This window comes from Chiloscyllium punctatum, chromosome 3 (genome assembly GCF_047496795.1).
Source record: "Chiloscyllium punctatum isolate Juve2018m chromosome 3, sChiPun1.3, whole genome shotgun sequence".
In the NCBI taxonomy this organism is placed as follows: Eukaryota; Metazoa; Chordata; class Chondrichthyes; order Orectolobiformes; family Hemiscylliidae; genus Chiloscyllium; species Chiloscyllium punctatum.
Window position 1 is genome coordinate 26,522,624 of NC_092741.1, and position 72,089 is coordinate 26,594,712.

The window sequence follows — 72,089 nt, forward strand, 5'->3', positions numbered from 1 at the left end:
TCCCATTATTTCCCTCAGCCTCACTCTCCAAGGTGCCTGTGTTGATTTTGGCATCTCCCTTTTTAAATATTTTAAGAAGCGCTTGCTGTCCATCTTGATATTACTTGCAAGATTATCCTCAAAGGTTATCTTTTTCTTTAATATTTTTACTTGTATTTTGTTGGATTTTAATCTTATCTAATCCTCTGGCTCAACAGTCATCATTGCCAAATTGTATGTTTTTCTCTTGATTTGATACTGTCCCAACTTACCTGGTTAACCATGGTCAGTTTATCCCATTCCTAGGATCTTTCTTCCTCACATAACAATGCCCATCATAACTGCAGAATAACCTGCATACTTCTGTCTGTAATTCTTGACACAATAAACTGTGTCACATTCCATTAACTTTCATAGTATTCTTGCTGTATCTGCATTCTAAATCTTTGGCATCCATGCACCAGGACACCTAGTTCTCCCTGCACCTCAGAGCTCTGTAATCTCTCATCATTTAGGCAATATGTTCTTTTTTATCTTTCCTACCAAAATAGACAATGTCACATTTTCTCACATCCCAGGCCTTTGTCAGATTTTGCCGACTCACATAATCAATGGCGGTGGAGTAGGACGCTTCAGCCAGAGCTCGTCCATTCCATCCGTCCCAATTATTTTTCTTTCCTTTTTTTTTTATATTTTTTCTTCCTCTTCTCTCTTCCCCACCTCCCAACTCCCAGCCTCAGAACTTCCAGTCTCCAATATCCCTACCTCAGAATGCATAGCCTCCGACCTCCTGACCTCTGACCTGGCTGCCTCAGAACTCTCGGCCTTGGAACTCCTGGCCTCAGTACAGACCCGATGAGGCGGTCTCTTGGCCCATGGTGGTGATGACCCAGCGGTCCAGCATGGTGGTCTTCCGATGATACGTGGCAGTTTCTCAGCCTGGCACAGTCTCAGTATGAACTTCCAATCTCGTGGAGATACCAGAGCGATCTCCCGACCTTGTGAGCTCTGAGGTGATGCCAGACACAGTCTGGATCAAGGCCCAGTGCAGACTGGAAGTTAGGTGTCAACACGGACTGGGTTGGAGGACTTTCTCTGTACTTTTTTTTCTCCATTTTGTAATTTATTCCAAAATCCGCAATTTTGATGTTCTTACTTCTCTCGATTAGAGTGGTGCTGGAAAAGCAGGATTTCCCTGCTTCTCGGAAGTTGCCTGACCTGCTCTGCTTTTCCAGCGCCACTCTAATCTAGACTCTGGTTTCCAGCATCTGCAGTCATTGTTTTTACCTTGTTCTTACTACTCTGTTTTTCCATGAGCTCTATCTGAAATAGCTGAACCTAGGGACCTTTGTACCTAAGATTGTGCCATAAGTGACACCTTGTTCACTTTTCACTGTATTCATTTGAGTACATGGGACATGCTCATTCATTCATTCATGTCCTCTTCACAACTTCCTTTTCCACTTGCCTTTGTGTCATCAGCAAATCTAATAACCAAACCTTTGGTTCCTCATTTATGCCATTTGTAAAAGTTGTAAAATGCTAAGGCCCTGCATTGATGCCTTTGGCACACAAACGTTTACTTTTCACCAACGTGAGAAAGGACCATTTATGCCTAGTCCATTTCCTGTCACTTAGTCAACCTTTCATACATGCTAGTACGTGTCCATGCAAGAATATGGATCCACTCTCCCTTCAGCCACATCTGTTATAATCTTTGAATGAAGATGAACTGGTCCTGGGAAGTCACTGGCTTTTATTTAATAAGTTAAAAATCACACAACACCGGGTTATAGTCCAACAGGTTTATTTGGAAGCACTAGCTTTCGGAGCACCACTCCTTCATCAGGTGGTTGTGGAGTACGCAATTGTAAGACACAGAATTTATCGCACACGTTTACAGTGTGATGTAACTGAAATTATTGAAAAATACCTTGATTGTTAAGTCTCTGTCTGTTAGAATGACCATGCTAGTTTCACTGCTTTCATATGTAAATTTAATGAGGTTCTCTTGTAATGTTTATTACTAATGTCAATTATTTGAAGTTCCACACTTTTATGGTCACCCTGTTTGTCCTGTGCCCCATCCCAATGACTTGTCTCAACTGGGCAGTCCTGTGGCATCCCCGAAGTCTCCATACTCTCTGTGCCTTTAAATATGTTGGAAAAACAAAACAGTGAATGTGGTTCCCTATTATTTTCAATCTGCTTTTTGTGCCTTTACTGTGAGGTCTCTCGCGTTCCCCCTTTATAATTCTCCAGTCTTTGCTGCCAAAGGATCAGCAGGTTACTTTTACAAGTAAATAACATGCGTTAGCCTTGATGTACGTATGTTGTGACTTTGTGTCTACTTTACATTAAGAAGCATCTGAGTCATCACTTGGCCTCTCTTCTGAGTAAGATTTACATGATGCTTTTCATCTTTGCTGAATGTTGTCACAAGATCTAAAGTGACTTCATCGGCACCTGGATAAACCAAATATCCACGGGAGATTTTGTGATATCATACTCAAAACGTACCTACAATTCACTGATATTATTGTCTGCACCAGTTACAAGGGACTGCATTTTACCAGAAATCATTCAAGTCTCAAGTTGCATAGGTTTCTGTCTGTAAGCCCCAAAAGAGTTCTCTCACAATATTTTCCACAACTTGCCTTATTAGTTATGCCTTGCAATACCTTCCCTTTTGTCAGAGGTCGAATTTTATGCCAGGACCTCCGAGAATTTCCAGCACTGGGGTCATGTTGCAGGAAAGAGTTATGATTTGGAAGTGCTGGTGTTGTACTGGGGTGTACAAAGTTAAAAATCACACAATACCAGGTTGTAGTCCAATAGGTTTAATTGGAAGCACTAGCTTTCAGAGCGCTGCTCCTTCATCAGTTGATTGTGGAGAATAAGATCATGAGACACAGAATTTATAGCAAAAGTTTATAGTATGATGTAACTGAAATTATATATTGAAAAAGACCTGGATTGTTTGTTAAGTTTCCCATCTTTTCGAATGATCATGTTGGTTTCAGTTCTTTCATATGTAAATTGCAAAACTTTTTTTAAAAGTTACATTCTCAAGTGAACTTTAACAATTGGTGTCATGTCGGCCCAGACAATGCATTGAAGGTGTGAGCTGCCCTGTGTGAGGCTATCTGTGCCACAATGGTCAGAGTGATTCTCATCTAAAAGACTGTATACAGAATCTTACATGGATTCATGCAGCTTTTGAGCAAAGTAAAATGTAATTCTGCAAGTACAAATTCACCCCACAAACTTATATGTGTGTGTGTGCATGTGGATGGATGTGTTTGTGTGTGTGTGGGGGGGAGGGTAGGTCATGAGTGTCTGTGAGAGTGAGTGTAAAGGGGTATAAGTCTGTAAAAGAGTATATGTGAGAGTGTACGTGTGAGCTCACGTATGAGAGAGGGTCTGCATGAGTGTGTGTGTCTGTAGGTGTGTGTGTGTGTGTGTGTGTGTGTGTGTGTACATACGTGCACGTGCGTGCGTGAATATAGTGCAATGGGGTCACCAGTAGTGTGACCTGAACCCAAGGTCCCAGTTAAGACCACCCTCATCGGAACCGAACTTTGCTATCAGCCTCTGCTCGGTTACGCTGCGTGGTTGCCTGTCCCGAAGTCCGCCTTGGAGGACAGTCACCGGAAGGTCCGAGGTTGAGTGTCCCAGACCACTGAAGTGTTCTCCGACTAAGAGGGAACACTACTGTCTGTTGATTGTTGTGCGGTGTCCATTCATTCGTTGCCGTAGGCTCTGCTTGGTCTCACCAATGTACCATGCCTAAGGGCATCCTTACCTGCAGCGTATGAGATAGACAATGTTGGCTGAGTCACATGAGTACCTGCCACATACATGATGGGAGGTGTCCCCACGTGTAATGGTGGTATCCGTGTCGACATTCTGACATGTCTTGCAGCGCCTACCGTGACAAGGTTATATGGTGTTGTCCTGAAAGCCGGGCACTTTGCTACGAGCGATAATGTGTTTCAGTTTGGTGGTTGTTTAAAGGTGAGAAGTGGAGGTGTGGGGAAGGTCTTGGCGAGGTGCCCATCCTCATTGATAATGCGTTGCAGGCTGCGAAGAACATGGTGTAGTTTTTCGGTTGCTGGGAAGTACTGGACAACGAAGGGTACCCTGTTAGTTGCAGTTCATGTCTGTCTCCTGAGGAGGACATTGCGGTTCATCACTGTAGCATGTCGTAACTGGCGGTTGATGAGTTGAGTATCATACCCTGCTCTTATGAGGGCATCCCCGAGTACTTCCAAGTGCCCGTCACGTTCCTTCTCATTTGAACAGATCCTGTGTATGCGTAGGGCTTGTCAATAGGGGATGGCTGATTTAATGTGTTTCAGGTCGAAGCTGGAGAAGTGTAGCATTGTGAGGTTATCCGTGGGTTTGCAGTCGAGTGAGGTGCTGAGGTGTCCATTTTGATGGAGATGCATGTGTCCAAGAATGAAACAGATACTAAACAGTAGTCCATGGTGAGTTTGACGGTGGGATGATATCACTGTGTAGTTTTTTCAGTGACTCTTCGCCATGAGTCCAGAGGAAGTGAATGTCGTCAATGTACCTGATGTACAGTATTGGTTCAAGATCCTGCGTAGAGAAGATGTCTTGCTTGAACCTGTGCATGAAAATGTTGACATAAATTGAGGTGCAAATTTGGTCCCCATGGCTGTTCCATGTCTGGATGTAGACTGGTTGTCAAAGGTGAAGACGTTGTGATTGAGGATAAAGTGGATAAATTGTAGGATGGTGCTCGGAGATTGGCAGTTGTTGGTGTTGAGTACTGAGGCTGTTGCCACAATGCCGTCCATGTGGGGGATGCTGGTATGGAGTGTGGAAACGTCCATTGTACGAGGAGTGTTCCCAGTTTGACTGGTCCGTGGGCGTTGAGTTTCTGTCAGGAATCTGTGGTGTTGTGACAGAAGCTGGGGGTCCCCTGTAGAATAGGTCTTTTTCAATATATAATTTCAGTAACATCACACTGTAAACCTTTGCTATAAATTCAGTGTCTTCTGATCTTATACTCCACAACAACCTGATGAAGGAGCAGTGCTCCGAAAGCTAGTGCTTCCAAATAAACCTGTTGGACTATAACCTGGTGTTGTGTGATTTTTAACGAGGAAGGAATTAAACAGTGTTAATACAAGACATTCCTACTTAAACGGTCCGACATTTCTTGATGATATTTAAGGACACTTGAGCAAATTATTATGAATGCAAACCCTGTGCATGTCCCCAGATGGACAACTGGAGCTTGGCTTCAGATCTGCCTTTGGAGTCTCGCTTTACTTCAATGAGCTCTTGGTATTCCAGAATATATGGACATTTACAATGACAACAGTTTTGTCTGAGATACTGACGTAAATTGACCACAGCGCAATAAGAAACACGTGCAGTACTAATTTTCTCTCTTCTCAGTAATGATTACATGACACTTTATATCTTTTCATGTTGTACTCATGAGAGATGAAGAAAAACATTACCACAAGACCTAAAGTGACTTCATTATTCCTTTACATAATCCAAATGCATGCATTTTATTAATTGAAATTTTAATACATACCCAAATTGTATCCAAAATTCTCACTGACTCCTTATTCCCTGGAGTATTAACATGATGAATATCTTGAAAAACAATTTCTACCAAATCCTATTAATTCAAAGTTCAGTTAAATAACAGCAGAGAAAATGTACTGGGGAAATGTAAGTGACTGGAAAGGAACAAATGTTCTAGATCTAGTGGTCTTCATCTTCAAGGTTTAACTAAAACAGCTACTGAGGAAGTGGAAGGACACGTTATGATTTTCCAAAATTCCTTAAATTCTACATTGGCCCTCGTGAAGTTGAAGTTTGCAGATTTTACACCACTATTTAAGAAAGGAGGGAGGAAGGAAGCAGATCAATTGGCTTGACATCAGCAATCAAGAAAATAATGGTATCATTTCTAAAAGACATATGAATGCAAAAAGAGAAATCCTGGAGTGATAGAGTCATACAGCATGGAAACAGACCCTTCGGTCCAACCCATCCATGCCGACCCGATATCCCAACCCAATCTAGTCCCACCTGCCAGCACCCGGCCCATATCCCTCCAAACCTTCCTATTCATATACCCATCCAAATGCCTCATAAATGTTGTAATTGTACCAGCTTCCACCACTTCCTCTGGCAGCTCATTCCATACACGTACCACTCTCAGTGTGAAAAAGTTGCCCCATCGGTTTCTTTTATATCTTTCCCCTCTCACCCCAAACCTATGCCCTCTAGTTCTGGAATCCCCGACCCCAGGGAAAAGACTTTGTCTATTTATCCTATCCATGTTCCTCATAATTTTGTAAACCTCTATGAGGTCACCCCTCAGCCTCCGACGCTCCAGGAAAAACAGCCCCAGCCTGTTCAGCCTCTCCCTGTAGCTCAAATCCTCCAACCCTGGCAACATCCTTGTAAATCTTTTCTGAACCCTTTCAAGTTTCACAACATCTTTCCGATAGGAAGGAGACCAGAATTGCATGCAATATTTCAACAGTGGCCTAACCAATGTCCTGTACATTCGCAACATGACCTCCCAACTCCTGTACTCAATACTCTGGCCAATAAAAGAAAGTATACCAAACACCTTCTTCTCTATCCTATCTACCTGCAACTCCACTTTTAAGGAGCTATGAAACTGCATGCCAAGGTCTCTTTGTTCAGCAACACTCCCTGAGACCTTACCATTAAGTGTATAAGTCCTGCTAAGATTTGCTTTTCCAAAATGCAACACCTTGCATTTATCTGAATTAAACTCCATCTGCCACTTCTCAGCCCATTGGCCCATCTGGTCAAGATCTGTAATCTGAGGTAACCCTCTTTGCTGTCCACTACACCTCCTTACTAACTATACCTCTTATACTCACATCCAAATCATTTATGTAAATGAAAAAAAGTAGAGACCCAGCACCGATCCTTATGGCACTCCACTGGTCACAGGCCTCCAGTCTGAAATACAACCCTCCACCACCACCTCTGTCTTCTACCTTTGAGCCAGTTCTGTATCCAAATGGCTAGTTCTCCTTGTATTCCATGAGATCTAACCTTGTTAATCAGTCTTCCATGGGGATCCTTGTTGAACACCTTACTGAAGTCCATATAGATCACATTTACCTCTCTGCCCTCATCAATCCTCTTTGTTACTTCTTCAAAAAACTTAATCATGTTTGTGAGACATGACTTCCCCACACAAAGCCACGTTGACTATCCCGAATCAGTCCTTGCCTTTCTAATACACGCACATCCTGTCCCTCAGGATTCCCTCCAACAACTTGCCCACCACCAATGTCAGGCTCACCGATCTATAGTTCCCTGGCTTGTCCTTACCGCCCTTCTTAAACAGTGGCTCCACGTTAGCCAACCTCCAGTCTTCCGGTACCTCACCTGTGACTATTGATGATACAAACATCTCAGCAAGAGGCACACCAATCACTTCTCTAGCTTCCCACAGAGTTCTCGGGTACACCTGATCAGGTCCTGGGGATTTATCTACCTTTATCCGTTTCAAGACATCCAGCATTGCCTCCTCTGTAATATGGACAGTTTGCAATGTGTCACCATCTATTTCCCTACAGTCTATATCTTCCATATCCTTTTCCACAGTAAATACTGATGCAAAATACTCACTTAATATATCCCCCATTTTCTGCGACTCCACACAAAGGCCACATTGCTGATCTTTGAGGGGCCCTATTCTCTCCCGAGTTACCCTTTTGTCCTTAATATATTTGTAAAAGCTCTTTGGAGCAAATTCAAAGAATTACATAACTGAAACCTCAGGTCTCTGTTCTATAACACCACCAAAGGCCCGACTTTTAATTGTAGAAGTCCTGCTAGTGTTTGTTTTACCAAAATGTAATAACTTGCATTTATCTAAATTAAACTCCATCTGCACTCCTCAGCCCATTGACCCAATCGATCAAGATCTCTTTGTAATCTTACATAACCTTTTTCACTGTCCACTATACCACCAATTTTGGTGTCATCCACAAACTTACGAACCATACCTGCTATATCTTCATCGAAATCATTCATATAAATGACAAACAAAAGTGGACCCAGCCCCAAACCCTGTGGAGCACCACTGGTTACAAGTTTCCAATCTGAAGAACAACCCTCCATCACCACTTTCTGTCTCCTGCCATTGAGCCAATTTTGTAACCAATTGGCAAGCTCACCCTGACTCCCATGTGGTCTCACTTTACTGATTAGTTTACCATGCAAAGCCTTGTCAACTGCTTTACTAAAGTCCAAGTAATCAACAAATTCCGTTCTGCCCTCATCAACCATAGACAGTCATAGAGTCATAGAACCTTAAAGCATGGAGACAGGCCCTTCGGCCCAAACTGGACCATGCTGACCAGAATGTCCATCCATGCTTACCCCATTTCCCTGCACTTGGCCCATATCCTTCTCAACATTTTCTATCCATGTGTTTGTCCAAAAGACTTTTGAATGTTGCCTCAACCACTTCCGCTGGCAGCTCATTCCATATGCGTCCCACCCTCTGTGTAAAAACGTTTCTTGGGTTCCATTTATTCTTTCCCCCCTAACCTTAAACTGATGTCCTCTCATCCTCGATTCCACAACCTTGGAAAACAAGACTGAATGCATTCCCCCTATCCATGCCTCTCATGATCTTATACACTTCTGTAAGGTCCCTCCTCAGTCTCCTAAGCTCCAAAGGAAGAAGTCCTCGCTTGTCCAGCCTCTTCCTACAACTCAGTCCCTTAAGTCTTGGCAACATCCTTGTAAATTTCTTCTACACTCTTTCCAGTTTAATAATATCCTTCCGATAGCAAGGTGACCAAAACTGAACACGATACTCCAAGTGTGGCCTCACCAACATCCTGTACAACTGCAATATAACTTCCCAACATCTATACTCATTGCCCAGACTGATTAAGGCCAATGTGACTGATGGACCAATATTCTTGGTTACTCCTTCAAAAAAAAACTCAATCATGTCCGTGAGACACTATTTCCCTTGTACAAAACCATGCTGATTATCCCTCATCGTTCTTTGTCTCTCCATGCACATATAAATCCTATCTTTCACAATCACTGCCAACAATTAACTCCCAACAATTTACCCCTCACCAAAGTCAGAATCATAGGTCAATAGTTTCTCCTTACATCTCTTTATAAACAGAAGCATAACATTAGGCACTCTCTAGTCATCCAACACCTCACATGTAGTTATAAATGATACAAATAGTTCTGAAATTTCCACCCTACCTTCCCAGAATATCCTGGGATATACTAGATTGGATTCCAGAGATTTATTCACCTTTATATTTTCTCGGACTTCCAGCACTTCCTCTCATGTAATGTGAACTGATTACAAAACAGCAACATTTATTTCCCTGAATTCTCTAGCCTCATTTCTTTCTCCACTGTAAAACCTGATGTGACACATTCATTTAATATCTCGCCCATCTCATGGGGTTCAACACAATTTTTATAATAAATGAGGCCACTTAAGACACAGCTGAAATGAAATCATTTTCCACAGAGGATCATGAGGCTTTGTAACCATCTTCTTCAAAAGCTGATGAAAACAGGGTCTGAGAATATTACTAAGGCTGAGGTAGATCGATTCTTGGTGAGCAAGGGAGGATAAAATGTTATCAGGGATAGGCAGAAATGTGCAGTTGAGGTTACAATAAAATCTACCGGGATCTTACAAAATGACGGAGCATGCTCGAGGAAGTGTCTGCTTCCCATGTTTTTGTTGAATTCATACTTAATTTTATAAAAACATTCAATATGCCAAAGTTTAGTGGTAAGCCAAGGGTTTGGGAGAGTTTGAAAAATCAACAAGAGAAAACCAAAAAAAAAGGAGGAAATATACCTTCGGGATAAACTTGCATGTAATATCAAGACGTACAGCAAGAGCTTCTTAACATATGTAAAAAGGAAGAGAAAATCCAAAATGAATATAAATGTCTCAGAGAATGGAGCTGAGGAAATAATGCTGGGGATCCAAGGATTGGCAGAGGAGCTGAAGAAATCGTTTGCATTCAACTTTACCACAGAAGCAAATCCTGGAATCCCAGAAATATTAAACAATCAGGGGAAATGGTTGAAGGAGAATTGGAAATAAATAGAACTACTATGATAAGAGAAAAAGAGCTAATATATTTCAATGACTTGGATGGGAAATGTTCAAGTACGACAGCCAAGTAAATGGATGACATTAAAGCAGCTGGGAAGTCAAGTGGTGAAGCTAATCCAAAGGGTCCGCACAGGGACACAGAAAGTCGAATCGAATGGGTAAAAGTCTTGGTCGAAACAATCTTATGTGGAAATGTCTGATTTTGTTTGTCTTTGCCAACAAGCGTAAAGGAGTTGAATATTATTTGATTGGAGAAAAACTGCAGAAAACTACAAAATAGAGGATTGAAGAGTCCTGAACCATGAATCACAAAAACTAAGCATCCGAGCTCAGTAGTTAACAGGGAAGAGAAACAGAATGTTGGTCTTTCTGTCAAAGGGAATGGGGTTTAAAAATGGCGATCATTAGACTGTCACGATTGTAATGATGTCAACCAGGTGGACCTCATAGAATATGATTGCCCTCATTAGACCAGATTAACAGCCCCAATCAGGGAATCCTGGCTGACAGATATAAACACCAGTGTCAGGCATCCTGTTCACTCTAAGAGCTGGCTCTGAGGAAGCTGAATTAGTGTATGGACTCTCCACATAAATAAAGGGTGACTTAGAGACAGGATACTGGCATCTATGAAGTTATTTTAGTGGTGACAATAGAAAAGCACTCCTGAAGACATTCATTATCAATAGTTATCTAGTTTTGAGAAGATTTGTAGCTCAGGTTGAGGTTCTGGGTGTAAGTTTGCTCGCTGAGTTGGAAGGTTCGCTTTCTCGCATTGTGTCACCATAGTAGGTAACATCTTCAGTGAGTGTCCGAATGAAGCATTTGTATTATGGCCCACTTTCTATTTGTGTGTTTAGGTTTCCTTGGGTTGGTGATGCCATTTCCTGTGGTGATGTCATTTCCTGTTTTTTTCTCAGGGGATGTTAAATGGGATTCAAGTCAATGTGTTTGTTGATAGAGTTCCAGTTGGAATGCTATGTTTCTCGGAGTTCTCCTGTGTGTCTCTGTTTGGCTTGTCCTCGGATGGATGTGTTGTCCCAGTCGAAGTGGTATCCTTCCTCATCTGTATGTAAGAATACCAGTGAGAGTGGGTCATGTCTTTTTGTGGCTAGTTGATGTTCATGCACCTGGTGGCTAGTTTTCTGCCTGTTTGTCCAATGTAGTGTTTGTTACAGTTCTTGCAAGGTATTTTGTAAATGACATTAGCTTTGCTTATTATCTGTACAGAGTCTTTCAAATTCATGAGCTATTGTTTTACTGTGTTGATGGATATGTGGGGTCCCATGGTGCCAAGAGGACTGAGTAGTCTGGTAGTCATTCCCGAGATGTCTTTGATCTCGGGAGAGTGGCTCGGGATTCTGGACATGTTTTGTCTGCTTGTTTGAGTTTGTTGCTGAGAAACAGCCAATGAGCAAAGTCCGCCAATTTGATGTTGCAAAATCTCCCGATTTTGATTTATCCAGGTGCAGATGAAGTCACTTTAGATCTTGTGACAACATTCAGCAAAGATGAAAAGCATCATGTAAATCTTACTCAGAAGAGAGGCCAAGTGATGACTCAGATGCTTCTTAATGTAGAGTAGACACAAAGTCACAACATACGTACATCAAGGCTAACGCATGTTATTTAACCTGTAAAAGTAACCTGCTGATCCTTTGGCAGCAAAGACTGGAGAATTATAAAGGGGGAACGCGAGAGACCTCACAGTAAAGGCACAAAAAGCAGATCGAAAATAATGGGAACCACATTCACTGTTTTGTTTTTCCAACATATTTAAAGGCACGTAGGGGCGGGCTGAGATCCGGAAGGCTTGTGGGCTACCCTGCACACTGTCATCCCAAGGAAGGGGACGGGCTGTCCTAGAGGTGGCCGGAAGGTGTGCCAGGATAGTCCACTGGCCGGACGGCGCATCGGGGTGGGTGAGAGCCCAATGGTACGTAGGAGCAGACCGAGAGCCAGAAGGCGGGTAGCTGTCCTCAGTGCTGTCACCCCGGGCAGGTACCGGGGTGGGCTGCCCCAAAGGTGGTCGAAAGGTGCTGAAGGTGGGTAGGCCGTCCTGACCGCTGTCACCCCGGGCGGGTACCAGGGCGGGTTGTCCTAGAGGTGGTTGAAAGGTGTCAGGGCTGACTGAGAACTGGAAGGGGCATCGAGTGGACCGAGAGCTGGAAGGTACATAGGGCGGGCTGCCTTAGAGTGGTCGGAAGGTGGGAGGGACGGGGACTTGCTGGGTCTGTATTGTATGCACTGTTTAATGTAACTGGATTGTCCATTTATGTACAAATGTCATTGTCACTGTCTTGTCACATGTGAACCTGGGGTTTGAGGTTTGCCCTCGTCTCCCTGTAAACTGGTTGAATGGTAGGGTTTGGGGCTGAGCTTTGCTGCTCCTCTCCCTTGTAGAATTGCTGTTGTATACAGCTGTAAATGTTGACTGTTTTTTGTAAACTGTTTTGTAATTTGTTTAATAAAATTTTTAAAAAAACAGGTGTGCCAGAGGTTCTGCTCACTCTGAGAGAGCTGGATGAGTCTCAAGAACACTCTATTTGTGTCAGGGGACTGACTCTGTGCTAGCTAGCTGGCTGGTGTTATAGTCTGTATGTTACTGTTAGTTTCTGTTTTTTTGGGGGGGGAGAAACCTGATTCCTGAACTGGCTGAATTATTTCTCCAGTTTGTTCACTGGCATTCCTTTTAGTGAGGACTGATTGTTAAACTCCTGATGCACGTAATGTGTTTCAGGTGTAACTCTGTTCTCATTAGGGGATTGTTGTTTCAGTGGCTGGTTCCAGCCTGTGTGTGTTACTCTTTTCTCTCCTTTTTACTTTTGAGAAAAGGACAATGTGGATTTTATGGTAGGACTTAGCCCTTGGACTCTAGTTTTCTTTGTTTTTTTTGTATGTATACTCACTGTTTTTGGTGTTTGGACTGAGCCCTTGTGGAAGACATACATTTTACCAGAGGAGCTGTTCCTGTGGGGAGGCCTAGCCCTGGGACTGGGTGTCTGAAGATTGAATGTGTGTGTGTGCTGGGAGGTGAGCACTTGCTATATCCTGGGGTTTGGGAGAAGACCTTTCCTTCAGGAGTGGACCAAACCCCTGTGAGTTAACTACACCTTTACAATGTACTGTTCCTGTGAGTGGGCCTGGTTTTCCAAGGCTGGGCCAGGACTCCACAGAGACTGAATACCTGTGTGCTGTGAGGTGTGCATTTGCTGCCTTCAGGAGTGGACTCTGCAGTTTGGAGTGGACTCCATTTTGGACAATGCACCTCAAAAACAGGAGTGGACTCTGTTCCTGCGAACGGACTCTATATTTTGAAGACTCTATTTGGACTGTGTACCAGAAAGGACTCTGTTTTTGGTAATTGACTGACTGTATTGTGTTGTTTGTTGGTGTTATCACCTGCACTGTCTTGCATGTCCCTGGGTCTGGCAGGTCCTACTGTGAGCTGGGAGGGTCATGGGTCGTCCTGAAAACTGCCACCCCGTGAGCCGGAGGGTGAGTAGGCCATCCTGTGAACCTGCAGGATGGTAGGCAGTCCCAAAAGCTGGATGTTGGGTAGGCCACCCTGATGCCAGTCGCCCTGAGAGCCAGATGGTAGGTAGGCCATTCTGAGTACTGTCGTCCCGAGAAGGGGTAATCGGGACGGACTGTCCTAGAAGTGGTCAAAAGGTGTGTCAGAGCAGCTGAGAGCCAGAAGGTGCGCAGGGGCAGGCTGAGATCCGGAAGGCTTGTGGGCTACCCTGCACGTTGTCATCCCAGGGAGGGGATGGGCTGTCCTAGAGGTGGCCGGAAGGTGTGCCAGGATAGCCCACTGGCCGGACGGCGCATAGTGGTGAGTGAGAGCCCAATGGTACGTAGGGACAGACTGAGAGCCAGAAAGTGGGTAGCCATCCTCAGTGCTGTCACCCCAGGCAGGTGGTCAAAAGGTGTGTCAGGGTGGACCGAGAATGGAAGGGGCATGGGGTGGACCGAGAGCCGGCAGGTACGTAGGGGCGGGCTGCCTTTAGAGTGGTCGGAAGGTGGGAGGGATAGGGGCTTGCTGGGTCTGTATTGTATGCACTGTTTATGTAACTGGATTAGCTTTTTATGTACAAATGTCATTGTTGGAGGTCCTGGGCCTCCTTCACCGCCGCTCCCTCACCACCAGACGCCTGGAGGAAGAACGCCTCATCATCCGCCTCGGAACACTTCAACCCCAGGGCATCAATGTGGACTTCAACAGCTTCCTCATTTCCCCTTCCCCCACCTCATCCCAGTTTCAAACTTCCAGTTCAGCACAGATCCTTTGACTTGTCCAGACTTGTCCTACCTGCCTAGCTCCTTTTCCACCTAACCACTCCACCCTCCCCTCCCCGACCTATCACCTTCATCTCCTCCCCCACTCACCCATTGTAACTCTATGCTACTCTCTCCCCACCCCCACCCTCCTCTAGCTTATCTCTCCACGCTTCAGGCTCACTGCCTTTATTCCTGATGAAGGGCTTTTGCCCGAAACGTCGATTTCGCTGCTCGTTGGATGCTGCCTGAACTGCTGTGCTCTTCCAGCACCACTAATCCAGAATCTGGTTACCAGCATCTGCAGTTATTGTCACTGTCTTGTCATATGTGAAACTGGGATTTGAGGTTTGTCGTCATCTCTCTGTAAACTGGTTGAATGGTAGGGTTTGGGGCCTGGCTTTGCTGCTCCTCTCCCTTGTAAAATTGCTGTTTCTCCACATACAGCTGTGAATGTTCGCTGTTTTGTAAACTGTGAATTGTTTAATAAAATATATATAAACAGGAGTGTGTTATCCTGTTCATGCTGAGAGCTGGCTGTGAGGAACCTGGATCAGTGTCAAGGACACTCCACATATAAATGAAGATTGACTAAACGACAGGATATCGGCCTCTGTGGAGTTATTTCAGTGACAATGAGAGAAAAGCTTCTCTTTAAGAAATCTGTTTGCCGCAGTTATCTTTCTGTCTCCAATGAGAGAGCTGTGCTGTGGTCTGGTAAGACCTTGACTATTACCATTACATCACCAACACACTGTTCCATCAAAAAGACAAGTTCAAGACTTCCTGGAAGCACCGATGAGCAAAGCTCTGGGACATGATCGACTGCGTCAACTGCGAGACCAAAAGGAAGGTACTCATCGCCAAAGGGATGACCAATGCAGAGGACTGCTGGACACAGCACTGGCTCATCTGCTCCACAGAGTCCATCAAACAGCACAAGCAGCCAAAGGTGAAGAAACAATTGAGAAAACGCTCAATGTTGAGCAGCTTCAAGAACCAAGCAGACTCATGAACAATGTCTTCAACCAAAATCTCCGAGTTCATTTGAAAACCCCAAGACTGGTTCAGCAAGAATGATCACATCATCCAAGACCTCATCGACAGCCAGAGGAAAGCTCTCCATACCTGGCAATACTACCATGAGAACATTTATCAACAGGGACTTATTTGAGGAAATGTCCCCACTCCCCATCAAAGATAATCATTTGGCAGAAATTGAAGTCACCATTTGACAGATAACAAATGGGAAAACCACAGGAAGAGAGGAGGTTCGAGCAGAGATTTTCAAATTGGAGAAGCAGAGCTGACTATCAGCTGTTTCTGAAAATCTGGGCCAAAGCAATCCCTGTCAATCCTAGGGATGGCACCATCACCTCCATCTCCAAGAAAGGAGCAAGAGGATGGTGGGAACGACCGAGGAATCTCCCCACTCTCCATCACCAAGAAGATCATTGCCAGTGAGGGAGGAAATCTTTCCTGAAAACCCGTGTGCCTTTCACTGCTCACCAACTCCAAGAGGAAAGCCAGGAATAACACGAACAACTCTACATGACCAAGCACTCTACATGACCTTCACCAATGTGAATGAGGCTTTCAATTCATGCTGGTTGTTCAATCAAATTCATTAAAATCCTCCATCTCCTCAGCGACAAGATATCGGTGTCAGTCCTCGCCAACAATATGACAGAATCCTTTGGGGTTAAGCAGGGATGGGTCTTCAGCCCACCCTTTTCTCCACCTTCATTGCCTCCATTCCCCATCTTGTCAGGAACAGACTTCTCATTGCTGTGGACATTTTTCTGGAGACAGGAAAAATCTTTTCAACTGGTTGAAATCAACAAAGAAAAGAACACCCACAGGATGCTGATGACAATTGGCATTTCTGTTCTCTTGGAACAGAATCTTCATGCACTCTCAAGAAAGCTCTAATCCTTTTCCAGCCCTTCCCAGATCAAGCTCCAGCCCATCCCTCTGTTAAGATCACCAGAGAAATCCTCCCAAACTTGGAACATTTCCCTTACCTGGGAAGCTATCTCTCATCTAAGGCTGATATTGATGCAGAGGTTCAACATCACATCCAATCTGAGAGAATCATCTTTGACACTTAGGGATGAAAGCTGTTAATGACCATGATATTCGTGTTGATCCCAAGACCCTTGGGTATATGGCAGGCTTACCTCTGACTCCTTTTACTGGGCTGCAAACCTTGGACTACATGTAGACGGCACCCCAAGACACTTGAGAAATATGATTAACACTGTTTGAGACAGATTGTCCACATTAGCTGGGAGGACAGGCATATTAATATTAGCATCCTTGAAGTAGCTAATAGCAGCAACAGCGAGGTCATGACCATCCATAACTACCTTCCTTGGGCCGGCCATGTGCTTAGGATGTCCATGTTCCGACTGTCAAAGCAAATCTTTTCCAAGAACCTTCCTTCTGGGTGAAGAAGAGAAGGACAAAGGCAACATTTCAAAGACTCCCTGACACTTCCCTCAAGAAATATAACATAAACATCAATACATGGGAGACCTTTGTTCAGAAGAAATTGACTTGGAGGAGACTCCTGTATGAACAATTCTTTGAGAACGCTTGTCAGCAAGAGGAAGTAGAGAGAAGGTACCAGAGAAAGGAATGCCAATGATCTCAAGGCCAAGGACCACTTCCACCTCCTCCCAGAAACATCTGCCCAAAGTGGTTGGAGATATGTCTCTAGGATCAGCCTCATCAGCCTCACAAGGACTCACACAAACCTGACCAGTGACACGGAATGTCCGAAGTGGACAATCATATGTATTAACAGGTGATTGCCACTGACTCTAAATCTCTGCCTTCTTATTTCTGTTCCTTTTATCATCAGGAACAACTTCACCCGACCTATTCATTCCTGGAACCATTTTTGTAAATCACTTCTGCAGCCTGTCCAACACTTCTCTGATAATGTGCTGCCCACCAACTAGAACATAGAACATGGAAAATGCTCCCGAACTGTAAATGTGATCACCTTGTTGGGCTCGTTTCCCAATACCAAGTCCAGGAATCATCATTTTCCCTCTTGAGTGCCTCAACTGAATCAGACGTTGCATTCCAGATCCTAACTACTTCCCATGTGGAAACATTTTTTCTCATATTCCATTTACTTTCTCTGTGAACACTTTCAAATCTGTGCCTCTCATTCGGAATCCTTTCATGAGTGGGAACTCCAACCCTACTGTGTCCAGACCCCTCAGGATTCTTGTGGAAGCCATTTTCTTGATCGTGGCTTCCCTGCCGGTTAAGGAACCATTTTGCTGAAGTGTCCCTCATCCCGAAGAGCATTCGTCCTTGGCATGTAGCTGTGAGAGGCTTTCTCGCCATCGCTTCATTCCTCTCTCACCAGGAGGTGATACTAAAGTGTAGCTTCACTGTTCAAAGTATCACAGTTTGCCTGCTCAGTGTTTCCCTACTCTGATGTATTGCTAGAGCATGTAGCTTAGTTGCTCAAGCGTGCTGAGCCCCATCAATTGGTTTACGATATATTGCCAATGTGTGTTGTTCCTCTGAATAAGGACACCTGTCCTACATTTGTTATGCATTTCTGTAAACAGCACATTGGGTAATGACTTTCAATCCTGACCACTTGCGGAATGGGTAGCATCAATTGGGGTTGACCCCGAGAGCTGACCCCTGCTTCGGTATCTCTTCAAACCATCCTGACACCTTGTCATTAACGGTCAGCCTGTGTCTCAGCCCTGTATAACCTTGTACCTTTCTGCCATACTTCGGTGTTCTACCGAGACATTGTCAGGACCATCTTCTCCTCATGATGCACCGTGTCATAAACTAGTCAATGCTCAAGGTCTGCCGCCAGAGATTTTTCTTCAGCAATTCTAAAACCTCCTGTCAAATCATACAGAAATACGAAATAGGAACAAAAGTCGATCATTTGGCCCCTTGATCCTCCTCCAGTAAGATCATGGCTGAACTATCTGTATTTCAAATTCCATATTCTCATCATTCCTGATAATCTTTCATTCCTTTGAATAAATGTATAAATATTCAATGACCCACACCTCCACCTTCTCAGGCAGTGAGTTCCAAAGTCATACAACCCTCTGACAGGAAAATATTCCAATCGGGTGACCCCAATTTTACAGTAATGATGTCCTACTTCTGGACTGAACCACAAAAACAAACATGTTTTCCATGTTCACCTTGTCAAGACCCTTCAGGAGTCTTGTACACTTAATCCAATTACCCCTCACTTTTCTAAACTCTAGTGGAGACAAGCCCATCCCGTCCAGTTTATCCCGCATAACTCATTCATGTCAGCTTTTATTCTAGTAATCTTTCTGTAAACCACCTCCAGTACATTGACAATCTTCCTGTCAGGCAGGGAGGAAAGGGTCGTGTGAGGGAGCCGTGGTTTAATAAGGAATTGGAATCCTTGTTAAAGGGAAGAGGGCGGCCTATGTAAAGATGAGGCGTGAAGGTTCAATTGGGGCGATTGAGAGTTATAAGGTAGCCAGGAAGGATCTGAAGAGAGAGCTAAGAGCAGCAAGGAGGGGACATGAAAAGTCCTTAGTTGGTAGGATTAGGGAAAACCCAAAGGCTTTCTATAGGTATATCAGGAATAAAAGAATGACTAGGGTAGGAATAGGTCCAGTCAAGGATAGTAGTGGGAAGTTGCATGTGGAGGCTGAAGAGATTGGGGAGACACTGAATGAATACTTTTCGTCAGTATTCACTCAGGAACAGGACATTGTTGCCGATGTGAATACTGAATCAAAATTAATTAGAATGGACGGCTTTGAGGTATTAGGGAAGAGGTGTTGGAAATTCTGGAAAGGGTGAAAATAGATAAGTCCCCTGGGCCTGATGGCATTTATCCTAGGATTCTCTGGGAAGCAAGGGAGGAAATTGCAGAGCTATTGGCCTTGATTTTTATGTCCTCGTTGTCTACAGGAATAGTGCCAGAAGACTGGAGGATAGCAAATGTGGTTCCCTTGTTCAAGAAGGGGAGTAGGGATAACCCTAGTAACTATAGGCTGGTGAGTCTCACTTCTGTTGTGGGCAAAGTCTTAGAGAGAATTGTAAGGGATAGGATTAATGAACATCTGGATAGGAATAATGTGATCAAGGATAGTCAGCATGGTTTTGTGAAGGGCAGGTCGTGCCTCACAAACCTTATTGAATTCTTTGAGAAGGTGACTAAGGAGGTGGACGAGGGTAAAGCAGTAGATGTGGTGTATATGGATTTTAGTAAGGCGTTTGATAAGGTTCCCCATGGTAGGCTACTGCAACAAAATACGGAGGTATGGCATTTAGGGTGAGTTGGAGGTTTGGATTAGGAATTGGCTGGCTGGAAGAAGAGAGGATAGTAGTTGATGGTAAAGTTTCATCTTGGAGTGCAGTTACTAGCGGTGTTCCGCAAGGATCTGTTTTGGGCCCATTGCTGTTTGTCATTTTTATAAATGACCTGGAGGAGGGGCTAGAAGGTTGGGTGAGCAAGTTTGCGGATGATACGAAAGTCGGTGGAGTTGTTGACAGTGAGGAAGGATGTAGCAGGTTACAGCAGGATGTAGATAAGCTGCAGAGCTGGGCAGAAAGGTGGCAAATGGAATTCAATGTAGATAAGTGTGAGGTGATTCACTTTGGTAAGAGTAACAAGAAAATGGGGTACTGGGCTAATGGTCGGATACTTGGTAGTGTGGATGAGCAGAGGGATCTTGGTGTCCATGTACACAGATCTCTGAAAGTTGCCACCCAGGTAAATAGTGCAGCGAAGAAGGCATATGGTGTACTGGCTTTTATTGGTAGAGGAATTGAGTTCCGGAGTCCTGAGGTCATGCTGCAGTTGTATAAGACTCCGGTGCGGCCGCATCTGGAATATTGTGTGCAGTTTTGGTCGCCATACTATAGGAAGGATGTGGAGGCACTGGAACGGGTGCAGAGGAGGTTTACCAGGATGTTGCCTGGTATGGTAGGAAGATTGTATGAGGAAAGGCTGTGGCACTTGGGGCTGTTTTCATTGGAGAAAAGAAGGTTTAGGGGTGATTTGATAGAGGTGTACAAGATGATTAGGGGTTTAGATAGGGTTGACCATGAGAACCTTTTTCCACGTATGGAGTCAGCTATTATGAGGGGACATAGCTTTAAATTAAGGGGTGGCAGGTATAGGACAGATGTTAGGGGAAGATTCTTTACTCAGCGAGTCGTGAGTTCATGGAATGCCCTGCCAGTAGCAGTGGTGGACTCTCCCTCTTTATGGGCATTTAAATGGGCATTGGATAGGCATATGGAGGATAGTGGGCTAGTGTAGGTTAGGTGGGCTTGGATCAGTGCAACATCGAGGGCCAAAGGGCTTGTACTGCGCTGTACTTTTCTATGTTCTATGTTCCTTAAATAAGGAAATAGAAACTGCACCCAGTATTTGACATGTAGGCACATGAATGCTCAGTGCATCCTTACTTTCATGTTCAATTCTTCTTGTAATAAATTGTGTCATAAACAACTGTACCCAAGCATCTTGCTGGGGTCTAACAAATGGTCTGATTCAGAAGAGGTCACTCTCCTGTCTAAGCTACAAATACTCATATCACAGACCGCAGTGGCTCAACATTACAACTTGCCACCATTGTCTAAAGGGAAGGAAGGAATAGGTAATAAATGTCAGTCTGTCATGAATGATCATGTCCCAGGAGGAAATCAACAACATGAACACAATGCACAATGATCCAGTCAGTTATGATTCAGCTGAAGATTGTTTGTTGGGGGACTGAAGAGCACTTGAACAATTTACAGATTTAAAAAGGGGAACCAAATATTTCTCTGAAATGCAGGCCCTTAAATGTCAAGACGGAAAAATAGAATTTGGCTTCAGATTTGCCTCTGGATGCTGACTTTACTTTAGTGAACTTTATGTGGTCCAGATTTCAGGGACATTGACCATGATCCTGGATTTGAGGGAGCTACAGAGTTGATTTGTGTACTTTGCAGTCAGACCCCCACAACCCATCTCTCGGCCTCTCGGTAACATTTACATGGTATTTTACATCTTTTGATGTTGAACTCATGAGAGATGCAGAAAAACAGTCACAAAATGCAAAGTCAGTTCATCTGACCGATTTGTATAAAACAAGTCCAGATATTTTACTACTTGTAGATTTTATCAAATGATATTTAAAATTTACCTGCAATTCTTTCTGATTGGTTATCACCCGGAAAATTTTCAAAGCAATTTACATCTTGTTTTCAACTTTAAATCTAACTGACACTAAATCCCAATGACTTGTGTTAATCCTTAAAGAAATTAAGATCTGTAGAGACAAGCATTGAAGAACTTAAGGAGACAAAATGAAACAGTGCTACAAACCCTATGGCTAGTGTTGCAAAGTGCTGTAATTTTCCAATTGCCCCTAGATCCAGGTATGGTTCCAGCAGGTTCAAAATTAGCAAAATGTCCTGATGGCTATTTGTTTGTCAAGTTTGGTAAGAGCACAACCGGAATATTAGTGAGATGAGTTAAACCGCCAACGAGGACATTACCAAACAATAATCGCCATCAGTTGGGACTCACCATTGCCCAGCGAGAATTTGCCGCGCTGCTTGTGAAAAGTGTAAATGGTGAAATGAGATGATCAAAACATTGAAGTAAATCTCACCAGACTTCTCTCCCGATTCAGCCACACATCTTACCATTGCCCACATTGCTCCAACCCCCCGAAGAATCCGGCTATAGTAACTGAACACTCCAATTAGTCAACCAGTCTTCAGATGGAGGATCCTGCAGAACTCACCCAGTATAAGAATCCCCACAGAAAGCAGCACAAAGAATCTTTGTAGAAGCAGTACCCACCTTTTACAGCACGAGCACCAACATCGCAATAAGGTGAAGAGTTAGCCCAAAGCCTTTATGAAAAGCTAGAGAGAGAGTAAAAATGTAACAAACATGGGTAAAGTGGCAGGTTGTGGAGGTGTTGGTGTGGCAGATGGGTAAGGAAGTAGAGTGGCAGGTGGGGAGTGAGCAGGGTGGTCGATAGGTCTGGGGGTAGAGTGGCAGATGGGTGGCTTGAAGGACAGTAAAGATTAGCAGATGAGGAGTTACTGGAGTGGTGTGAGGGTGAGGTTGATCTTAGGGTTGGGACTAGTTGGTTTGGGTGATGGGGTTGTGGTCGTGTGATGAGGGTGGCTTCACGTCAGGATAGGTCGGTGGGGGATAAAGGCAGTTGCATAAGGTCATGGAGGGCCGAGGTGGGAGAGAGGTTAGGTCAGACCATTGGTGGTGGGATCAGTGATTAGATTTGGTTGCAGGAGCTGGTGAGGGAGGTGAATCATAGAGTCATAGAGTCCGAACAATCCAGAGACAGGTCTTTTGGTCCAAATTGGTTGATGCCATACAAAATGTCTAACCACGCTAACCCCATTTCCCTATACTTGGCCCATATATTTCCAAATTATTCCTCTCCATGTATTTGTCCAAATGCCTTTTAAATATTGTTAATGTACCTTCAGCAACCACTTCTGCTGGCAGCTCATACCATATGCATTCCACCCTCTGTGTAAAATGGTTGCCCCTCAGGTTCCTTTTTATTCTTTCCCCTCTAACCTTAAACTGATGCCCTCGAGTGCTCGATTCCCCAACCCTTGGGACAAAAGACTGAGTGTATTCACCTTATCCATGCCTCTGATGATCTTATACCCTTCTGTCAGATCCTCCCTCAGTCTCCTATGTTCTAAATAAAAAAGTCCCAGCTTGTCCAACCTCTGCCTATAACTTTTGTTGTGTCCTGGTAACATCCTTGTATATTTCTTCTGCACTCTTTCCCATTTAATAACATCCTTCCTATTGCAAGGTGACCAAAACTGAACACAGTGCTCCAAGTGTGGCCTCACCAACATCCTGTACAACTGCAACATCATTTCCCAATTTCTATACTCAGTGCCCTGACTAATTAAGGCCAGTGTGCCAAAAGCCTTCTTCACTCCCCCATCTACTTGGGATGTAGGTCTCCACATTCAGGGAACTGTGCACCAGAACTCCAAGGTCTCTCTGTTCCACTACACTCCTTAAGGCCCTCCCATTCACCAAGAAACTCCTGCTTTGATTTGATGTTCCAAAATGCAAGACCTCACGCTTGCTATATTAAACTCCATTTGCTATTTCTCGGCCCACTTCCCCAGCTGATCAAAGTCCTGCTGCATTTTCTGAAAGCCTTCCTCTCTGTCCATAATGCCACCTACTTCAATGTTATCTGCAAACTTACTAATCATGCCTTGTGCATTCTCATCCAAATCACCGTTCTCGATAACAAACAGTAGTGGGCCTAACACCGGCCCCTGAGGGACTCCACTAGTCACAGGCCTCCAGCATAACAAGCAGCCTTCCACTATTACCCTCTGCTTCCTACCATCAAGCCAATTGAGTATCCAATTTGCCAGCTCTCTCTGGATTCCATGCGATCTAACCTTCTAGAGCAGCCTACCATGTGGAACCGTATCAAAGGCCTAATTGAAGTCCATATAGACTACATTTACCACTCTGTCCTTGTCAACTCTCCTGGTCACTTCATCAAAGAATTCTAACAAAATTGTGAAACATGATCTCCCATGCACAAAGCCATGCTGACTACACTTAATCAAACTCTGTCTTTCCAAAAGCATGTATAACTTCTCTCTTTTCTCAAGTAACTTACCTCCCACAGAGGTTAGGCTTACTGGTCAATAGTTTCCAGGTTTTTCTTTGCTGTCTTTTTTGAATAAGGGCACAACATTTGCGACCTTCCAGCCTTCGCGAACCTCACCCGTGGCTAACGATGATGTAAACATACCAGCCGGGGTCCCTGCTATTTCTTCTCTCCTCTCTTGTAGCGTTCTTGGGTATATCTGGCCAGGACCAGGAGATTTATCCACCTTCATACAGTCTAATACATCCAGCAATCCTCGACCCTGATATGGATTGTCTTCAAGGTATCACTATTAACTTCCCCAAGTTCTCACGTCGCCATGTCTTTCTCCACAGTAAACACTGAGGAGAAATATTCATTGAGGACCTCGCCTATCTCCTGCAGTTCTACACATATGTGAGTGGTTGGTTCAGTCTGGGGAAAGTCAGATCAGGACGTGGTGTAGTCATATGGTGGGTATTCATTGGATCAGAAGGGCTAGTCTGGTGATGACAGGGTTAATCGCCTGGTCAATGGTATAATTGGGTGATGCTGGACAACCCAGATCCACACAGAATGGTTGAATAGTGGGTTGTAATACTGTTGTGTAGCCAAGGAATTTGGTGACATCGGAGGTGGGGGCACAGTGGGAATCAAGTGGGTGAACTGTATGGTTAACCTGGAATTAGAAATGTTTTTATTATCCATGAATTATTTCTTGGGCAAACTCAGCGAGTTGGCACAGTGGTTAGCACTGCAGCCTCACAGAGTCAGGGACGCGGGATTGATTCCTGCCTCAGGCGACTGTCTGTGTGGAGTTTGCACATTCACACCGTGTCTGCGTGGGTTTCCTCCAGGTGCTCTGGTTTCCTCCCACAATCCAAAGACGTGCAGGTTCGATAAATTGGCCATGCTCAATTACCCATAGTGTTAGGTGCATTTGTCAGGGGTAAATATAGTCAAGATTAGAGTGGTGCTGGAAAAGCACAACAGGTCAGGCTGGAATCATTCCTGAAGGGCTTTTGCCCAAAACATTGATTTTCCTGCTCCTCGGATGCTGCCTGACCTGCTGTGCTTTTCCAGCACCACTCTAATCTTGACTCTGATCTCCAGCATCTACAGTCCTCTCTTTTGCCGAGTTGTAAACATAGAGTGGGGGAATAGGTTTAGGTGAGTTAATCTTCTGAGGGTCAATGTAGACTTGTGGGGCTGAAGGGCCTGTTTCCATACTGTAGGAATCTAATCAGATCTCTCCAAAGTCTCCACATTGACTTCAGGGTGAGGGACCCACCCGAAGGCTTTAGGACACAAGATTGGATCAGGATTTCTGAGGGACACTGATTCATATCTTTTGGTGTATCCAGTCTCTGACTATCCACAGAAAGGACGAACTGGGCCCATGATCCATCACAAGGTTGTAACAAAATAATATTTCCATATTTAGTCAGCTGTAGTGTTTCTGTATCTGTTTCCTTATCATGTGACATTCATGCCTGCAGCTAAGCCATATTCAAAACCATCACCCCAAAACAGTATAAAGTGATCCATAGTCTCTACTCAAACATCAGATCGACCTGAAGTTGCTGAGAGTCAGTCAGTGCGTTCAAGACCGATTTGAGCAGACACCAAGATGCTGAGACTCTTCTTAACTGTGTCTGTCCTCTTCAGGTATCTGGTTGCTGTGCAGAACCAGGTACAAGAAGTGGATGATTTCTGTGAAGAATTGGACTGTCCCGAACCACAGGCTGCCATTTTGGAGAATGTAAGTACGATTCAAAGTTTGTTGCATTCTGTCATTTTTGTACCAGTATAAATTATTTAATGACTGTTTTCAGATCTATAGCCTGTAACCGATCGCCTCAACTCGGAAACATGACTGCACTGATATTCATCCTCAGGAAAACAGATTGGGCACATAATTGCCAGAGTTTTTAAGACTGCGAGATCTACTCATTGACATTTTAAACACACTTAAAGGGCCCGCTAAGGTAGATGTGGAAAGGGTGTTTCTGTCGGCTTGGAGTCTCAGGAATTGGAGAACACAGTCTCAGAATAAGGGAACCAGCCATTTCAGATTGAGATGAGGAGAATCTCTTCACTAAGAGGGCAGTGAAGTTTGGAAAACCTTACCCCTGGGAGCTTGGCCATTGATTATGTTGAAGACATCAAGCAATAGATTTCTAAATAATATCAAGGGAGATAGGGATAGCACTGGAAAGCAGCGATGAGCCTGTTGTGGAATCTCCAGCTTCACTCAGATGATCATCAATCTTTAGAATATTCAGTTGTTGATGATCAACAGGTGAGAATATTCAAGGCTGGGGTAGATAAATCTTTGGGCTCAAAAGACATTAGGAGGTATCATTACAAGGTGAGAAACTGGAAGATCAAGTGTAGTCAAAGATCAGTCAAAATCTTACTGCCTTGTTCCTGTTTTTAATATCAGACATTCTTTTGAAATTGTTTTTTTTGTCCAAATTTCTCAACTGGAAATGCGGACCAATTTCAAGGCCATTGACATTTTCTTGATCTTGTGTTACATCTGCAGTAACTGAGTGTGGAAGATTTTCAATAACATTCCATACATTTTATACCAAAGACCCAAGGAAGAAAATGGCCCAAGATGAAAGAGTTGAATGGAAAACAAAATGAATTAAGAAGTGTTGAGACCAAGACTTCCAACAACATCTCCCAATTCCCTTTAAAACTCAAAGCTTAAATGACACCTTAATGCTCCATCCAGACACCTGGAACAGTCCTCTGAACAAAGTTCTTTTTCAGAGACACTTTACAGTCATAGAGATGTACAGCACGGAAACAGACCCTTTGGTCAAACTCATCCATGTCAACCAGTTATCCTAAACTCATCTAGTCCCATGTGCCAGCCCTTGGCCCATATCCCTCTAAACTTGAAGGTGGCTCAGTGGATAGCATTGCTGCCTCACAGCACCAGCGTCCCGGGTTCAATTCCAGCCTCAGGCAGCTGTCTGTGTGGAGTTTGTACATTCTCCCTGTGTCTGTGTGGGTTTCCTCCGGGTGCTCTGGTTTCCTCCCACAACCCAAAGATGTGCAAGTCAGGTGAATTGGCCATGCTAAATTGCCCATAGGGTTAGGTGCATTAGAATGGGTCTGGGTGGGTTAGTCTTTGGAGGATCGGTGTGGACTTGTTGGGCCAAAGGGCCTATTTCCATACTGTAGAGATTCTAATTCTAATCCTTCCCTATTTCCATTCCCACCCAGATGCCTTTTAAAAGCTGTAATTGTGCCGGCCTCCTCCATTCCTGTGCCAGCTCATTTTATACAGGTACCACCTTCTGTGTGGAAAGGTTGCCCGTTAGGTCCCTTTACATCTTTCCCCTCTCACCCTAAACCGATGCCCTCTATTTCTGGACTCCCCTACCCCAGGGAAAAGAGTTTGTCTATTTATCTTATCCATGCCCCTCATGATTTTTGAAACTTCTAGAAGGTCACCCCTAAGACTCCGATGCTCCAGGGACAACAGCCCCAGCCAAGTCAGCCTCTCCCTTTAGCTCAAACCTTCCACCCCTGGCAACATCTTTGTAAATCTTTTTGGAACGTGTTCAAATTTCACAACATTCTTCCGTTAGGAAGGAGACCAGAATTGCACGTAATATTCCAAAAGTGGCTGAGCCAATGTTCTCTACAGCCTGAACATGACCTCCCAACTCCTATACTCAATGTTCTGACCAATAAGCAAAAGCATACCAAGCTCCTTTTTCACTATTCAATCTACCCGCGACTTGACTTTCAAGGAGCTATGAACCGACACTCCAAGGTTTTTTTTCAGCAACACTCGCTGGGACCGTACTATTAAGTGTATAAATCCTGCTGTGATTTGTTTAATCAAAATGTAGCTCCTCACATTTATCAAAATTAACTCTATCTGCCACACCTCAGCCCATTGGCTCATTTGGTCAAGATCATGTTGTATTCCAAGGTATCTTCACTGCCCACTACACCTCCAATTTTGTTGTCATCTGCAAACTTACCAAGTATACCTACTTGTTCACGTCCAAATCATTTATGTAAATGACAAAAAGTAGAGGACCCAGCACCGATCCTTGTGGCACTCCACTGGTCACAGGCCTCCAGTCTGAAAAGCAACCCTCCACCACCACCCTCTGTCTTCTACCTTCGAGCCAGTTCTGTATCCAAATGGCTAGTTCTCCCTGTATTCCGTGAGATCTAACCTTGCTAACCAGTCTTCTATGATGTTAAATGCCTTACTGAAGTTCATGTCGATCATGGCCACCACTCTGCCCTCATCAATCTTGTTACTTCTTCAAAAAACTCAATCAAGTTCGTGAGACATGATTTCCCACACATCATATGTTAATAAATTTTATTTTCTTGTTTTAGGGTTATGAAGAAGCAGAATTTAAGCCTGTCCCCTGGGTTGAAACAGAAATAGACGGAATGGATATCAATAATGCGGTGGAGGCCGGCCTCAAAAGATTTTTTGAATATTCACATTTCCACAATGATGCAGGTAATTTTCCTGTTCCTTCAATGTAACATTGGAATTGAAAACAACCCTTTAATATTTCACCTGGCTTATTTGAAACTTTCTCTATGGAGTTACACACTGACCAAAAGATTCCAGCTTGCTGATCTTAATGGTTGTTCCAGGATTCTGTCCATTGTGCCCTCCACTACTAACCTATTGGAATCTGTGGAAGCTGTCCATATATGGGTACAGTGGGATACCAAGCTCACTTTCTCATTCCAATCATGATCTTTGATTTGTCTTTGAACATGGCGACCTTATCCAGCCCAGAGCTAGGTGGGGTAAAGTAAGGTTTTCTAATCTCAGGGACAAAATTCAAGGCAATAGGGCAGAGGGGTGACCTGGGAAAAGGTAAGCCAAGTGACATAGGAAGAGACAGAGAGTTTCATGGGGATAGTGTATCGGTGAGTAAGGTCAATGTAAAGATTATCAGTAAATAAATTGAAGACTCTTTCGTTGAATGTACAAAGCATTTGTAATACTTCAGGTAAAGTGGTGACATAAATAGATAAAAGGAAAATAGATCCAGTGCCCAGAGATATTCTTACAAAGTCACCAATGTTTGGAAATAAATATTCCAGGATAGACAATATTTCAAGAAGACCAATAGAATAGAAAAGGTGGAGAAATAGGCTCTGAAATTGAAGGATGACAATCAGCAGTGATGGGAAAGAAACCTGGTTCAGAATTTCAAGAATTTTAATCAGTACAGATGGAGATTAGGAGGAACAAATGCTGGTGGGAATACTTCATATACTTTTACTTTGTATACTCATATACATTTAATCATATCCTTACAATTTGGTGCAAAACTGAGGAAACAATAATTGGAAGTGAATGACAGAATAAGAATTAAAGAATAGGTTGGTAAGGTTCCAAATAACAACAGTAAACCTGAGAGTTGAGAATATTTCAGAAACAATTCTGATGACCAAAAGAAAAAGATGAAAAAAAGACAATGAATTAACGTTTGTAGAAATATAAAGATGAGCTCAAAAATACATTGCCTCTATCATTTCCTACTGATGATATTTCGACTGTGAGGAACATTCAAGGCAAATGGGAAAATACATTTTGCCTCAGCCTTCAATGTAGAAGATATAAGTTGCATATCAGAAACACAGGGAAATCAAACAAACTTGAAAAAACTTACATAATTCATCTGAGATGACAAAAAGATTGGGTGAAGTTTAAGGGTCCAAAAATTGACAAATCTAATAGCTAAATCTTGGAGTTCTGAAAAATGGAACTGTGAGGTCTAGTTTTCCAAATATCTCCAGATGCTAAAATACAGTAAAAGAGTTATAGCCATATTGCACAGAAACGTTCCCTTCGGTCCAACTCATCCACGCTGATCATGTTTCCCAAAGTAAACTAGTCCCACTTGTCAGTGTTTGGCCCATATTCCTTGAAACCTTTCCTATTCATCAACTTGCCCAAATGTCTTTTAAATGTGTAACTGTACCTCCATCTACGACTGCCTCTGGCAGTTTATTCCACATAAGAAACATCATTGACCCTCAGGTCCCTTTTAAATGTTTCTCCTCTCACATTAAGACTAATGCCCTCTATTTTTGAACCCACACACCCCAGAGTTATTTGTTATTTGTCTTATCTATGCCCCTCATGAGCTTGTAAGACTCTATAAAGTTACCACGCAACCCCCGCCACACCAGTGAAAAAAGTCCCAGCCTATCCTGCCTCTCCTGATAAGTCAAAGCCTCCAGACCCAGCAACATCCTGGCAAACCTTTTCTGAACCTTCTCCAATTTAATAATATCTCTCCTTTAGCAGTGCAACAAAAACTGTATACATTACTCCAAAACTGACTTCACCAGTATCCTGTACAGTCACAACATGATGTCCCAATTCCTTTCCTCAATGATCTAGGTAATGAAAGCAAGAGGTTTTTGAGGGTAAAAATACCAATAGAATGCTTAAAGTTCTAAAATGTTTTGATAAGGTTGTTCATAAAAAACTAATTTGACAGTAAGTATTGGAGGTAAAATATCAGCAAGAAAGAGTATTGGTTAATGAAGGAAAAAAGGAAGTAGAAATGAAAGTAGCATTTTCATGATGGCCAGCATAATTAAGGGATACTCTGGATATAAGTACTGAGGACCCAGATGTTAGAAGAAGGTGATCCCATTACAAGATCCAAGTTGCTGATGACACTTGAGAGGGTGAATTCTGAGAAACTATCTGTCTTGGCTGGAGAATCTGGAGATGCAGGCCTGGATTTTCATCTGAAAATGGACAGTGAGAGTTGTCTCCCCTGTGCTTGGAGGAAACGACAAGGAAGGCACTCAGAATGTCAGCTGTGGGCTGCTGCCAGGCCATGAACCTGGGAAAAAGTTTGGAGGCAGCCTTTTCATTCCAGTTCCAATAAAAAGAGAAAAAACCCTACAGTCTTTGTCCCAAACCCATTCCGTCATCCCCACCTCAAACTTCCATTCATGCCACAAACAACCCCTAGTTTCTTGTATGCCCAGGTCAGTGTATGCCCTTCAAACTCCATAGTCCCTCAAGTCCCCAATGCCAGGGAGCACCACTGCCTATTTACCCACGGTACACTGTACAGAAGCAATGAACCACATATTTACAGCAGGATTTATGAAATTTTTTTTAGAAGTTCATTCTTTCATAACTTTCCACTCCGTTAAAATAAAGCTCTTTTTACGGCGGGATATAAATGTTGCCAATCATCAAAACTCATTGCAGCTTTAACTGCAGAAACCACAAATACTTAAACTCTTAACCTCGATTAAATCAATATTGTGAAGGTGACAATAGTACTCACAGTCACAGCTGTCAATCAGGTGGAGAAGTCAATGTTTCAGGTGTAACCCTTCTTCAGTCCTGATGCTGTCTGGCTTGCTATGCTCTTTCAGCCTCCTGCTTGTTCATCTTGGATTCCTGCATTTGCTGTTTTTTTTGTCTCTAACCAGAGCTGTCAATCAAGCAGGGCTACAGGTGTTTCAAGATTATGATAGATGTGTGGGGTGTTAACCAGTCCATCATCCCTCCCCCATTTGTAACTTTTAAATCATGACAGGTAATGCCCCTAATTATCACCTTGTCAAACACTGCAACTGTGTTCCCTTTTGTCTGCAGAAACAATTGTTCCTCTCGAGGCCCCTTGGGGAATCATTGGATATATAAAAGATGGCAAAATACAAGATAACTTCAAAGTATTTGTTATATTAACTCCTCAAGTCACAAATACACCTCAGCCAAAAGATCCATTGGTTCAAATCGGAGCAAAGATTCATGATTGGTTCTATATCAGGTGAGTATGATGTGTAACAAAATGGCTTAAAATGCTTTTTTTGTGTCTCCTGAAGCAAAGGGTTGATATTGTGACAGTGTCTCTACTGGTAGTCCATATTCAGTGAAAATTTTGAGTAATTCTTCTACAACCCTTCTCGTTGTGATATTGTGTAATGGGACTGCCTCAGGAAATCTAGTCGATATATCCATTATTGTTAATAAGTACTTATTCCCACTTTTTGTTTGAGGTAGGGGACTTACATAATCAATCAAGACTCTTGTGAAAGGTTCCTCAAATGCTGGAATAGGTATTAAAGGTGCAGGTTTTATTACTGCCTGTGGTTTCCTACTAGCTGACATGTATGACATGCCTGGCAAAATTCAACTCCATCTTTGTTTCGTCCAGGCCAGTAAAAGTCTTTGTATTTTAGCCTGTGTTTTCCTCACTCCGATATGACCTCCAAGTGGTAGCTCATGTGCCACTCCAACACCTCCTATATTCTACAATCTGATGAGCATCTGCCCATTTCTCATCTGCTTGAATGTGTGATGGTCTCCATTTCCTCATTAAGGCATCATTTTTCAGGTAATATAGCACAGGGATACATTCACTCTCCTTCCATGTATATGCCTTTTGATACAACTGCTTTAAGTTCTCACCTTTCTGCTGTAACTCAATAAGCTTCACAGATCGAAAGATACTTGCATTTTTAACAATTGGCTCCTGCTTTGTCTCACTTACCTGATCAAAAACAGTCTCAGATAATGCCTCCTTATCTATGCCTTTTGATCTCTCCTGCTTCAGCTTGTGACTCTGTGATCTCATTAAGACACAATCTGGGAAGATTCCTGGATAAACATCCTGCATTGCTTCAGCTTCCTGCATCTCCACTGGCCTTTCAACTAGAGTGGAGCTGGTATTGATGTATCAGCTCTATCATTCGCAATAAGTTGTATTTTGGAGCTGAGAGTTTGACCAGTACTCCTGCCACAAATTCTCTGCTCTTCTCCAGACACTCAAGCCTCACTTTACATAGCTGAATACTTTTTGTCTCACCATCATCAGGCATCTGGATGGGTATATAAATAGGAAGGGTTCAGAGGGATATGGGCCAACTCCTGACAAATGGGATCAGATTAAGTTAGGATATTGGGTTGGCATGGACAAAGTTGGACCAAAGGCTGTTTTCATGCTGTCCATCTCTATGACTGTGTAGTTTTCTTGATTTACATCATCTGTTTGCAAAAGCTAAACTTTTGCCATCAGTTTTTTTTGCCTGGATTATTTGAGAAGTTTAATTTTCTCGCTGTGTTGATCTCTGTAAGTATTGTACCAAAGTCTTTTACATTAAGTGCGTCACTTCTTTTACCCACGTGACTCAGAATCTGGTCAGACTGTGATTAATGGGCTGCTCACATCAGGTGCAGATGCTGATCAACACGAACCTTTTACTGAGTCGACACATGTCACAAAACCTTCACTTCCTACTTCGGAGAACATGGCAATACCTCCCCATTCAACTGAGCCCGTTCACCTGAAGGTGGGCTTCTCTTCTTTCTGTCATTCTCACAAATATCTCACTTGGTGTTGTTTGGAAGAACACTTTCACTCTCTTTGATCAGAGCCCCACCCAAAATACATCATTTCCCTGTGATACCTGATGTTCTATTCTATTACAGTTATTTCAAGTGGGAGCTGAATAACCTGCTGTTGTTCTTCTTTTCAATGTCCTTATGCTCCAAAGTAAACTTACATTTACTTCACTCTGTTGCAGGGCTTTTGATGAAAAAGATGGCAGTAATCTTAGCAGCCAAGAATACGGAGATCGTGTGCTTCAATTGAAGAAGGACTTGGAAGCTGACAACAAATCCTTTGAGAGCAGTTTCTTTTACCTCGGTTGGTTTAACAAACGTGGGCTAATGGAAGTTGCCTTTCAAAAGAAAAGTTAAAACTTTTCTAAACATCTCAGACATCAAACAGTGAGCTGTGCTTAATACTATTCTATGTTTCTAAGCTTTTTTGATCTCCCATCTGGTACACATTGGATTTCACTCTGTGCACGGGCCAGTATTTGCAGTATCGAACAGTTCCCCCAATCTCCTCTCTTCAGAGCCCTATGGTCCTCTTCATAAACACTGCCCTTCACCAGCAGTGAGAAAGTTTTGTCTCCAACTCACAGTGCCTCGTTTTGGCATGAGCTTACTTCACCTCTGTTCACTTCAACAGTCAGGTTTTTTTTTGCCTTTTCTGATTCTGTTGGACATTCAGTTTTCAGATGTTTTTGGTCAATTACTTTCTGAAGCTCCTCTTGCATGTATTCAATTCAAAGCGTCAACACATAATCCTGGGTAGGTGGTTCTTTAGTTCTTCGCTCTCACTAGGAACTGCACTCCTGTCATTTCCCAGTTAAAATAAATTGCAGAGAGCACAAAGGTAAGGAAGTGATCATAAATATTTATAAAACAATGGCTTGGCTTCAAATGGAGGACTGGATTCATTTATGATACCTGGATCTTAGGGAGAGTGGAAAGACTTTAGTGACTCCTCTGGTGATTTGATCTTAAAGTCTCACACACACATCAGATTAATTCCAATTGTTCACAGGTAGTAGACTCTGCGCTGGGTAACAGGGATTCATCTATCTACTAATTTCCCTTTTCTATAAAGTTGCTTTAAATAAATTGGGTACAAACTGAGGTCAAGAAGTTCCTGGTGATAGGATAAGTTCCAAACTGTTCTCTCTTCACACAGCAATGGATTATATTTGCTTACTCCAAAATGTTTAAAGTTGATGTCAGAACAGTGTATTGAAAATGGGAGCTGTTGCAGAACACAAAGTACTGAAGTAATTACGTGTGAAATCATGACACTTTTCAGATGTGAGATTGGAGTTGGGTTCACTACCTCTCTATTAGTTTCAGAATGAAATATTTACTTACAAGGGAATGCTTAAATTGTAACGATGCAGAGGGATTTTTAGCACAGCTTGCAAATTTCAATCTATCTGTGCCTTCTGTACAGTGAAATTACAATTGGACAAATATAACTGTATCAACCATAGATGGTGCCCAGTATGAGGGCAACATATTCACTGGAGGCACCTGCCAATGGGGCATTGAATATGTTTGAGACTCCAATATGAAGCACTTTAAAATTGGTCCAAATCATTATCCAGAGACTGGAGATGAAATACAATTCTGACTTCCTCAAAAGTATCTTCGCATATTGAGCGCAGACAAACTGAATCTGTGATTATGAAAAGGTTTTATTCCTGTTTAAAATGACACATTCATGGGTTTCTTTAATGGAGTAAATAAGCCTTTATTTTCTAGCCTTTGCTTATCTAATGTTTTTCTAACTGCTGGGAATGTATACTCACTGTGAAATAAAGGGTGATGCATCACAACACTTTGTGGGTGTGGATGTTGACTCTAAGGCTGGCCACAGTGTTAATTTGGGGAAGGCCCATGCAAACATACTCACAAGGTAGGAGGAGTGCAGACCAATCAGATCCTTGAGTCGGATCCATCAGTTAATCAAATCATGCAGCGGATGGATCTTCACCATCTAGTGGAAGATCCATTTACTGTCTTTGCTGTAGAACAAAACAGTGAAGCAATAAGGAAAACAAAACAATCCCAACTTTACCACACCATAGATACCCAATCCCTCAATACCTCCAGTCCCCACCAGGATGATCTGACAGCTCTTGGCTTTGTCCGAGACTAAAGGCCTGCACACTCCCTATCCAGCACCACACTCCTCTGCCTGGCTGAATCTGTTCTCTCACTGAACACTTTCTCCTTTAATTCACCTCACTTCGGCCAAGTCAAAGGAGTGGCGATGGACACCTGTATGAGCCCCAGTTCTGCGTGTCTCTTTATGGAGTATGTGGAACAATCCTTGTTCCAGTCCTACACAGGCACCCTCCCACAATTCTTTATTGAGTACTTCAACAACTGTTTGGGTGCCACTTTTTGCTCCCACCCAGACCTTGAAAAAAATTGTGCATTTTGTCTCCAACTTCCACCCTTCTATAACTTTCACACTGTCCATTTCCAACATTTCCATTCCTTACCTTGACCTCTCCATCCCCATTTTGGTGAATAAACTGTCCACTGCCATCCACTGCAAAGCCACTGACTCCCATAGCTACCTTCACTGCAATTCGTCACACCCCACATCCTGCAAGAACTCCCAGCATCACTCTCCCAATTCCTTCACCGCTATTGTATCTGTTCGGATGATGCCACCTTCCAAAGCAGCGGTGCTGACATAGCTTCCTTCTTCCATAACTATGGTTTCCTGACACTGTGGTTGACAGGGCCCTCAGCCACATCTGACCATGACCTGAGGTTCTGCCTTTGCCCCTCTCATCACTCACAACAGCGTGATCTCGTCTCCCTTGCCGTCACACTGCATTCAAAGGGCCATTCTCCAACATTCCAGACATGACCAGCAGAAAGGCACCACCAAACACATCTTCCCCTCACTCCCACTGTCTGCATTTCACAGGGATCATTCCCTCCAGGACATCCTAGCCCATTCCTCAATCACCTCTCCTTTCCAGGGCACCTTCCCAGGTAACTGCACAAGGTGCAACACCTGCCCCTTCCCCTCCTCCCTGCTCACCATCCAAGGGCCTAAATACTCTTTCCAGCTGAAGCGACATTTCAGTCCTCCAGAAAAGGCCTCACCAAGTCTTCTACAACTTCAAAATGACTTCCCAATTCCTCTACTCAAAGGTCTGAGCAATGAAGGCAAGTGTGCCAAACACCTTCTTAACCATCCTATCCATAAATCATGCAAAGTTCAAAGAATATGCACCTGAACCTTTAGGTCTCTGTTCTACAAAATTACCCTAGGCCCTACTTTTAATTGTTTCAGTCCTGCCCTTGTTTGTTTTACTAAAAGTGTAAAACATCGCATTAAACCAAACTAAACTGCAACTGCTACTCTTCAGCCCATTGACCCAATTGATCAAGATCTGTGACAATAATACATCAAAGTCGAGAAGTGTGGTGCTGGAAAAGCACAGCAGGTCAAGCAGCATCCAAGGAGCATGAGAATCGACGTTTCAGACATAAGCTCTTCATCAGGAATGTGGGAGGTGAGGTCATGGTTGAGGGGGCAGTAGGAGGACGTGTCCATGAGTTAGCACTTGGCTTCAGTGATGTGCCAAACCACCATTGCGCCCCCACCTTGTCTGCTGGTTTGATGGTGAGGTTGGGATTGGAGCAGAGGAAGTGGATGGCTGTGTGTTGCGAATGTGAGAGGTTGGAATGGGTGAGAGGGGTGGACAGTTTGCGGCAGTCAATGTCCTGGCGGCAGTTGGAAGTGCAGAGTTCAAGGGCAGGTAACAGACTAGCATGGGGTGTCCAGGTGGATGGGGTGTGTTGGAGGCGGGAGAAGGGATCCTTGGAGGGTGGGCAGGAGTCTTGGTTGAAAAAGTGAGCCCGGAGGCGGAGGAAGAAATCTTTGATGTCACATCATGTGTCAAATCCATTAATCCGGGAGTGTGGGGGAATGAAGGTGAGGCCTTTGCTGAGGCCCTGAATGTTCATCCTCAGTGAGGGGGAAATAGGGGTAATGGTAAATACATAGCAGGGCTGGGAGCTGGGACCTGGTGTGGGGCTGGAGCTGGGAGTGGGGGCAGAGACATTAACTGGAGTGGGTGTGGTTATGGGATTGTGGGTGACATCACCAACAGAAGTGACCCTCATCCTTGGGGTCAGGGGGAAGTGATGCCCTTGGTGTCATCCATGGGGGCAGAAATGATGTAATGTATGACATAGGCAATGTCATTGTTGGTGTTCTGGTGAGTGACATTGGTGGGGGGCAGAAGTGGCTGCTGTGGAGGCAACTATGAGGCAGAAGTGACGTGCCAGGTGGGCCGTGCATTGGTTTCGGAGGCAGTGGATCTTGCAACGGTCGAATAAATCTCCTCCCGGGATGACTCGCTCTCACAGCCCCAGCGTTGCTTGCGCCTCTATACTAACATATAAGTTCCCCGCACTCACCTATTGTGCCAGCACAACCTTCATCAACCTCATTGCTAATGAAGCGCTTATGCCTGAAACCTCGACTCTCCTGCTCCTCGGATGCTGCCTGACCCACTGTGCTTTTCCAGCGCCCACACTCTCCGACTCTGATCTCCAGCATCTGCAGTCCTCACTTTCTCCAATTATAAATCAAATCGAGCTCACCAAGTCAGCACAAAACCTAAAAACTGAGGATGCTGGAAATCAAGAACAAAACCAAACATTGCTGGAAAACCTCTGGCAGCATCTGTTGGGAGAAAGTAGAGTTAACATTTTGGGACCAGCAACCATTCTTCAGAACTGACGGCAGCCTGCAAAAGGTTGGTATTCATGTTAAAGAAAGGATGGCAATTCCATTGGAGAGTAGTGTGGGAATGTGGGAAGGTGTTGGGAGTGGAGGAGGAGTAGACCAAAGTGTCTCAAAGTGAACAGTGTCAGTGGAACGCTGACAAGGGGAGGGGAAGGGGGCCATGTGTACGGTGGTGGCATCCCGCTGAGGGAGAGAAAATGGTGGCTAATGATTCTATGGATATGGATCCTGGTTAGATTGTGGTGAGGACAAGAGGGACCCTATCACTGTTGTGGGAGGGAAGAGAGAGTGTTAGGGCCAAAATGTGGCAGGTTGGTCAGACACGGCTGAGGGCTCTGTCAACTATGATGGTGGAGAATCGTTGGTTGAGGAAGATGGTGGATGTTTCTGAGCACCCACTTGTCAAAATTGACATCATCAGAACAGATACGACAGAGATGGAGGAACTGGGTGAATGGAATTGAGTCTTTACAGGAAGCAAGGTGTGAGGAAGGTTAGTCATGGTAACTGTGGGAGTCAGTGGGTTTGTGGTGGATATTGGTGGCTAAAACTGGAAACAGAGATATCGAGGAGGGGAAGGAAGAAGTCAGGAATGGACCAGGGCAGGTGAGAGCAGGGTAAAAGTTGAAATTGCAACAAATAAACTTTTCCAATTCAAACTGAGAGAGGGAAGCAGCGCTGATGATGTCATCAACGAACACGAGAAAGAGTTGTGTGTGGGTGTCAGAGCAGGACTGGGACAAAGAATTTCCCATGTACACCACAAAGAGACAGACCTAACTAAGGCCAATGTGGGTGCTCATGGACACCCTGTTTGACCTGAATAAAGTGAGAGGAATTAAAGGGATGAGTTGTTCAGGGTGAAAACAGGCTTGGCAAGGCGGAGGAGGTTAGTGGTGGATGGAGATGATTCAGGCCATTTTCTCAGGAGGTGGAGAGCCTTGAGACCATCCTGATCGGGGATGGATGTGTAAAGGGATCACAGGTCCTCGCTGAAGAGAAGGTGGCTGGTCCCCGCAAACTGGAAATTCTGAAACTGATTTAAGGCATCAGAAGAATCAGGGATGTAATTGGGAAGGGACTGGACAAAGTGGGAAGAAATCCGATCGAGGTTGGAAGAGATGTGTCAGGGGAGCAGGAGCAGGCAGTAACAATGGGTCAGCCTGGATGGTTGTGTTTGTGGATTTTGGGAAGGAGGAAGAAGCAGAGTCGAGGGATGATGAGCTTGGAGACACAGGGTGGAGATCACCAGGTGAAATGAGATCAGTGACAGTGATGGACACAGTGGCCTGGCATTCAACGGTGAGATCATGGTACTGAAAGAGGTAGGAGGAGGTATCTGAGAGTTGGCGCTCAGTCTCTGAGATGGAGAGATCAGTACACCAGGCAACAACAGTACCACCCTTGTTGGCAGGCTTGATCAGAAAGTCAGGCTTAGAACTGGGAACCACAGAGCACAGTCATTTCAGAGGGAGATAGGTTGAAATGGGAAGGGACACAGAGAAATTGAGGTCACCAATGTCACACTGACAGTTCTCAATGAACAGGGCTGGCACAGCGACTCAGGGGTGAGCTGCGTTCCAGCGTCAGGGACCTGAGTTCAATTCCACTCTTGTGTTCCTTAATGCCTGAAAGGAAAAGAAAAGGTTTCTTGTTCGAATGTCCGGTGAGCCGGAGGAGGAAGGGGAAAATGGGGGCTGTCCAACTCTTGAGCCAGCTTGAGGCACTGCTGATGGAGACAGAGTTCAGAGGGTGCAAAAGATGACGCTTTACCGCAGTTTCAGAATTTGCAGCTTGCAGGCACCAGCCGCCTCCTCTTCAAACAAAAACAGAAATTGCTGGGAAAGCTTGGCAGGTCTGGCAGCATCTGTGGAGAGAAAACAAAATTAATGTTTCAGAGCTAGTGACCTTTCTTCAGAACTGATTGATGCCGGGAGAAGGTTGGGATACGTGCTGATGATGACGTGGGAGGTGGGAGGAGGAGTAAATGAGAGGTGGAGATGGAGCCCAGAGAGAGAGAGAGAGAGCACAACAGTTGGACAGACACAGGAATGGGTAAAGGTCTGCCTGGCACAATGAATAGTAACCAATGGGAATTATTAAAACTAGAAATATCACAATAGATGCACAGCAGACACAATCACCCCAGCCCTATACTCACACTGCAACATCCTCTGGCAAGTTCGCAAATGTGCAGTTTAGGTGGATAACTGCCATGTTATATAGCCCATGGTCTCCAGAGATGTGTGGGTTAGGTGAATTAGCCATGGGATATATAGGATTACTGGGATAGGGTGGTGGGAGCAAGCAGGTCTGGGTGGGATGCTGTTCGAATGGCCAGTGTGGATTCGATGGGCCAAATGGCCTGCTTCCACACTCGGGATTCTATGGCTGTACAATTCTACGAACTGGATAACAAGGGCACCGATGTCAGACTCTGACTTATTGAGTTAAATATTGCTTTAAATTAAGATAGGGTCTCCCTTGTCCCCACCTACCATTCCATTGACATTGTCAAGTCCCAGAGAAAATCCCTCATCCAGTTCACTAATGGGGAAGGAAACTGCCATCCTGACCTGTGCCTCCAGAATCACATCAATGTGGGTGACACTTACCTGCTCTCTGGGCAATGAGAGATGGGTGATAAATATTGGCCTAGCCAGTAACACCCACACCCTGTGAAGGAATTTAAAAATAAATTTACATAATTCCACCAGAATACCTTTAATCAGAACATAATTCTGTTGCACAAAGAATATAAAGAGTTCTACATATACATGACAACTTGGAAGGATCTTATTGTAAACAGCAAAAGAAAGACTCAATTCTTTTTATCAGCAATATCCTGCACAGACACTCAACCTCAGTGAGGTACCACCCCCACCCTCATTCTATCATTTTGAATCTGATGAGCTACTCATGAGGACACCATTTTTTTTCCTTTCTGTCTATTTCCGTGAACTCATCAGAAGGGATTCACTGTGACTCTCTCAGAGACACTCAGACCTGTTTGTGCACTGACATTCCTCTGACTTTGAATACTTTGAGCCTGTTAAAATAGACTTCCCTCCCCCACCAAAAATCTAAGCAGCTGTGCTGCTGGCATGGATCTTTTCGACCTAACTGAACCCCATTGTGGCCCCAGTTTACTCTAGAAATGCTCATAAAAGCTCAACACCACTTGACTAAGCTAACCCATATAGAATAGGCTAAAAGGCAGCCAGCAGATTATAGTGGTCATAAGGTGTTTCTCACTCTGGGAGCAAGTACACAGTACAGTGTCCCTAACCCTGAGCCATGTTCAAGTCTCACTTGCTCCAGAGGTATGTAATTCTTTCTCTTAACAGGTTGAATTAGAAAATATATGCAGTGCTATTGCCGAGAGATCACAGTTACCCAATTGCACTTTTATTAAATGTTGTTAGATCTGCATTTGGGTATTTGAGGTGTAAATTTAAAAATTGAAGATGATTAAAAAAAATTTGGAAAGTGCAATAAATAAGGAGGATTCCAACAGAGGAGCCAACATAACCTGAACTGAACGATATTAAGATGGAATTCAAGAACGAAGACCTGGGATATTTCTACACAAATCTCTGACAGTGGCATTTCATAGTCAATGTGGATATAGATAAGTTGGAAAGTTGGGTGGAGAAATGGCAGATGGAGTTTCATCTGGTTAATTGAGGGGTGATGCATTTTGGGAGATCAAATGTAAGAGAAAAGTATACAGTAAAAGGCAGGACTCTTCAGAACATTAACGTACAGTGGGACCTTCAAGTAGAAATGCACAATCCCCTGGAAGTGGCAGTGTCAAGGGATAAGGTGGTAAAGAAGGCGTATTATGTGCCTTTATCTTATTGGGCATTGGGCAAAAAGTTAGCAAGTCACATTGCTAACGTGTTAATTCGGCCACATTTGGAGCATTGTGTGCAGTTCTGATCACCAAACTCTAGGAAGGATTGTGGAGATACTGTAGATGGTGCGAAAGGGGTTCAACAGGATGTTACCTGGATTGGAGTTTTGAAGTTATAGGGAGTGGTTGGGGAAATGTGGACTGTTTTCACCAAAGCATCAGAGACTGATAAAAATACAGATAATGATGTGAGTCATAGATAGAGTGGATAAACAGATCCTTCTTCCCAGAGTGAAAATCTCAAATACTAGAGGGCACATGTTTAAGGTGAGAGGGGAAAAGGAGATGTGTGAGGCGATGCCTGGAATGTGCTGCCGAGGGAGGTGGTAGAAGCAGATATGAGAGCACGATGATAACACTAGGATGCAGGCCGTCATATCCAGGCAAATGGCCTGCCTTTAATCTCATCAGTTTGTCAAATACTTTGCCCCATGTGGTAGATTGTCACAAGATCTTTCCTCCCATTAGCTCCTTCCATATCTGTTATCCTATACTGTTACAGTGTCCTCTACTGTGAAGAGCAATGTGATGTAAATGATATGCAATTTCCACTGACCCATCCCAGTTCCCCAGTTGTGTCCTCCAAGGTTCCCACACTCAGGAGAAATATTTTCTCACCAACGGTCAAACCCCTTTGCTTGAAGCAGAATGACCTTGGTTTCTTCAACCGAACTCTGTGACTAAAATTGTTGAAGAGACAGTGGTAATGTCACTGGATGCCATCCAGAACCCCAGGCTTATGCTGAAGGGACATCAGTATCAGTCACACCACAGCACATGGTGCCATTTGAATTCAGTAAAACCTGGAATAAAAAGTTGTTCCAATGCAACCAACAGATCACTGTAGATTATTGTAAGAACATGTCCAGTTCACAAATGTCCTTGAGGGAAGGAAATCTGCCACCCTTACCGACATGTGACTCCAGACCCACAGCAATGTCACTGATTTTTAATCTCCCTCTGGGCAATGAAGGATGGGCAGTAAATGCTGGACCAGCAACACCCCTTCCCCAGAACAAAAAAAATCCCTCCAACTACTCCAGTAAGATGCTTGTGCACCTTCACAAGGACCCACACACCTTTCCCAAAGTGTGGGTGATTATCACTTCACATAATACTTAACCTGTGACATCACTAGTGGTTTACAAAGCTTCAGCATGGCGACCCCCATTTGTACTCAATACCCCGAGTAATGAAGCTCAAAGTCCCCCATGCTTTCTTAATAGGTGCTGCCTCCTTCAGCGATTAGATTAGATTACTTACAGTGTGGAAACAGGCCCTTCGGCCCAACAAGTCCACACCGCCCCGCCGAAGTGTAACCCACCCATACCCCTACATCTACATCTACCCCTTACCTAACACTACGGGCAATTTAGCATGGCCAATTCACCTTGCCTGCACATCTTTGGAGTGTGGGAGGAAACCAGAGCACCCGGAGGAAACCCACACAGACACGGGGAGAACGTGCAAACTCCACACAGTCAGTCGCCTGAGGCGGGAATTGAACCCGGATCTCTGGCGCTGTGAGGCAGCAGTGCTAACCACTGTGCCACCGTGCTGCGATCAATCTACCTCAGATCTCCCTGTTCCTGCACAGTCTTCAGAACTGTCCCATTCAGTCCACGATAATTCCCAACATCCCTCTTCCCAGAGTGCCTCACCTTACACTTCCCTGTCCTGAATTCCATCTGCCACATGTCTGCCCATTCTGCGAGGTTATTGATGACATTCCTGTAGCTGGGATTGCACTGAATGGTGGAGGGTTCTCAATGGCCTGAATGGCTGTCACCTGTTCATATTGTGCTGTTAATCTACTCAGATCCAGGCAGGGTTTATCACGAGGAATGAGAATTAATGTTTGCATTCATAGTCTTGTTGAAGAACGTTTCATAATATATTTGATGAGTAACAATATAATGAACAAGTGCTTGCATTCCTGAAAGACTTGAAACAGGAAAATAAACAGTTTTAACAGAGATTTAAAATCTTGTCTTTTATCAAATGCTTTTTAGAAAGCTGTGGAATAATTCTTTTTCTGGCAATGTTCTGTTACATTTCCCACATTTCCGAATAGTGAGATGTTCTTAATCGAAACCCATTTCCTCTGCCCCACATTGTACTAACCTGGAGTTCTGTGGATAATTCTGCTCTCTGTGCTGAGAGAATAACATACCCTTATCCTGACCTTACACTGGGGTCATTGAAACTGAGTGGCAGGAAAGACAACCAGGACTCCCAGAAACTGCAGTCGGGCAAGGAAACCTCATGCAGGAGGCCCTGAACTGTGCAATACTGTCTGTTGTTTTGGGATAGAATGTAGAATCTGAGTGAGAAGAGAATAAAGAATTGTCTTTTTTGTGTTTTTATTGTATCATGACCTCCATGTTCAAAGATGGCGGCAGAGAGGGTTTCCGAGTGCAGGGCTTGTACTCTCCATCCATGTTGTCTTTTCAGTTTTTTTTCTTTTCCCTCTTCCTTCGCTCGTGTTTTTTCTCTTTTATTTTATTTTGCTGACCTCTTGGTGAAGAACTCGGTCATGGTGATGGCATCATCGGTGATGAGTAGGCCCAAGCGGCGCAGACTCGTGGCAGCGTCATTGGGGGTGAGTTCCGGTTTCTGGCAACTTCTGTTGGGGTGGTCCTCGCACTGGCTCAACCCCAAACTCAACTTATGCTTCTTTGGCGGCTCAGAGTGAGGAAGGAGTTTCTGGGAGGCTGCTGCAGTGGAGTGGATCCAGTCATTCCCTGTGGCTGCTCCCTGTTGGGGGGAGTCCTTCGACTCAGCTGCTTCGGCAGTGGCTGAAGTTGAGATGGGTCCAGGTTCGCGATTCCAATGGCCTGGGTTTTCAGTCATGGATTAGTGGTGCTGGAAGAGCACAGCAGTTCAGGCAGCATCCAAGGTGCAGCGAAATCGACGTTTCAGGAAAAAGCCCTTCATCAGGAATAAAGGCAGAGAGCGTGAAGCGTGGAGAGATAAGCTAGAGGAGGGTGGGGGTGGGGAGAAAGTAGCATAGAGTACAATAGGTGAATGGGGGAGGGGATGAAGGTGATAGGTCGGAGGGGGAGGGTGGAGTGGATAGGTGGAAAAAAAGGTAGGCAGGTAGGACAAGTCCAGACAAGTCATGGGGACAGTGCTGAGCTGGAAATTTGGAACTGGGGTGAGGTGGAGGAAGGGGAAATGAGGAAACTACTGAAGTCCACATTGATGCCCTGGGGTTGAAGTGTTCCGAGGAGGAAGGTGAGGCATTCTTCCTCCAGGCGTCTGGTGGTGAGGGAGCGGCGGTGAAGGAGGCCCAGGACCTCCATGTCCTCAGCAGAATGGGAGGGGGAGTTGAAATGTTGGGCCACGGGGCGGTGTGGTTGATTGGTGCGGGTGTCCCGGAGATGTTCCCTAAAGCGCTCTGCTGGGAGGCGCCCAGTCTCCCCAATGTAGAGGAGACCGCGTCGAGAGCAACGGATACAATAAATGATATTGGTTGATGTGCAGGTAAAACTTTGATGGATGTGGAAGGGTCCTTTAGGGCCTTGGATAGAGGTGAAGGAGGAGGTGTGGGCACAGGTTTTACAGTTCCTGCGGTGGTAGGGAGAGGTGCCAGGATGGGAGGGTGGGTTGTAGAGGGGTGTGGACCTGACCAGGTAATCACGGAGGGAACGGTCTTTGCGGAAGGTGGAAAGGGGTGGGGAGGGAAATATATCCCTGGTAGTGGGGTCTTTTTGGGGTGGCAGAAATGTCGGCGGATAATTTGGTTTATGCGAAGGTTGGTAGGGTGGAAGGTGAGCACCAGGGGTGTTCTGTCCTTGTTACGGACATCCGCCAACATTTCCCTCCCCACCCCTTTCCGCCTTCCGCAAAGACCATTCCCTCCATGACTACCTGGTCAGGTCCACTACCCCCTACAACCCACCCTCCCATCTTGGCACCTTCCCCTGACACCACAGGAGCTGTAAAACCTGTGCCAACACCTCCTCCCTCACCTCTATCCAAGGCCCTAAAGGAGCCTTCCCCATCCATCAAAGTTTTACCTGCACATCCACTATTATCATTTATTGTATCTGTTGTATCCGTCCCTCACCACCAGACGCCTGGAGGAAGAATGCCTCATCTTCCGCCTTGGAACACTTCAACCCCAGGGCATCAATGTGGACTTCAACAGTTTCCTCATTTCCCCTTCCCCCACCTCACCCTAGTTCCAAACATCCAGCTCAGTAACTGTCCCCATGACTTGTCTGGACTTGTCCTACCTGCCTATCTTCTTTTCCAGCTATCCACTCCACCCTCTCCTCCCTGACCTATCACCTTCATCCCCTCCCCCACTCACCCATTGTACTCTATGCTACTTTCTCCCCACCCCCACCCTCCTCTAGCTTATCTCTCCACGTTTCAGGCTCACTGCCTTTATTCCTGATGAAGAACTTTTTCCCGAAACGTCGATTTCGCTGCTCCTTGGATGCTGCCTGAACTGCTGTGCTCTTCCAGCACCACTAATCCAGAATCTGGTTTCCAACATCTGCAGTCATTGTTTTTACCTCCTGGGTTTTCATTCAGCCTTGTGCTACGACAGCATGGTCGGCCTGGTCCAGCCTGGGGCTCCTTTTGATGGCTGTTTCTATCGGTGTTGGTCTGGGTCTCCTTGTGGCTGCTTCACTCAGTTTGTGACTCTGTGTGACATTTTCTTTGACATCGTGGTGGGTCTGGACTGGGATTCCGAGGAACGGAATTCCTCAAGCCCAGAGCCATGAAATGGATAAAGTGGACTATGACTTAAATTTGCTTTTCTGTAAATTTCTTTGTTATATTATGTTGGGAGGACTGCTATTTTGAGCTTTAAATCTGCTTATTTTTCTCATATTTTTATCCCTTAGTCTTTGTACACAAGCATCTGTACCTAGGTACCTATGTACCTCAGATGGCACCATAAGTGGCAACCTGTAAATCTTTCACTCAAGTGAGTATATATGACAATGAAATTAATTCAAAACTAATTCATTTACAGTGAACGTTATGACTGGTCATTAGACAGTATATGTTCATGTGCCCACATTGAGAATTTGACCAATTCCACCAACATCCGATCTCAGAAATCCTGGGATCCTATTTATAAACACTGCCCTCCACTGTCAGTCAATCATTTTATCTCCAACCAACAAAACAGCATTTACAGAGGAATCGCAATTATCCGAAGGGCATGGGTCGGGAGTATTTCACTCCGTTAATCAAATGCCAGACAATCGAATGCTGGATAGTCGAGGTTCCTCTGAATTCTTCATGTAAAATTATTCAGCTATGTTAGCCCCAAAATTCCGATCGGGAGTCAGTCGTTGTCACCAACACAACTTCCCCCACTGCCTCTGACCTGATAACACCTCCTGACATGACGTTGTCAGATTGGACAAACCCCCTCAACCTGACACCCATGACTCAGCTGGACCTGAAATTCCCTCAACTCCCACCATCCCTTGGAGATGGCAGATTCCCCACCACTGACACCTATCCCCAGCCAACCCTGGCAGACCTGATACCCCCTCCCCCTCAGACACTAAGCTCAGATTTTGTGTCCTTACCTGATGGATAATCACCTCACCCATTGAGCCTTACTCCCCCCTCCCTCACCTACCTGCCACCTTCAGCCCAAACCATCAACCTCTTCCTCATAAGACAAATCCTCCACAGTTGGGGGAAACTCGGTGAAATATTTCTGAACGGCTCGTCTATCCTTCCTTAGATAAGGAAAGCAAAAGTGTTCACAGGCTTCTCGTGTGGAGTAAAGACGCCTTTCTAACTGCTGGGAATATATTCTCTCTGTGAAATAAAGAGGGTTATTCATCATAACACTTGGTCTCCTATACAATTCTTACTCTGAGGGAGGTCCAGGACACTGATCACTTTATGAGGTTGATATGCCATAAAAAACTTCCACCTTTCAGTGAAATAGCTGTGTTGAAATAATGAAGAGTGTAACAACTCATGAGATCAAAGAGACAGAGAGCAAAACCTGCCGGTCCCAGAGGTGGGGACATCATGGGAGGGAAGGGTCACAGTGTTCCAGAGTTGTGGGCCATGTGGGCCAATTCCTACCCTGCCACAATCGGAATCCCTCAAATGCTCAACTCAGAGCCGTAGTTATCTCATCTTCATGTGGAACGAGGAAGTTCAGTCCCCCGACTGATAAAGCAGCGGACCCTGCCCTTGTTTCTGATTCCCCTACCCCACCACTATCTCGGGCCCCCACCCCCCCCCCCCCCCCCCCATAGGATCCTGCAGAATCACTTGAATGTTGAACAATTCAGGGTCTCCCTAGACCCTGTGGACTCAAACTGTACCCGGTTTATTTCCGTTGCTGTGCTTGTATTTCTGGGTTTATGGTTGTTCTAGCTGGGTCCTGTTTGATGGTATTTTACTTCAGCAGGTTCAGGCTGCTCCAGGCAGGTCTTCCTGCTGCTGCTCCCCATAATACTCGGAAACTCAGGGGCTAAGTCAGACTCACTTTTCAGCAAGTGACTGGGATACACAACAGAAAGAGGAGATTCCAGCTGGAGAGTAATTCAAGAAGAGATGCAACACTCAGAATGAACTCCGTGATGGTGAGGTGACAGCTCATATCCCCCTGACAATGAAACCAAACAAAGTTCGCTCTGTTGGGAATCGTATGTTTAATAAGTTGTTTTAGTTTAGTCATGTTCAAATAAGCAAAATGTATTCATCAATCAGTTGGATATGACAGTGTTCTGGTTAATTACAGTCAATGTAGCACATTTACTCCGTGACTACCTGGTCAGGTCCACACCCCCCTACAACCCACCCTCCCAGTCTGACATCTTCTCCTGCCACCGCAGGAACTGCAAAACCTGTGCCCACACCTCCTCCCTCACCTCCATCCAAGGCCATAAAGGAGCCTTCCACATCCATCAAAGTTTTACCGGCACATCCACCAATATCATTTATTGTATCCGTTGCACCCGATGCGGTCTCCTCTACATTGGGGAGACTGGATGCCTCCTAGCAGAGCGCTTTAGGGAACATCTCTGGGACACCCGCACCAATCAATTACACCGCCCTGTGGCCCAGCATTTCAACTCCCCCTACCACTCTGCTGAGGACATGGAGGTCCTGGGCCTCCTTCACCGCCGCTCCCTCACCACCAGACACCTGGAGGAAGAATGCCTCATCTTCCGCCTCGGAACACTTCAACCCCAGGGCATCAATGTGGACTTCAACAGTTTCCTCATTTCCCCTTCCCCCACCTCACCCCAGTTCCAAACTTCCAGCTCAGCATTGTCCCCATGACTTGTCCTCCCTGCCTATCTCCTTTTCCACCTATCCACTCCATCCTCTTTCCCCCCCCCGACCTATCACCTTCATCCCCTCCCCCACTCACCTATTGTACTCTATGCTACTTTCTCCCCACCCCCCACCCTCCTCTCACTTATCTCTCCACCCTTCAGGCTGTCTGCCTGTAATCCTGATGAAGGGCTTTTGCCCGAAACGTGATTTTACTGCTCCTCAGATGCTGCCTGAACTGCTGTGCTCTTCCAGCACCACTAATCCAGAATGTGACTGACTCAGCCCATTCACTAAGTTGTGAGAAAGGTGTATTGTTGGACCTGGTCCTTGGAAATGAGCCAATTGGATGAAGTGGCAGTGAGAGACAGGAGACAATGATCATTGTAGCACCAGGTCCAGGATGGTGGGGGAGAATGACATGCAACAATCCAGGGTGAGAAAAACGACTTGACAGAGAGCTGACTTCAATGGGGCAAGAGCAGAGCTGGTCAGATTGACTGGGACAAGAGGTTGGTGGGAAAACCAGGAACTGAACCTTCCAAGAGGAGATGGTTTGGCTCCAACCGAGGTATATTCCCTCAAATGGGAAAGGGTAGGACAAATAAATCCAGAGTCCCTTGTTATGGACTAGCCCAGACCATAACTTTGCAATGGTCTGTGGAAGTGAACAGATAAGTGTGCAGTGAACACTACCCAGAGTAAGTTAGCTCAGTTGACTACTAGATTTTAAAACAAACTAAAGTTTATTCACAAAGTTACACAATGAAACACAAAGAACAGAATAAGGAACCCCTACAGAACTCAGTCTATCTAAATTAGACTTAATTATGCTGTTCCACATATACACAACAGTCCCAATAAGCAAACTCCCCTTAAACCCAGGATACATGGAACACATGTTTACAGGTTGAAGTTGAAGTACAGAGAGAGAGAGAGAGAGAGTGTTTCCGCACAGCTCACTGTCGAACTCCTCACCAGTTCAAGACTGAGGTAAACTATTCAGCTCAGCTGGAGAGCTGACCACTCCCCTTTCTTCAGACAGGTCACTTCTAAGACATGACCATTTTGGCCTGAAGTCTCATCTGTTTCCATATAAACAAACGACCTCTCAGAATCCTTTTGGTCTCTGTTCCAAACCAGACTGATCGGAGCCCGGTCTGGTTTGTTACCCCTCAGAAAACAAATCAAGGTCAGAGTCTCCTTGAGCCAGGCTTTTAGGTAAAAAAGAGGCTGGCTTTGTGACACCTTCGATCAGAAAGGAGGTAGAAATTAATAATGTAAAGAGATAAAAAAGTGTGCTTATGACTAGATGCAAAACAGGCAGTAGGCTGGAAGAACACAGCAAGCCAGGCAGCATCAGGAGGTGAAGTCAACATGATGAGATTAACCCTTCAGGACTGGGGTGGATGTGGGGGGAGCTGCAGATAAAGAGAGTGGTGGGGGCAGGCTGGTGAAATGGGGAGACATGAAAACAGGTAGAGAGTATGATCTGGCTGGTCAATGGGAGGAATTAATCCGGTAGGTAGCAGGGAGCAGTGGAAGGGATGGGGAAGAGCTGGGAAGGGAGTTGGGGAGTGGCAAGTGGGGTTATTTGAAATTGGAGAAATTGGGCTCAAGTGCGTATACTTCAACGCAAGGAGTATCAGAAATAAGGTGGGTGAACTTAAGGCGTGGATCGGTGCCTGGGACTACGATGTTGTGGCCATCACGGAAACATGGATAGATGAGGGACAGGAATGGCTGTTGGAGGTTCCTGGTTACAGATGTTTCAGTAAGATTAGGGAGGGTGGTAAAAAAAGAGGGGGGGTGGCATTGCTAATTAGAAATGGTATAACGGCTGCAGAAAGGAAGTTTGAGGGGGATCTGCCTCTGGAGGTAGTATGGGCTGAAGTCAGAAATAGGAAAGGTGCAGTCACCTTGTTGGGTGTTTACTGTAGGCCCCCCAATAGCAGCAGAGATGTGGAGAAACAGATTGGGAAACAGATTTTGGAAAGGTGCAGAAGCCACAGGGTCGTAGTCATGGGCGACTTCAACTTCCCAAATATTGATTGGAAGCTCTTTAGATCAAGTAGATTGGATGGGGCGGTGTTTGTGCAGTGTGTCCAGGAAGCTTTTCTAACACAGTATGTAGATTGTCCAACCAGAGGGGAGGCTATATTGGATTTGGTACTCGGTAATGAACCGGGACAAGTGGCGGGCTTGTTAGTGGGTGAACATTTTGGTGATGGTGACCACAATTCTGTGACTTTCACCTTGGTTATGGAGAGAGATAGGTGCGCACAACAAGGTAGATTTTACAATTGGGGGAAGGGAAATTACGATGCTGTAAGACAGGATTTGAGGAGCATACGTTGGGAGCATAGGCTGTCAGGGAAGGATGTGGTGGAAATGTGGAACTTTTTCAAAGAGCAGATACGACGTGTCCATGATATGTATGTACCGATCAGGCAGGAAAGAAATGGTCATGTGAGGGAGCCTTGGTTGACGAGGGAGGTTGAATGTCTAGTAAAGAGGAAGAAGGAGGCTTATATAAGGTTGAGGAAACAGGGTTCAGACAGAGCAGTGGAGGGATACAGGATAGCCAGAAGGGACCTGAAGAAAGGGATTAGGAGAGCTAAGAGAGGGCATGAAAAATCCTTGGCGGATAGGATCAAGGATAACCCCAAGGCATTTTATGCGTATGTGAGAAACCTGAGAATGACGAGAACGAGGGTAGGTCTGATCAAGGACAGTAGTGGGAGACTGTGTATTGAGTCGGAAGAGATAGGAGAGGTCTTGAACAAGTACTTCTCTTCAGTATTTACGAACGAGAGGGACCGTATTGTTGAAGAGGAGAGTGTGAAACGGACTGTTAAGCTAGAAGAGATACCTGTTAGGAAGGAAGATGTGTTGGACATTTTGAACAACTTGAGGATAGACAAGTCCCCCGGGCCTGACGGGATATATCCTAGGATTATGTGGGAAGCAAGAGAGGAAATTGCAGTACCGTTGGCAATGATCTTCTCGTCTTCACTGGCAACGGGGGTGGTACCAGGGGACTGGAGAGTAGCGAATGTTGTGCCCCTGTTCAAAAAAGGGAATAGGGATAACCCCGGGAATTACAGGCCAGTTAGTCTTACTTCTGTGGTAGGCAAAGTAATGGAAAGGGTACTGAGGGATAGGATTTACGAGTATCTGGAAAGACACTGCTTGATTAGGGACAGCCAGCACGGATTTGTGAAGGGTAGGTCTTGCCTTACAAGTCTTATTGAATTCTTCGAGGAGGTGACCAAGCATGTGGATGAGGGTAGAGCAGTGGATGTAGTGTACATGGATTTTAGTAAGGCATTTGATAAGGTTCCCCATGGTAGGCTTATGCGGAAAGTCAGGAGGCATGGGATAGAGGGAAATTTGGCCAATTGGATAGAAAACTGGCTAACCGGTCGAAGGCAGAGAGTGGTGGTAGATGGTAAATATTCAGCCTGGAGCCCAGTTACAAGTGGAGTTCCGCAGGGATCAGTTCTGGGTCCTCTGCTGTTTGTAATTTTTATTAATGACTTAGATGAGGGAGTCGAAGGGTGGGTCAGTAAATTTGCAGATGATACGAAGATAGGTGGAGTTGTGGACAGTGAGGAGGGCTGTTGTCGGCTGCAGAGGGACTTAGATATGATGCAGAGCTGGGCTGAGGAGTGGCAGATGGAGTTCAACCCTGCCAAGTGTGAGGTTGTCCATTTTGGAAGAACAAATAAGAATGCGGAATACAGGGTTAATGGTAGGGTTCTTAGTCAGGTGGAGGAACAGAGGGATCTTGGGGTCTATGTACATAGATCTTTGAAGGTTGCCACTCAGGTGGATAGAGTTTGTAAGAAGGCCTATGGAGTATTATCGTTCGTTAGCAGAGGGATTGAATTCAAGAGTCGTGAAGTGATGTTGCAGCTGTACAGGACTTTGGTTAGGCCACAGTTGGAGTACTGTGTGCAGTTCTGGTCGCCTCACTTTAGGAAAGATGTGGAAGCTTTGGAGAGGGTGCAGAGAAGATTTACCAGGATGTTGCCTGGAATGGAGAGTAGGTCGTACGAGGATAGGTTGAGAGTTCTCGGCCTTTTCTCGTTGGAACGGCGAAGGATGAGGGGTGACTTGATAGAGGTTTATAAGATGATCAGAGGAATAGATAGAGTAGACAGTCAGAAACTTTTTCCCCGGGTACAACAGAGTGTTACAAGGGGACATAAATTTAAGGTGAAGGGTGGAAGGTATAGGGGAGATGTCAGGGGTGGGTTCTTTACCCAGAGAGTGGTGGGGGCATGGAATGCGCTGCCCGTGGGAGTGGTAGAGTCAGAATCATTGGCGACCTTTAAGCGGCATTTGGATAGGTACATGGATGGGTACTTAATCTAGGTTAGAAGTTCGGCACAACATCGTGGGCCGAAGGGCCTGTTCTGTGCTGTATTGTTCTATGTTCTATGTATGTTTAAAACAACAATCTGCTCTCCCAGTCTTTCCAGTACAATGGCACAGTCTGGTGTTGTACTGTTTCAGATAAAAATTAATTCCAATCACAAGAACCAGACATTAACCACAGCTTGTATCTCAAGACCTTGACCTTATTAACATTGAACCCTTTTGTCAAAGGGAACAATCCCTGTGGAAGGTAGAGAGGACTGGGGAGGGGAAGATATTCTTGGTGATGGGGTCCAGTTGAAGCTGGCAGAAGTGTTTAAGGATGATGTGTAGATGCAGAGACTGGGTAGGTGGTTTCGAGCAGTGTAGTGGGGAATGGGGGTGGTGTGGTGGAGGGCTGTCTGGATGACAGAAGGAGGAAAGGCACCGGGTTTGGAAGAGGTGGACATCTGTAGGAATACTGAAAGTTCAGAGGGGAGGGGAAAAAGCAAATAACTGAAGTGAAGATGAAATATAAGAAGACCAGTAACTAACATGAAGGAGAATCCCAAAGTATTCTGTAGACATATAAATAATAACTGAGTGATTCAAGGAGGAGCAGGACTGATTAGGGACCGACAAGGGGATGTACACGGAAACATCTGTCTTTACAAACGAGGAGGATGCTGCCCAGGCCCTGGTGACAGAGGAGGGAACACGGTCACAAAAGGGTTCAATGTTAATAAGGTCATGGTCTTGAGATACAAACTGTGGTTCATGTCTGGTTCTTGTGATTGGATTTTTTATCTGAAGCAGTACAAACACCAGGGGGTGCCATTGTACTGGAAAGACTGGGAGAGCAGATTAAACCATCGAGAAGTGCTGCATTAAAGTGAGATTGACAGGGACAGAGTTTGCTTTACACAAACAGTGAGAACCCTGTGGGGACATCAGGAGTTATTTTTTATTCACTCCAAGGATGTGGGTGTGGCTGGCTGGGAGAGCAGTTATTGCCCTTTCCTTGTTGCCGTTGAGAAGGTGAACTTTCTTCTTCAATGATTTGGAGATGCCGGTGTTGGACTGGGGTTGTATAAAGCTAAAAATCACACAACACCAGGTTATAGTCCAACAGGTTTAATTGGAAGCACACTAGCTTTTGAAGTGACACTCCGGTGATGTAGGAGCGTCGCTCTGAAAGCTGGTGCTTCCAATTAAACCTGTTGGACTATAACCTGGTGTTGTGTGATTTTTAGCTTTCTGCTTGAAATGTTTGTAACCTAAAATGGCTGGTCAGTGCAGTTTCTGATGCATGCTGGGAAGGGAAATGGAGTTGAAAAGTATTGTGCTGGAAAAGCGCAGCAAGCCAGGCAGCATCTGAGGAGCAGGAGAATCGGCGTTTCGGGTATAAGCCCTTCTTCAGGATTCAAGGAGGGCTTATGCCCGAAATGTCGATTCTCCTGCTCCTTGGATGCTGCCTGGCCTGCTGTGCTTTTCCAGCACCACACTTGTCAACTCTGGTCTCCAGCATCTGCAGTCCTCACTTTCTCCTGGGAAGGAGAATGGCCAAGTGAAGCAAACTCAAAACAACTGAAAGAAATCTGAATTAGTTCCATTGTAAACAGTTCACAACAACAGAACTCTGTAAAGAGATCAGCCATTCAAGGCAGTCGACAGGTTCGAAGGCAATGGACGTGATAAACAGTTTATCCTGCTTCCCACAGAACTCATATCTTGTGAAAATACAGCATTAAATTGCTCAAAGACAGTCAGATCAGTGACAAAAATACTAGTGAGCCCCATGGATGACTTCACAGCTGGAGGGGACACTATTACAGTCACAGAGCTGTACAGTGTGGAAATAGACCCTTCCGTCCAACTCTTCCATGCCAGCCAGATATCCTAAACTAATATCATCCCATTTGCCAACATTTGGCCCATTTCCCTTGTCACAAAGCTGGTTCCTTTTTTCTAAAAGCTGTTCCTTTTCTCAAGGATACTGTGTCCTTGTTTTTTTTAAAGAGGGGCCGTAAACGCTCCCGGTGCTGATTAGACTGGTTTGGTACAGAGATTAAACGGTATTGAAAGGCCTTTTTGTTTATATACAAACAGTCACCTGTATAATGGAAGGAGAGTGGTCAGCTCTCTAACTGAGCAGAGTCAAGAGTGTGGTGCTGGAAAAGCACAGTAGGCCCTCAGGCAGCATCTGAGGAGCAGGAAAATCGACGTTTTGGGCAAACGCTCTTAATCAGGAATGGGCTTCCTCTCACTGAGCAGTTGAGATCAGTCCAGAACTAGTTGGGATCTCAGCAGGGGACTGTGTGAACAGGCTGTCTCTTTTTCTGCCCTTCTAACTTCAACCTGTAAGCATCTGTTCCTTTTTTTAACTGTGTTTTAAAGGGGTTTGCTTATTGGGACTGTTGTGTATATTGGGAGCCACATAATTAAGTCTAGTTTGGATAGACTGAGTTCTGTAGGGGTTCTTTATTCTGTTCTTTGTGAATCTGGTGAATACATTTTTGTCTGTTTTAAAACCTGGGAGTCAACCTAGCTACCTCACTCTAGGTAACTTTCACTGTACACCTAACAAAACAAATTGCAAAGTTATGGTCTGGGCTGCCTACTTGAGAATGTTTTGAGTGGTCTGGTGTAGTCCATAACAGATATGGGGGTCTTTGTGGGATTTTAAACAGTGAGTGGTGGGCGCTAGTGTCTTTATTCCTGGTGGTGGTTTGGTTGGGGAGACACAGCTTGGGATAGTAATGGCTCTTTCAGTCACCAAAGGTTTTCTGGATGTGGATGTGGTGACTTTGGAAGTTTTACAAAAGGTGAATAAGACCAAGCTGCAGGAATTTGCAGACAAGCTGGAATTGGAACTGCCTGCTTCTGTGAGGAAAGGAGAGAGAATTACAGCAGCAGCTCAGAATTTAAACTTGCTGGAGAAACCATCAGAATCTACAGAGATGGCCAGAATTCAATTGCAAATGAAGCAGCTTGAGCGAGAGGCAAGAGATAAGGAAAGGGCAGCAGAAATGGGACAGTTTGAGTTATGATTAAAAGCAGAAGAGAGGGAAAAAGAGAGAGCAGAGACAGAAGAGAGAGCTTTTGAACTTGATACTTAAAAAGGGAAGTCAGCTTTAAAGGCTGGAGATAAAGACTGAGGGTAGGCTCAGTGAGGAAGAGAGTGAGGTGGAGCAAGCCCTTGGTGGTCAGAAGCCTAGTGAGAAAATGTTTAAGTGTGTTCAAGTATTGCCCAAATTTAATGAGAAGAATGTGGAAACCTTTTTCATCTCATTTGAAAAAGTGGCTAAACAAATGCAGTGGCCAGTGGCAATGTGGGTTTTGTTGATCCAAATGAACCATCTAGGTAGAGCATGTGAGGTATTCACATCACGATCAGAGGAGGGATCTGGGGAGTATAAGGAGGTGAAAAAAGCCATTTTAACTGCATCTGAACTTGTACCTGAAGCCTATAGACAACGTTTCAGGAATCTAAGGAGGGACCCTGGTCAAACCTATATTGAGTTTGAAAGGATAAAACTGAGTAATTTTAGTCGATGGATAAGTCCTTTAAATATCGAGCAAACCTATGAGAGGTAATTATTTTGGAGGAATTCAAAAATTCATTACCTGAAATAATGCAAACTCATGTGGAAGAGCAGAGAGTTAAAATGGTAAGGTTAGCAGCTGAAGTGGCTGAAGATTATGAGCTGCTTCATAAAACTCAGTTTTGCCAGGGAGGAGATTGCAGAGCCTTTGGCTTTGATCTTTATGTCATCGTTGTCGACAGGTGTAATGCCAGAGATTGGAGGATAGCAAATGTTGTTCCTTTGTTTAAGAAGGGGAGTCGGGACAACCCTGGTAATTATAGGCCAGTGAGCCTTACTTCAGTTGTGGGTAATATGTTGGAAAAGTGATAGAATTTATAATCATTTGGAAAGGAATAATTTGATTAGGGATAGTCAACACAGTTTTGTGAAGGGTAGGTCATGCCTCACTAACCTTAGTGAGTTCTTCGAGAAGGTGAAAATTCAGGCAGATGAAGGTCAGGCAGTTGATGTGGTGTATATGGACTTCAGTAAGCCATTTGATAAGGTTCCAAATGGTAGACTAATGTACAAAATACAGAGTTTTCGGGTTGAAGGTGATTTAGCGGTTTGGATCAGAAATTAGCTAGCTGAAAGAAGACGGGGGGTGGTGGTTGATGGGAAATGATCATTCCGGAGCTCAGTTACCAATGGTATGGCATAAGGATCTGTTTTGGGGCCACTGCTGTTTGTCACTTTTATAAATTATTTGGAGTTGGGCGTAGACAGAGTTATGGATAGTGCCGAAGGATGTTGTGGGTTACAGAGGGACATAGATAAGGTGCAAAGCTAGGGTGAGAAGTGGCAAATAGAGATTAATGCAGAAAAGTGTGAGGTAGCTCACTTTGGAAGAAGTAACAGGAATATGGTGCTGGGTTTATGGTAAAATTCTTGGCAGTGTAGATGAACAGAGATATCTCGGTGTCCGGGTGCATAAATCCCTGAAAGTTGCCACCCAGGTTGATGGGGTTGTTAAGAAGGCATATGGTGTATTGACATTTATTTGGAAGGTGGATTGAGTTTCAGAGCCACGAGGTCATGCTTCACCTGGTAAGGTGACACCTGGAGGATTGTGTGTAGTTCTGGTCATCGCATTAGAGGAAGGATATGGAAGCTTTGGAAAGGGTTCAGAGGAGATTTATTAGGATGTTGCCTGGTATGGAAAGAAGGTCTTATGAGGAAAGGCTGAGGGAATTGAGGCAGTTTTCATTGGAGGGTTGAGAGGTGACTCAATCGAGACGTATAAGATAATCAGAGGGTTAGATAGGGTGGACAGTGAGAACCTTTTTCCTTGGATGGTGAAGGCTAACAGGAAGCGACATAGCTTTAAATTGATAGATTTAGGACAGATATTTGGGGTATTTAAATGGGCATTGGACATCCATAGGTATAGGTTTGATGGGCATCAGATTATTTTCACAGGTCGGTGCAACATCAAGGGCTGAAGGGCCTGTACTGCGCTGTCACGTCCTATGATCTATGTTCATCACACAGACCAACCATTGCACAAGAACTACAGACTTTGAGTCGAGTGATCAAAGGTGGGTCGTCTGTCGGATCTTGTGCTGGATTAGTGGTGCTGGAAGAGCACAGCAGTTCAAGCAGCATCCAGGTAGCTTCGAAATCGACGTTTCGGGCAAAATCCCTTCATCAGGAATAAAGGAGCTCGTGCTGGGTTAGCCATTTCCAGTTACGGGTAATATTTCTCCATTTTGTATGCACTGCTTCAGTGATGAGTCAGGAACTTGTATCAGCTACACCAAGAGGCAGCATTTCGAGTACTCCAGTGAAGTGTGTTTAATGGGGATTGAGAGTGAACTAAATCAATTTAACTTAAACAAATCTGAACAGTGAGTAGATTAGAGGGCAACGTGCAGGTGGGGGTGATCCCATGTATCTGCTGTTCTTGTCCTTCGAGACGGAAATGTTTGAGTGTTTGGAAGATTCTGTCTGAGGAGCTTTGGTGAGGTTCTGGAGCACATCTTGGGGAATATTTCATCACACTCCTGACTTGTGCCTTGGAGAGGCTTTTGGAAGTCAGGAGGTGAGTTACTGTCTGCAGAATTCCTAGTGTCTTACCTGGATACTTCATCTTCCAATTCCAAATCACTTCTTACTATTCTATCCCAGACCAACAATGCTACCCCATCATATTCCCCCTCACCCCTTGCCTGAGGCCTGCTGACCCTCAGGTATAACTCTACACCAGCAGCCACCTCTGTCTTTTGGGAGAGAACAGCCTCTGGGACGATGGTGACTTTCACTGTAACTCCAATACCATGGGAAATAGGAACAGGAGTGGGTCATTCAGCCCCTCGAGCCTGCTCTCCCATTCCAAAGGATCAGGGATTTGCAGATGATGCCACAATTGTTGGAAAAGTAGGTTGTGATGAAGAAATTAGAAATACATCAATCTTTGAGCCACAAATGTAACTGACTTTAAATCCCCAGTGTCAGTTTGCCCATTGGCACTGGTACACAGTGGACCAAATGCCCTACAGTAATGCAGGATAATTTTCTGAAATGGGAAAATTATTACTTTTAATCTTCAATACATTGACAGATTCATTTCACTGAAATGTGGAAGATTTTATCTAATATTAAACTCGTGATATGAGCAGTGATCCAGATTTCCCTCAGAGTGAGAATTGAACAGGAGACCGAGTGTTGTGATGCATCACCCTCTTTATTTCACAGTGAGAATACATTCCCAGGAGTTAGAAAAACACAGACAAACACAAACTCAAAGACAATGGCTTCTTCACGCCACACGAGAAGCCTGTGAATGAATGGCCTGTTAACAGGAATCATATTAGAATAGATCATTTCTTCAATCACACATTTAGTCAGTCTATATATGGGTAGAGCTCCCAGTGTGGGTGGGAGCAGATCTAAAGCTGAATATTATTCTAACATCAGACTCTGGATTCTGATTTCACGTTGGGATTATTTCTCCATTTGAGGGACCAGTTTAAATCTGCTTCATTCCTGATTCCCAAAATCTTCCACTTGTCTTTCCCCACCTGGATCCAGCTGTTTTCTGAACCTGCACTGACCTGAGTAAAACTGAACTGGATTGAGAAATAACCTTTCTCCTCATTCCCAGCACAATGTCCAGTGTCTGATCATCAGGAATGGCAGGAAAAGGGAATATTCTACTGCCCACACAGAGGGCAGAATTTTCACCCTGGCCTGGTGTTCCTGATGGCAGTAACCACAGTGTCCCCCACTTCCACTCTCTTCATTCTTGTTGGTTTCAGTTCAAATGTAAATTCCTCCAGTGAGACTGGGAACACATTCCTCACTAATATATAATTCTCCGTGTGTCTAGATGTTTCTGGTTCCAATTGCAAGGCCCTCACCCTCCTCCAAGCTCCAGTCCACATCCCTCGTCCTCCTCTCACTGACCCCTCCTGGTCCTGAGCCTCAATGTAAGCTCCCACTATCCTGCCCCCTCCCCTTGTGCTGCAGAGTTCAACAAGTGAAACCTCTGACCTCAGACACCACAGCACAAAGCTGACTGATTCTCATGTGTCACTGACTTTCAGATAAAGGTGGGACATCATTCCAAAAGAGTCATAACAATGAGTATTGATGGAATACAATCCATTCCATGTAGGAATACTCCACAGGGCAGTTCCAGCACCGACCCACCTCAGACCCACCCCAGGCTCTGTAATCCCTCCCACTGTCAATGTGCTCTGACCACATCAATGTGAAACATTCTGACCCAACATGACTGAGATTAAACAGAAGTATAATCCATCACCAGGACCATCCCTGTCTCAGGCTGTACACGATTCATTCATTTCAAACAAGATTAGAGAAAAGAACATTTAATCCCTGCTTCCCAGTGAAGGACCCAGCTCCCCATCTACAATTGAATTTAACCCTCTGTACGTGCTGGAAGAAGTCTTTAAACTGATGTCACCAATGCCCAAATGAATCTGAAACACTGGGCAATAATTTAGTTTTGAAGAGAAATCCTCACTATAAAGAATATTAAAAAGAACACGAGCATCCAGGACAGCTCTGTCAGGGACAGTCAGAGCAACCAGAGCTGGAACCTGATGTCTGGTTAATGTGTGGCTGGAAGACCACATGGTTCCTCCATATGGGGATGAGGGAGTGGGCAGGAACTGGGCAGATGGGATAGAATTTGGGGAAATGTGATGGGAACCAAATGTGGAAAGAATATGCAAGGGCAATGTTTAGAATTGGTGAGTGACTGGAAAATGGTGGCATCAGAGTGACCTGGATGTCCTTCTATATCAAACACAGAGCGTTAATGGACAGGTTCAGCAAGCTACTGGAGAAAGAAAGAGTATCTTATCCTTTATTACAAAGGGAGTGAAGAACACAAAAATCTCACGTCAGTTGGAGCAGTGGATGACATCAGTAGTTTTACTCTCCGTACCCAAGAGTGAATTACAGTGAGTGCAATGACATCATTGGACAGATGACCAAATCGAGGGACAGTGTGGGAAAGTGGATTTGAAGGAGAAGATCAGCAATGATCTCATTGAATGGTGGATCTTCTTTTTTATGACCCGGGAAAAGACAAGATGGTACAGCCCCCAGGACAGCTGAAAACCATCGTGTGGAGGTGAGAGTGGAGGGAAGTGTGGAGGGAGGATGATGGGCAGGAGGGGGAGGGGCTGTAGTTGGTGGGAGGATGGGAAGGAGCATGGACAGAGTGGCAGGTGGGTGAGGGATTTCAATGGAATGTGTGTGAGGGTGTAGCATGGAGGTGGGTGAGGAAGGTAGAGGACCAGGGGAGGTGGAGAGAATGGTGCCAGGGGTGGAGGGGTATATTGTCAGGTATGTGAGAGAAAGCTTGGGGTGTGTAAGGGCTGGGATGGAGTGAGGGAGCATTTCAGTTCTGCTGACACCATGTCGGAGAGGAATGAGACTGATGGATCTGCTGGGGTTGTGAGGTGGATGAGGTGAAGGGGCGGTGTCAGGCCCAGAGGGTTGAGGGATGGGGTGCAGTGCTACCAGGTCGGGACAGAGGGTCAGTACCACCTGGGTCACTTTGGGTGGGGTTTCAGGTTAGTGAGGCAGGGGCAGGGTGAGTGTGGGTGGTGATGGGGGAATGCAGTTGGCTGTTAGTCCTAATCCCATTGGCAGGAGCAGGGGGTGTCTGTTCAGGGTCAGCTTTTCAATCTGGTGGGGTTGGGTTAAACAGGGTGTGAAGGCTGGTGAAAGGGAGGGGCTTTTGTTTTGCTGGTAATGGGGTGGGCGGGAGGAGGTGTCCCGTTCCGATGGGTCTGTGGTCGGGGTGAAGGGGAGTAGTGGGTCAGTGATGAGGGATCTGTAGACTCCTGGGGTTGGTGAGGCTGTGATGGTGTTTTGGGACCAGCTGGGTCATGGGTGTCAGGTGGAGGGGGGTTTGTCAGGGTCTGACACGGTCATGTTGGGGGGGTGTTGTTGGGTCAGGGGGAATGGGGGAAGTGTGTTGGTGACAACAACTGAACCTGATCAGAATTCCGGGGCCAATGAAGTGTAACTTGGATAATTCCATTGATTGGCATCATTTGATAAACAACCAGTGGGAACAGTGAATGTAAATGGGGAACTAAATACTTCCTGTTGATGCTATTGTATCTGAATAATTTTGATTGAAGAATAAGTGTTTGTAAAATTACTGACTGCCAGTAAAGGGCAGTGTTTATAAACAGGATACAGGGATTTCTGAGATAGGACATTGGGAAGTTGACCAATTCCACCAATGTGGGCACATGTCTGTAATATGTCTAAGGAACAGTCACTGCATTCACTGGAAGTGATGGAGAAGGGTATATCTTTCTCAAGGTACGGAGACCAGAGTTATGCACAGTAGTCTGGGTTAATGCAATGTGTAGCTTGGGGAAGACAAAACAGTTTTAGAATTAAGCACATCTCACTGTTCAAAATGTATAAAGGTAACAGAACCTTATAGAAAGGTTTCATTCCAATTCCTTTTCTAAAGCTATTTGTGTTAGTCTACCTTTCTTATACCAAACGATAATAAATTTCCCATCGAGTATTCTCTTGTCTTCTTCTAAGTCTTTCATGAAATCAAGGACAAGTTTTTCATATTGTTTCTGATCAGTTATGTTGGGAATAGTCCTGCAACAGAATTAAGAATATAGACATTCAATTCTCATTCCTCGTCACAAAACCTGTCTGAATCAGAGTAGGTTACAGGTCAACAGCAACAGGAGTCAGTCTTTCAGCCCATTGGGAACCCTCCATCATTCCGTTCCATCATGACGACAGGAACAGAATCGAAAAGCAATCAGAATGGACAGTCCCGAGGCTGATAAGGGGATACAGTTTTGGTGAGGAATTCTGAGAGTCGACATAAACTTAACGGCACTGTTCAAAAAACTGCATGGCAGAGGGACAGGGGAATTTTGGTGCACTGATCTTTATTGAGAGAGTGAATAGCAAAGCAAACAGGGTCTTGGCTTTATAACGAGATGATTGATTCCTCAATCGAGGAAGTTTTGCTGAACCCCTATGAAATTCTGTTATGACCATTGTGGCCATTGATGATCACATTTTAGGGAATACATGAGTCTCCTTAAGAGGTTGCAGAGCGTTCTCACTAGAATGGTTCCACAAAGGAGGACCATGAAACTTGTAAGGAACAGGAGAAATGAATATGAATGCAATCCATAACAAACAGAGAAACGCACTGCAAAAGTTCCCACTGGTACAGTAAATATTTGGCTAAAACGGATGTGGGTCCATTCCAGACAGAGTTGGATGGATTTATTTTCAGGAATAGAGAAGTGGTCGAGGAGCTGAATGGATATGTTGTGTCTGTTTTCACTGAAGTGGTGGATCCAGTGACTGCGATGCCATTGAATGTCAGTGGGTGATGTTTACCTTCTCTCTTGTTGGAGATGGTCATTGCCTGACAGTTCTGTGGTGCAAACCAAATTGGTGCAGTTATGGACAGTGAGGAAGGTTGTCAACAGATACAGCAACAAATGGAGATCACTTGGAAAGATGGGCAAAGAAATGGCATGTGGAGGTTAATCCAGACGATGATGCACTTTGGAAGGTCAAATGGAAGAATTCAAAATAGTATAATAAATGGCAAGAATTGATCTACAGAGGGATCTTGGGTCAAGTCCATAGCTCCCTGAAAGTGGCAATACAAGTGGATAAGTTTGGAGAGAAGGAATAACGGCATGTTATGGTCGCTATTATGGTCGAGTCGTAGAGTCACACAGCATGGGAACAGACTGTTCGGTCCAACCAGTCCATGGTCACCATAATCCCACACTAAACTAGTTCCACCTGCTTGGGCTTGGCCCATGTCCCTCCAAACATTTCTTATTCATGTCCTTATCCAAATCTCAAACACTAGTGGGCATAGGTTTATGGTGAGGGGAGAATGTGCGAGGAGAGGTTTTTATATACAGTGTGGTTGGTGTATAAAATGGAAGATGTAGATACGGGAGTAAAGTTCAGGAGGCATTTAAGGGAGCAGAGGGATATAGACCTTGTGCAGGTAGTTCGGAATGGTGTAGAGGTGCATCATGGTCAGCACAGATATGTTGGGCTGAAGGGCCTGTTTCCGTGCTGTACTCTTGTATGTTCTATGTTCTCCATTCTAAATGTCACCTCCCACCTGTCAGCCCAATCCCAGATATTGTCCAGGTCTTGCTGAATCTCCGGAGACAGAAGCAGAGTCAGTGATTCATGTTCAGTGTGACTCTTCTTCAGAGATCTTTTTTGGGCTGGTGTTCCTTAACACCCGAAAGGGACAGAAAAGATTTCTCAGGAGGGGTCAATTGAGATAAAGAATGAAATGAAACTGGTAACAGAGACAGCTTCGAGACGGCTTCAGTCAGTCCCATTGAAGAGGGAGGTGGTTAGTGAGCATGTGCAGGTATGACTCCAACCAGTGGAAATTCTTCCCGGTTCCCATTGATTCCAGTTTTGCAGGAACTCCTAAATATCACATTTGTTCAGACATAGCCTCGATGACAAGGGTGGTCTCTCTCACCTCAGCCCTGGAAATCAGCTCCTTTGGAAATGTCTCCTCCCACCATCAACACACAAAGTTAACAATGTGTACCATCTACAAGATACACTGCAGTATCTCACTGAACCCTGTCCACCATCGACAAGGCACGGGTCAGGAGTGGGATAGACTACACACCACTTGCCTGTTTAGGGAAGGCTGGAAAATCCCTCAGATTGTATTGCAACCAATCAGCTTGCTCCTTTGGCATCAACATCCAAATCTGTGCTCTCTACTCTCTCGAAGGACTAAGGGCAGTAATTACATGAGAACACCACCTCCTGCAAGCTCCCCTCCAAACCACACACACCCCTGACTTGAAAATATATCACCGTTCCTTCAGTATCACTGGATCAAATACCTGGAACTCCCTTTCTGACAGCATTGTGGATGCCCAAGTCCCCAAAGGATGGCAGCAGTTCGTGAACTCAGCTCACCGGCGCCATCTCCAGGGCAGTTTAATTTGGATAAGTCTTCGAGGAGAAAGTGAGAACTGCAGATGCTGGAGATCAGAGCTGAAAATGTGTTGCTGGAAAAGCGCAGCAGGTCAGGCAGCATCCAAGGAGCAGGAGAATCGACGTTTCGGGCATAAGCCCTTCTTCAGGAATGAGGAAAGTGTGTCCAGCAGGCTAAGATAAAAGGTAGGGAGGAGGGACTTGGGGGAGGGGCGTTGGGAATGCGATAGGTGGAAGGAGGTCAAGGTGAGGGTGATAGGCCGGAGTGGGGTGGGGGCGGAGAGGTCAGGAAGAAGATTGCAGGTTAGGAAGGCAGTGCTGAGTTCGAGGGATTTGACTGAGACAAGGTGGGGGGAGGGGAAATGAGGAAACTGGAGAAATCTGAGTTCATCCCTTGTGGTTGGAGGGTTCCTAGGCAGAAGATGAGGCGCTCTTCCTCCAACCGTTGTGTTGCCATGGTCTGGCGATGGAGCAGTCCAAGGACCTGCATGTTCTTGGTGGAGTGGGAGGGGGAGTTGAAGTGTTGAGCCATGGGGTGGTTGGGTTGGTTGGTCCGGGTGTCCCAGAGGTGTTCTCTGAAACGTTCCGCAAGTAGGCGGCCTGTCTCCCCAAGATAGAGGAGGCCACATCGGGTGCAGTGGATGCAATAAATGATGTGTGTGGAGGTGCAGGTGAATTTTTGGCGGATGTGGAAGTGTCCCTTGGGGCCTTGGAGGGAAGTAAGGGGGGAGGTATGGGCGCAAGTTTTGCATTTGTTGCAGTTGCAGGGGAAGGTGCCGGGAGTGGAGGTTGGGTTGGTGGGGGGTGTGGAGCTGACGAGGGAGTCACGGAGGGAGTGGTCTTTTCGGAACGCTGATAGGGGAGGGGAGGGAAATGTATCCCTGGTGGTGGGGTCCGTTTGGAGGTGGCGGAAATGACGGCAGATGATACGCTGTATATGGAGGTTGGTGGGGTGGTAGGTAGGACCAGTGGGGTTCTGTCCTGGTGGCGGTTGGAGGGGCTGGGCTCAAGGGCGGAGGAGCGGGAAGTGGAAGAGATGCGGTGGAGGGCATCGTCGACCACGTCTGGGGGCAAATTGCAGTCCTTGAAGAAGGAGTCCATCTGGGTGGTACGGTTTTGGAACTGGTCCTCCTGGGAGCAGATGCGGCGGAGACGAAGGAATTGGGAAAATGGGATGGCGTTTTTTACAGGGGGCAGGGTGGGAGGAGGTGTAGTCTAGGTAGCTGTGGGAGTCGGTTGGTTTATAATAAATGTCCGTGTCGATTCGGTCACCCGATATGGAAATGGAGAGGTCTAGGAAGGGGAGGGAGGAGTCTGAGACGGTCCAGGTGAATTTGAGGTCGGGGTGGAAAGTGTTGGTTTCCCTCCCCTCCCCTATCAGCGTTCCGAAAAGACCACTCCCTCGTCAGGTCCACAATCCCCACCAACCCAACTTCCACTCCCGGCACCTTCCCCTGCAACCGCAAGAAATGCAAAACTTGCGCCCACACCTCCCCCCTTACTTCCCTCCAAGGCCCCAAGGGATCCTTCCATATACGCCACAAATTCACTTGTACCTCCACACACATCATTTACTGTATCCGCTGCACCCGATGTGGCCTCCTCTACATTGGGAAGACAGGCCGCCTACTTGTGGAACGTTTCAGAGAACACCTCTGGGACACCCGGACCAACCAACCCAACCACCCCGTGGCTCAACACTTCAACTCCCCCTCCCACTCCACCAAGGACATGCAGGTCCTTGGACTCCTCCATCGCCAGACCATGGCAACGCGACGGTTGGAGGAAGAGCGCCTCATCTTCCGCCTGGGAACCCTCCAACCACAAGGGATGAACTCAGATTTCTCCAGTTTCCTCATTTCCCCTACCCCCACCTTGTCTCAGTCGAATCCCTCGAACTCAGCACCACCTTCCTAACCTGCAATCTTCTTCCTGACCTCTCCGCCCCCACCCCACTCCGGCCTATCACCCTCACTTTGACCTCCCTCCACCTATTGCATTCCCAACGCCCCTCCCCCAAGTCCCTCCTCCCTACCTTTTACCTTAGCCTGCTGGACACACTTTCCTCATTCCTGAAGAAGGGCTTATGACCGAAACGTCGATTCTCCTGTTCCTTGGATGCTGCCTGACCTGTTGCGCTTTTCCAGCAACACATTTTCAGCTAATTTGGATAAGTGCAAAGTATTGCATTTTGGTAAAACAAGCAAAAGCAAGACTTATGCAATTAAAAGTAAGGTCTTTCATGATGTTGGAGAACAGGGAGACCCAATGGTTTAGATACATAATTCTTTGAAGTTTGCATCAAATGTAGACAGAGTGGTTAAGAAGGCGTTGAGCACACTTGCCTTCATTGCTCAGATGTTTGAGTATCAGAGTTGGGACACTGTGTTGAGGTTGTACAGGAGATTGGTGAGGCCTCTTCTGGAGTAATGTGTCCAGTTCTGGTCACTCTGTTATAGGATGGATATTATTAAAGCTGGAGAGAAGTTTCAGAAGAGATTTCCGAGGATGTTTCCGGGAATGAAGGGTTTGAGCGAAAAGGAGAGGCTGGATAGACTGGGACGTCTTTCACTGGAGCAGAGGAGGTTGAAGGGTGACCTTACAGAGGTTTATAAAATTGTGAGGGATATAAATACGGTGAATGGCAGGTGTCTCTTCCCCAGACTAGGGAATTAAGACAAGGGGGAAATATATTTAAGGTGAAAGGAGAAAGATTTAAAAAAGACATGAGGAGCAACTTTTCTGCTCAGATGAGTTTGTGTGTGGAATAAACATCCAAAGAAAGTGGTGAATATGGGTACAGCTACAATGTTTAAGGGGCATTTGGATAAGGACATGAATAAGAAATGTTTGGAGGGATATGGGCCAAACTAGTTTGGTGTGGGATTATGGTCAGCTTGGACTGGTTGGACCAAACAGTCTGTCCCCGTGCTGTGTGACTCTATGACTCTACAATAATAGCGTCAATAGGAATGGGAACATTGTGGGAAAATTCCATCGAAGTGGACGATCTGCCATTACCTAGAAGGGTGAAGCTGACTCAAGGGACTGTTCAAAGACCCTTTGTTCAAATGAAGTGAAAGTGTTCTGTGAAAAATGTGAATCATGCAGCAGATGAGAATTTCAGAATCCAGGAGCCAGCTCTGTGTGAACTGGAGTAATGTGAATGTGGAGGACTGGCTGTGTTCTCAGGAGGTGGAGCTGCAGATTGTGAGATATGAACCACTCCACAACACCATTCATATTGACCAATGTCCCAGTGTGACTGGATGGACCTGTTAACCTCAATCTTACCCAGACTGGAATGATGGTGACATAAAGAAACATCAATCACAATACTTCAGCATCTAAACTCACCTCACAAAGAACCGACCCAAAGAGAACGATCTTTGTTTAATTGTTTGATCTGTAGGTGTGGGCGGACTGTTAATTTCAGGAACGACGGTCACACCTACATTGAATCTCTGTGGAAATGTTCCATTTACCAAGTATCCAGTGAGTAACCAAGGTGCAGTGATAGGAACTATTGTTTCTGTGGATAGAGAAAAACCCTGTTATAACATTTTACTCGGTGATCATTTGTGGTGTCACTGACAGTGAGTCAGAGGTTACAGGTGAGGGGTCAGGATGACATTGCTGAAGTGGGGCAGACACTGATGTGACAGATTGAATAATAGCCTCACAGAGTGACACAGCACTGGGGGAGGGGACTCCTGTGCTGGCTGTTTGGTTGATGTAACTAGCTCATGACACTGACCTGCTCTCTTTCCAAACATCCACATCTTTTCCCTCATTATGTAGATGTTCATCTTCGAATGCTGTGATTGAAGTTACTTCCTGCACTATTCCAGGCAGTGAATTCCACATCATACAGGAACACACGTGTACATCAAACATACAAACAGAGAGCAGGAGAAGGCCATTCAACCCCTCACACCTGAACCACTGATCCCACAGCATTTCCTTCTCTTTTGCAAATTTTTAATTGGGTTTCTTCCTTGCGACCCTAATTGTTAATTGCGAAGCTTCAGGCACAATCTCCTAAATATCGAGCACTGTGTCTTTGACTGTGTTGTACTCTGCAGTTCTACTCCGCTTGTCCCTCTGACAATCTGACACACACAGTCAGAGCTGTACCTGCCAAAACACACTGTCCTGTTCAGGTCCAGACCTCTCGAAGCCACATCCTCTGTTCAACAACCTTTTCAGATGAGGCACAAGACCTTTTGACCCCATTGTCAGTAAATGTAAGGATTCTGTGGAGATTCTTGGTTTAATGGAAATCCCTGATTGGAACCAGAATCATCCTCCAAGCTCCTCCCTCCTTCTTTCTTCATTTTCCCACTGAAGCTTTGCTTTCCCTCCTCCAGTTCTCAGAGTTCCCGGATTCCTTAGAATTCAAGTTTTCTTTCTCAGGAGGGGGAGCTGAGATTGTGAGATATGAACCACTCTCCAACACCATTCATATTGACCAATGTCCCAGTGTGACTGGATGGACCTGTTAACCTCAGTCTGACCCAGACTGGAATGATGGTGACATGAAGAAACCTTGCCTCCATTTTAATTTTTCTGACCTTTTCCTCCCATTCTATTTCAACTTTCTCTGAACTGTCTTTCCCTTATTTCTGTTCTTCTCCAAACTGAAGGCCTGTCATTTCTATCTCTAGCTGTGTTACTTTCACCTGTGACATCATGCTTTCATTTTCCTTTCTTCAACTGGGGGGACATCATGGTCCCATGGTATTATTGCTCAGGTATTAATCCAGAGAGCTCGGTAATGTCCTGGGGACGTCGGTTCAGATCCTGTCAGGGTAGAATTTGAGTTCAAAGCTGAACAAAAATCTGGAATTAAGTATCCGCTGATAGCCATGTAACCATTGTTGGGGATAAAACACCATTCTGGTTCAGTAACACCCCTTTGGAGACAGAAACTGCTGCCTTTGCCTGGACTGGTCTATATGTGACACCAAACCTGCAGAAAAGTGGTTGACTTTTAACAGCCGTCGAGACGGGGAGGGATGGGTAATAAAGACTGGCATAGCCAGCAATGCCAACACCCCAGGAATGAATGAAACACATTCTCATTGTTGGATCGTGACTTGAACAATCTCATCTGCATGAGATTCTACTTTGCATTGTACCTTCCACTTATCTGATAATTCCCTAGTTTTAATTTTGATCAAATAACCCACTGTTATTACTTTAACTCCCACAAAGCTGTCAGCAACATTAAAATGTGCAACAAACATCACCACAATGCTGCTGTTTTAGGTCCCGAACCACTGCCAAGTTGGGACTTTAAAAAGAAAGATATAGATCTTTCTTAAATGCAGTAATTTAAAATATTCTGCCCGGAAATCCAAATATGATGATCCCAGCTGATGGTAATACTCCCCAAATCAGATCCCAGATGGGACTGTGGCTGGATCGATCATATTGCAAATTGTTCTTAGTTCAGAGAGAGACCAGTCACAAAAACCACAAGCACTCAAACTTGCAGATTGCTTTGAACAATAAAGCAGACAATGTTTATAAGAAGTGAAAATAAAACAGATTGAAGTTAATTATTTTCATATATCGTACATTTAAAGATTTCAAAACATACCCCAAAAGTATTTCTATTCCAAAAACACCTTTGACATTCTCTATCTTCCCCTCCAGAGCTTCAGCAAACTTTAGTTTCTCTTTCTGTCTTGAGCAACTGTTTTACACATCTGCCATCAGTGAAGAACACTGCAGAAAATCCCCAAATAGAAGCTAAATCATAAGACCATAATCCAATCCCATTTTTTCCCAAATGACAGGGGTTTTGGCCCAGCAACAAAATCCATCCTTGATCTTCCAAACGAGAGCACAATACACATCTGTTTCCCCTGTTCACTCATAAATGTTTCCCAATGTGACCAAACACCCATTTGTGCAGAAATTGAATTCGATGCTGAAAGGGGAGAATGTGCTGAGCTATGAGGAGAAAGTGGAGAAGTGGCATTTTGTGAGTGGTCTTTCAGAGAGCTGGCACAGGCATGGTGGGCTGAATGGCCTCTTACAATGCAGTAAACAGGATTTCTCTCTGCTCGATTTCCCCAGAGTGAAATAGATCACATTGTGAGAAGCAGAACAAAGAAATTACATTCTAAACTCTGGTTCACAACAGCTGTTTCAAGAAAGAATTAGACCTTCCCTAAATAAATGGTTGGCAGTGTTTACAATGCTGAGATTATTTTCGTCATCTTTAGAAGGAGAGCCCAGAGA

At 45.0% G+C, this 72,089-nt stretch overlaps 1 protein-coding gene across 2 annotated transcripts; it reads left to right on the top strand.

Moving 5' to 3' along the window:
* Positions 1 to 12,950: 12,950 nt before the first annotated feature.
* On the top strand, positions 12,951 to 35,205 carry LOC140454531 (heme-binding protein 2-like). 2 transcript variants are annotated; one of them, XM_072549353.1, is made up of 5 exons: positions 12,951 to 12,994; positions 25,738 to 25,831; positions 28,450 to 28,579; positions 31,712 to 31,886; positions 33,643 to 35,205. In XM_072549353.1, exons 1-5 carry the CDS (start codon positions 12,981 to 12,983, stop codon positions 33,815 to 33,817), a joined length of 588 nt encoding a protein of 195 aa, XP_072405454.1. In that variant the 5' UTR covers positions 12,951 to 12,980; the 3' UTR covers positions 33,818 to 35,205. The 2 variants fall into 2 exon arrangements, with proteins under 2 accessions (XP_072405454.1, XP_072405446.1); XM_072549345.1 differs by lacking the exon at positions 12,951 to 12,994 and adding an exon at positions 13,305 to 13,501.
* Positions 35,206 to 72,089: the final 36,884 nt, after the last annotated feature.

Excerpts from the sequence above, each read along its gene's own strand:
- LOC140454531 (XM_072549345.1), top strand. The coding sequence starts at position 13,404 with ATGCACCTCAAAAACAGGAGTGGACTCTGTTCCTGCGAACGGACTCTA. Across the intron at positions 13,502-25,737 it reads CAGAAAGGACTCTGTTTTTG|GTATCTGGTTGCTGTGCAGA; the intron begins GTAATTGACTGA and ends TGTCCTCTTCAG. Across the intron at positions 31,887-33,642 it reads CATGATTGGTTCTATATCAG|GGCTTTTGATGAAAAAGATG; the intron begins GTGAGTATGATG and ends ACTCTGTTGCAG.